At 37.3% G+C, this 65,900-nt stretch overlaps 7 protein-coding genes and 1 pseudogene across 13 annotated transcripts in view; 1 reads left to right on the plus strand and 7 right to left on the minus strand.

Annotated features, from left to right (window-relative positions):
- LOC110620422 (heat stress transcription factor A-6b) overlaps positions 1 to 3,012 on the minus strand; it is a 3,199-nt gene extending 187 nt beyond the window's left edge. Inside the window, exons 1-6 of one of the 7 annotated variants that reach the window (XM_043961094.1) lie at positions 2,382 to 3,012; positions 855 to 1,697; positions 696 to 759; positions 567 to 621; positions 361 to 458; positions 1 to 276 (exon numbers count right to left, since the gene is read on the minus strand). The exon at positions 1 to 276 is cut by the window's left edge and continues 187 nt beyond it. In XM_043961094.1, coding sequence (XP_043817029.1) covers positions 945 to 1,697; positions 2,382 to 2,684 — 1,056 coding nt within the window. In that variant the 5' untranslated portion in view covers positions 2,685 to 3,012 and the 3' untranslated portion in view covers positions 1 to 276; positions 361 to 458; positions 567 to 621; positions 696 to 759; positions 855 to 944. Of the gene's footprint in view, positions 459 to 566; positions 1,698 to 1,765; positions 1,881 to 1,976; positions 2,059 to 2,381 lie in introns of all 7 variants that reach the window. The other 6 variants (XM_043961096.1, XM_043961088.1, XM_043961091.1 and 3 more) reach the window with 6 other exon arrangements.
- Positions 3,013 to 24,386: 21,374 nt separating this feature from the next.
- Positions 24,387 to 26,648, minus strand: LOC110621428 (probable protein phosphatase 2C 51). Its single transcript, XM_021765713.2, has 5 exons — positions 26,265 to 26,648; positions 25,656 to 25,915; positions 25,408 to 25,549; positions 25,101 to 25,275; positions 24,387 to 24,853 (listed from the first exon to the last, which is right to left on the minus strand). The coding sequence occupies exons 1-5, from the start codon at positions 26,524 to 26,526 to the stop codon at positions 24,559 to 24,561; spliced, it is 1,134 nt and encodes a 377-aa protein (XP_021621405.1). The 5' UTR covers positions 26,527 to 26,648; the 3' UTR covers positions 24,387 to 24,558.
- A 614-nt stretch (positions 26,649 to 27,262) lies between these two features.
- LOC110611487 (ETO1-like protein 1) lies at positions 27,263 to 32,590 on the minus strand. The gene is made up of 5 exons (XM_021751870.2): positions 31,649 to 32,590; positions 29,810 to 31,522; positions 29,178 to 29,469; positions 28,027 to 28,336; positions 27,263 to 27,648 (listed from the first exon to the last, which is right to left on the minus strand). The coding sequence occupies exons 1-5, from the start codon at positions 31,789 to 31,791 to the stop codon at positions 27,428 to 27,430; spliced, it is 2,679 nt and encodes an 892-aa protein (XP_021607562.1). The 5' UTR covers positions 31,792 to 32,590; the 3' UTR covers positions 27,263 to 27,427.
- A 5,592-nt stretch (positions 32,591 to 38,182) lies between these two features.
- Positions 38,183 to 38,894, minus strand: LOC110610644 (annotated as a pseudogene).
- Positions 38,895 to 39,679: 785 nt separating this feature from the next.
- LOC110626942 (chlorophyllase-1) lies at positions 39,680 to 41,105 on the minus strand. The gene is made up of 2 exons (XM_021773139.2): positions 40,767 to 41,105; positions 39,680 to 40,664 (listed from the first exon to the last, which is right to left on the minus strand). The coding sequence occupies exons 1-2, from the start codon at positions 41,061 to 41,063 to the stop codon at positions 39,954 to 39,956; spliced, it is 1,008 nt and encodes a 335-aa protein (XP_021628831.1). The 5' UTR covers positions 41,064 to 41,105; the 3' UTR covers positions 39,680 to 39,953.
- A 4,108-nt stretch (positions 41,106 to 45,213) lies between these two features.
- LOC110613560 (protein LIFEGUARD 4) lies at positions 45,214 to 47,275 on the plus strand. The gene is made up of 4 exons (XM_021754760.2): positions 45,214 to 45,699; positions 45,800 to 45,913; positions 46,586 to 46,743; positions 46,832 to 47,275. Exons 1-4 carry the CDS (start codon positions 45,450 to 45,452, stop codon positions 47,036 to 47,038), a joined length of 729 nt encoding a protein of 242 aa, XP_021610452.1. The 5' UTR covers positions 45,214 to 45,449; the 3' UTR covers positions 47,039 to 47,275.
- A 299-nt stretch (positions 47,276 to 47,574) lies between these two features.
- Positions 47,575 to 49,709, minus strand: LOC110613553. The gene is made up of 2 exons (XM_021754749.2): positions 49,291 to 49,709; positions 47,575 to 48,773 (listed from the first exon to the last, which is right to left on the minus strand). The coding sequence occupies exons 1-2, from the start codon at positions 49,621 to 49,623 to the stop codon at positions 47,670 to 47,672; spliced, it is 1,437 nt and encodes a 478-aa protein (XP_021610441.1). The 5' UTR covers positions 49,624 to 49,709; the 3' UTR covers positions 47,575 to 47,669.
- An 8,855-nt stretch (positions 49,710 to 58,564) lies between these two features.
- Positions 58,565 to 59,844, minus strand: LOC110626693. Its single transcript, XM_021772772.2, has 2 exons — positions 58,854 to 59,844; positions 58,565 to 58,763 (listed from the first exon to the last, which is right to left on the minus strand). The coding sequence occupies exons 1-2, from the start codon at positions 59,697 to 59,699 to the stop codon at positions 58,650 to 58,652; spliced, it is 960 nt and encodes a 319-aa protein (XP_021628464.1). The 5' UTR covers positions 59,700 to 59,844; the 3' UTR covers positions 58,565 to 58,649.
- Positions 59,845 to 65,900: the final 6,056 nt, after the last annotated feature.

Genomic DNA, 65,900 nt, shown 5'->3' on the forward strand with positions numbered 1-65,900 from the left:
AAAACTATAGAACATATCATTACAGTCCACATTAACTACTAACTGCACATACACCTGAATTCTGAAGCAGCACCTTTCAATTTCATTAGCTTTTTTGTGGTACCAGAGAACTGTAATAGTACCAAGGACATCAACTATGTCGACACAAACAAACCTTAATGCACGCACATTTCTTGGCTATGGTTGAAAGAATCTAATGTGCATTACCACTGAGGAGACCAACGGTTGCCAAGAAAATGACTGAAAAGAACAACGTTGGGCATGACGTGAAAATATCTACATGGTTAAGATGCAGCATTTGAGGAAAGAACACGACAGTGCAAGGGAAAGGGAGAGGGGGAAAATATCAAACCGACATACTTAAAAGGTACTTGATTCGGAAAGCAAAATTGTAATTTGTGTGGTTCTTGCAACTTTTCAGCAACATCTTGTCCATTTCAACACAGCTTCTGGACAATCTACAGTTATTTGAGGCCAGAAATGAATTATAGGAGGCAGTTAACCAATGAATGAAATGATAAAAGAACAGTGATAGTGCAAGGGAAAATGGAAAAAATGTTAGTAACCTCGAGAGAAATCATGATAGAGACAACCAGAATCTTGTCCAAGCACTGCTGCAACCTAACCAAGATTAGAGAAAGATTAAGACAACATAATGTGTCTGAAGGAAAACAAGAACTAGGATATTAAGTTACAGGGTTAAAAGACACCATAAACAAAGATATTTTCCACGGGACACTTCTTTGTGATTCTCCTATCCTGTCAACACCAAGATATCAAGGTGAAAATTATGGGCTAACGGTAACTTCAGAGATCTAATTATACAAAATACAAGTCGCTAACTAAAAGTCGACCGTGGAATGAAAACTCTGCCATGTGATCACTAAAGAAATCATCCGCGATGATGACGATGATGAAGAACAGTGCAGAAGGGCCCAATTTCTTTATTTTGGACTAGAACCCAAGAAACCGAATCGCTCAGCCAATACATCTACATCTTCATCTTCACCTCCTCCATGACTCTCACTTAATAATTCATCCCAGAATCCCTCATCAAGTTCTCTATCTCCACTTTCAGGTGGCTCTATATCTTCTTCTGCTTCTGCTTCCTCTTCCTCTCTCCTCGCCCTACCATATCCCTGCATTTCCAATGCAAGTGCTTCCAGTTCTGAAACTTCAAACCCGTAATCCCCAAGCTCTACAGGTTCAGCTTTGATGGGATTCCTACTCCCACTACCATAGCTTGATTCAGCAGTGTTAATTCCTTGATCAATAGGCCTTCTTCTCTTTTTGGTCATTGCTTCAAGTTCTTTTCTCTCTTCTTTTTGCTGGGCTAGTTGCTGTAAGAAAGCTGGATTCTGCACTGCTCTAGCCAAGAATTGCATCATCTGCTGTTGCTTTACTTCTGTGCACTGTAACCTTTGTTCCATAGCCTGAATATGAGCTCTAGTGTTCTGTTGTTGATGCCTGAGCTTCACTAATTCCATCATTAGAACTTGCTTGTCGCGCTTCAGTCGATCAATTTCTCTATCCAATCCGAACCTGCCAACTTCAACACAAGCACCCAAAGCTTGCTGTTGTGGCAGAAGCTGAGAAGGCGTCTTTCTTCTCTTGATGTTTCTCAGGAGATGCTTTTGGCCCCTCAGAAACCCTTCATTGGCAAACTCCCACCTGTCTGGGTCTATCTTTTTAAATCCCTGCAGGATTAAAACTGTCAATTCCCAGCTTCCACGAACAATCAAAATGGTAAAATTTAGCAAATTACACTTGAAAATTCACTCAACCAGTGAAACTGCACACTGAATATTTTACTTCTGGCACCAAATCCAAATACAGCAAGGCCCCACATGGCCACATGCAGAAGCCATTGGGGAAGCCAACTACATTGAAAAATAATATTATAATAATAGAAATTGGAACCAATGAAAATTTTGCAGAGGGAGAAAAAGGAGATTCATATCTAAGTTTCCACTTGCATGAACATTCTAGAACTTCTTGAGAACAATCTTCTTTGCTGGTGAATAAAATAGTCATCTTCCTTCAATAGGACATCGTCACCTTTCATTAAGCATAAGAATTATCTTAATTAAATAGATAACAGGCAACCAATTTTAACAACACCCTCACCCAAGAAGAAGAAGGAGAAATTTAACCTGCTAGTAATACAGGGGAGAGGGAAAAGAAAAATTTTAAATCTAATTTCAAGAAAACCAAATGGCATTTCACTATGAAAAAATCATTGGCGTTTTCTATGAACTCTGATTAAAAGGAAATCCACTTGGACGTTCTTCTTTCTTCTTTTTTTCCTTTTTTTCCCCAGAAGATGATTGAAGAAGAAGATGGCGAAGCAGAATTGAAGAATTATAGCGGATGATACTTACGTAAGTGTTAAGCTGCCTGACAAAGCTGGAGAAATTATTGTGCTTGAAGCATCTAGGCAGGAGGCTTGCGGAGAAAAAATGAGGATCCCACACTACGAAGCTAGAACCTCCTGAGCTCCAAGAAACTACATGATTGGTAATTGGATCATCCACCATCTCAAAAGTCTTGTTCAGGAATGGTGGTGGCCCTGTATCATGCAGCCCTTCCATGGGTTGTGGCAGGAAAGTTATTGGTTGCTCATCACCGGACGGCGGCGAACTTGATCCTGGGTACTCCTCCTTCACCGTATAATATGGATTCATCGTTGGAGTTGGATTGATCCTTATATCAGTTTCCTCAATTTGACAGTTAAAACAATAAAAAGTCTCCAGTGCGAATTCAACAGAGGAGACTTGCAAGAGCTAGAATTTGAAGCCGAAGACTGAAGAGAATTGGTACGTAAAATTTAGTACAAATAACAGAAAAAAGAGGATTGATTTTGACGAAAAAGAAGAAGAAGACAAAGATGGAATTGAGAGATTTTCTTTGTTTGGTGCTCTGTTTTTCCTTTCATGGAAGTTCAGCTATAACATCTTGAAGTTGGTAAGAGTGACACGCACATAAACAAGGAAGGCAGGTTCGTGTTCAAAAACCTCTTAAATAGGGAAAATGAAGATTATTATAAAAATCAATAGAAAGTTCTAGAGTTATTGGTGAATTTTTTAAATTATTATTATTATTATTGAATTTTTTATTATCTAATTTTTTAATATAACTTTGTAGTACTTTCTTCATTTAGCAATTGTGGGGAAAGAGAGTGGTCCTCATGAAAACGTCTAGAATTTCCAAGGGTAAGAGTGGTATGGTGGAGGTATGGTCTGGGACCCATTTATGCTCAGAGAAATAAATAGTAGGAATTTCTCTTTTTTTTTTTTTAGGGAAAAAATATAGTGGTTCTGTTCTTCTTAATTTTTATTTTTATCATATTTTTTATAAATTTGATTGGTGGAAGGTGGGAATTAGTAGACCCCACATATGATGAGATGCTATGTTTTTGCCCAGGATGGAGATATTATTATTTTTACCTAAAAAATGCATTATAAAACTGCAACAACCAGTAAATTAATTAAGTCAAAGAAAATTAGATAAATTTAAAAACCCTTAAAAAACACCTTTATGTCAAAAGACTTGATTTTATTAACCTACTATAACATTAGCTAAATGAGGAATTTAACTAAATGATAGGCCGACAGTGTGACTAATATAAAGTAAAATTCTAATATTTCAAGAGATATAAGTAGACGATTGAGATAAAGTTGAAAGCAAAATAGTATAATCAAAAAAGTTTTTTTTTTCATTGAAAATTTATTTTATTTTTTAAATAATTTTTTAATTATATTTGAAAAAAAGTGAAATAAGTACATGTGTATTTGATATCTTAAAATTCAGTAAATGATGGCTCAAAATCTATTTTAATAAGTTTGGTCTAATTTGTCTTTTTTCTATTTTTTTTATTCTGTTTTTTTCTTTATTTTTTAGTGACGTCCTGTATTTGTATCCTCATGTTATAATCATGCTGACCGTACGTATGAATATATTGTGTACTTTTCTATAACGATCCGAAAACCGGACCGCTATTGGTGCTAGAGTCCAGATCGACTTAAGGTCGCCGGAACCCGTAGCAAGCCTAACATGCAACCTGTATACCTGATAAAATCTCATACATGATTAAACATTTACATAAAAATTTTAAATTTTTCCATATACCAAGCCTGTCTCGCATACATTACACCTGTCACATATAAACCCCATACTAGAGCTCTCATTAAATGCTCTAGTTTGGTCAACATCTCTTAAGACGAGCTTGGTTCGACATCAATATCACTAAAACCTTAATAAAAAAACTTATCATGTATAAAAGGGATTACAACAGACCATAGGGCCAAGCACAATACTATACTCATATCTTTACATTACAGTACACTTTATAACATTTACAAATCATGTCCACACTAAACTATTACATTAACTACCTCTTTACCCTTGCTCACTTCCTGATCCGACTCTGACCTGCAAGCCTGGGGGTTAAAGGAGGGGGTGAGCTAAAAAGTCCAGTGAGCAGAACAATAAAACATTATATAAAACATGCTTCATGGAATGCGTCATAACACAATTAATTCACATCACGGATGGACTGACCCAAAATTCCCTCCACTCTGTGCCCGGCCCTTGAAGGAGCTCCTTAGGACTTCTGTTACATACAATAAGCTCTGTGCCCGGCCCTCGGTGGGGCTCCTCAGAACTTCTATTACATACAATAAAAATCTGGAGGGCTAGTGAGTCGTCCTGTTATCCATCCACACCCACAATGAATAATGCAATGCGGCATATTTGTGAGTTCTAATGCAATCAACCTATTATATATCATGATGTATGAACATGCTTAAAACATTTGATTTCTTAAAATAAAATATTAGTTAGTTCTACTCACTTCTGGTTGACTCTGAACTGACTGAAAAGCAGCTATCTCACTGCTGGGGTCCTCGGTTCCTCGGGTCCGAACCTACACAGGTGGACTCAAATGAGGGACCAAACATACATTAACATAACTCTAAACATCTCTCCAAAAAAATCCCCTAAAACATCACAAAACATTCATAGAAAACATGCAAAAGAAGACTGAACAGGGCACTTTCGGCAGCAGGTTCGGCGGCCAAAAGTCCCTCCAGAGCCAAAAGTCATGCACCTTCGGCGGCACCTTCAGCGGCCGAAGGTTCCTTCCAGATCCGAAACTCATGCATGTTCGACGGCACCTTCAGCGGCCGAAACTGCCCTCCAGAGCTGAAAGTCCAAGCTTTCGGGGGCAAGCTTAGGCGACCAATCATGCCACCACAGGCAGGTTCGGCGGCCGAACATGCCTTCGGTTGCCGAACCTGAGTTCTTCCATAAATGGCAGAACTCAGCCCTCACATGCACAAATGCCTCCCTAAACCTTCCAGACATGCATTTAGCTATTCTACAACATGCATAAACTCATTCTCAAGCATATAGGGGCATAAAACTAGCCTAAACCCCAACAAACAACAATATAACATCACATTACATATATTTATCCTCAAATCTACATGAACCCTAACATTTTTTTACAACTAGCTTAAACATGCATTTCTACCCCATAAACCTTCATAAAACTTGTTTAAAACATCAAAGGTAATGAGGATCGATGCTTACCTCTTGAAGATCGATGCTTACCTCTTGAAGATCGAGAGAAGGCGTGACCCAAACTTGGAGATTGAGAGGATTTAAGCTCTGGGGTCTCCAAGCTTTTCAACTTCGATTTTGAACTTAAAATCTTCAAAACCAAGATAAAACTTGTTAAAAACTTGAAAGGATTAAAGGAAAACCTCAAAACCAACCATGGAAAGGCATGAATTCACCTTTGCTCGAAAATGGAGGAGAAAACTCGCCCATTTTCGGACATGGGGCCTCTTATAGGTGGCTGGCCAGACCACCTTCGGAAGCCAAAGGTGACTCCAAAACTCCACCAAGTTCTGCGATCGAACATGAGGTTCGGCGGCCGAACCTGGATTTTCCTCCATGGTGCTTTTCTTTCAAAACTCAATTTCTTTCATACTTAAAACCTTGAAAACATGTAAAAACATTTTCGAAAAACATATTCTTACCCTTCTAGAGAGTTTCGACATCCGAGATTCCGCCGGACGGTAGGAATTCCGATGCCGGAGTCTAGCCGGGTATTACATTTTCCATCGTCGGGCGGCCATTTAATTCCATATGACATTATGTGGACACAATTCCGAACGTTACAGGGTTTGTTGTCTCATGGGATCAGAGGGATAAATATAGTTAGGCCTCCCATACGTAGATTCGAGCCCAGTCCTACTCATCAAAGTGAAGATTGGGTTTGCATGTGAAGCAGACCTACGTATTAGGGCTTAGTAGAGTTAAGGTTTGGCCTTTCCAGTATGGGCTCAGCCTGGGTGTACAGGGTACGGTTATCATCAAGTGCCCCTGCTCATTAATTATTCCATGATTAATAAGGGAGTAAATTCCAAAACTCCAATTATTATTGCGCAGCTCTATGAGAGTTCTTATCAAAACGTCTCCTCTTTGCCTTTACCCATTTCAAACTTACGCTCTTACTTTCACTTGCTGCTCTGCTTCTGCTATCTTGCCCTTTCTCTTCTTTATAATTCTTATCTTTCCAATCCAAGATACGTCCTACTCTTCTCATGGCTTCTACTAAAATTCCCAATGTAGTGGGTTTGGTGTCCTCTATCACATCTTCCTTCTTTTCTCACTACTTTTCCAGTGACGATTCTGACATTACTATCTATAGGATTAGGGCTCATTTACCTAACGAGCAAATTGTTCTCCCCTACCCACCAACAGTGGGTCTGATAGACACCCAGTAAGGGTGTAACTTAGTCTAGTCTTTTTCATTAAACAGCACGATTTCGGGCTAACATTCCCTTTTACCCTTTTCATTATTGAGGTTTTCTGTCACTTTAGGGTGTCTTCTCGGGTGTTGTCCCTTAATTCTATCTTATTTATTTGCTACTTCGAGTCTGTTTGTCTGTGCTAGGTTTTTGCCCCTTCTATTGAGTTATTCTGCACCTTCTTCCACCTTGTTAGGTCTACCCATGGGTTCTATTACTTTGGTCCCCGGGCTACACTGTCCATATTCGTTGGGTAAAAAGATTTGATAGAAGGTTGGATAAAAAGATTTGATAGAAGGTTTGGTAGAAAATTTTGTTGTTGTTGAGCTAAAAGAGAGCTCAGAGATCAAATAGACTATTGACCTCTCCTGGGGAGAGGTCCTTCAGGGCTGTAATGCCTTCCCAAGGTTAAATCTAGTGGACTAAATTTGCCTACTCCAACTGGCCTCTGTAAAAAAAGAAATATGACGTTGAGAAGTGCATGCTTATGTCTAACCTGCGGGACTACCGAAAAGCTAGCATTTCTTTTTTGGTTTTTTATCTTTTTATGTTTGTCTTTCGTTGCTTCGAGCTCTAACTGGTTTGGTATTTTATTTTCAGCTTCCGCAATGTCAATGTGTACCATTAAGCTTTTCAAGAATTTTACCTTGTCTCGGGAGAGTATAAAGGCAACTCTAGCCGCTTTTAAGGCCAATAAGACCATAACCGATGTGACCCGAAAAGTTTCTAGGCCGTCAACCCCACATCCTCAGCTCACCGCTTTGCCCCTCCCTACGCCTTCCTTGGCTTTGGTGCCTGTGATAAGGGGCTCTCGCTTCACAGCATCCAAGATGTCGGTCCTCACTAAAGAGCCAGCTTTTGCCAAGACTCCTCATGCTCCTAAGGAAACTCCTAAGGAGCCCATCACGCTCAGTGAGTCGGCTGAGAGCAATTCGAAAGAGGGCATTGGGACTACTCCTTTAGACGTTCCACCTATCTAGGCTATAGGAGCTATCATGATCGGAGGTAGACCTGCCAAGTGTGCCCAGATTTTAGAACCTACGATCGAGGGCAGGCTGCTAAGCGCACTCGGACCTTAGAACCTGCCGAGCCAGCCCCTTTTCCCCCTGTTGATAAAGGGAAAAAGGCAGTGGAGCACCTATCATCTGCCACAGACAACGAGTTATTGAACGCTGCCAAGGTGACTGCTGAGTCCACGCTGGCCTCTACGGCCAAGATGCTATGTGAGAGGATATTCGGGGGTCTCGGATGCTTCTCATCCCCACTTCTTGACCCTCCTCAACCATCTAGCCTGCTCCACCAAGTAACAGGCGGTCTTTAGCGCACGTTCTATGGACGATCTTGGGAACAGTTTGAGGGAGATGTTCCTCATGGTAAGTTATCTACCATCTTGAGAATATTTTTAATCTTTTAGCCTTCTTAACCTCGCTTTTACTTTTTTATGGCAGGCTTTTGGCGTGTTCATGGAAATCGATGCCCGGAACCAGTCCTTCCAAAGCTCGGTGGAATAGTGTATCGTTGAGAAATATCGGGATAAGAATATAGTTGCCACTAGTGAGGTCCGCGGGCACATTATCGAGTTCCAATGGCAAATCGAGGACCTCACCAAGCAACTGAGGGAGATGAGGGAGAATGTAACAGCCCGGAAACCGGTACCCTCTTTGTAACGGCCCAAACTGCTCGGCACTAGGATCCAGATCGACTTAAGGCCGCCTAGACCCGTAGTAAGCCTATCCTGAACTCTGTGTATCTGTTAAAATCCCATACATGATCCGACTGGACTATAACTGTTACAACTTGTCTGTAACACAACCAGACTTAACCTGTAAAACACTCTCTGGAGGTCCAATCATATGAACCAAAAGCTCAGACATACTAGTCTGAACTACCCCTCAGGGGCTAACCAGCGACGCTCTACCAAGTAACCTCCATGCACTATGCGCACTGCAGCATAGAACCCACTCTGTAAGGGTCAGCATATCATAAGTTAACTTGGTTACCATAGAGTCACAGGAATCAAACCTGATCTTCTCTAGTGGTCTACTCTGTGGATCACAGGAATCAAACCTGGTCTTTCCTCTGTATCTACTATATGTCACTGGGTTTTCGAAACACAACATATAGTAAGTCTGGTCTGACTCATTTCTCTTCAAGAAACTTTAAAAACAGGATACATGCATATACTCAAGGGATCAACATACACTACTATAGGCAAAAGCACATTCTATCTCATACACAACTCAACTGACTATCTATTACATCTCTTTACAAATCTTTCTTTATATTTACATCATGTCCACACTATGCTATTACACATGCAATACTGCAATCGACACTCTGCTGCTTCTCACTTCCCAGCTACTCTGAACCTGCAAAACTGGGATTAAGGGAAAGGGATGAGCTTCTAAAGCCCAGTGAGTAGAAACACTGAAAAACAGTTCATTCATACGCATTTACTATGAAAATGTATCACAACTCAAGCATCTCAATATATCTTGGATTAGACATGACCCCAAAACTCCCTCGACGGGCTATTGAAGTCGCCTTGGTCCAATCCCCACTAAGGTAGACATGACCCCAAAAATACCCTCTGTCAACACTGACCTGACACAATGACAGGAGCCGAAGCTTAGGCTATTGGAGTCGCCTGGGTCCACCTAATCTCTGATCACATAATATGCAATGCAACAACTTCGTGATTCTAATGCAAATCACCCTAATATAAATCATAGCATCCATGATGCATGAACTATGCTCATACAGTCTGTATCTTTTACTAAAATTAAGTTTAGTTCTACTCACCTCTGCTCCTCTGGCAGATACTGAACTGACTCTGCAACCTCTAACTCTGCTGACCTCCTCGATCTTTCGGGTCCAATCCTACACAAATGGACTCGAATGAGGTGTCAACTATACTCTTTACCAACTCTAGAAAACTTCCCAAAACCCCTCTAAAAGCTCTTAACACAATCTCAGAAAACATGCAAAAGAAGGCTGGACAGGGCACTTTCGGCGGCAGGTTCGGCGGCCGAATGTCCTCTCCAGAGACGAAACTCACATACTTTCGGCGGCCGAATCTCCTCTTTCGGCGGCCGAACCCTTTCGGGGGCATGGTTCGGGGGCCAAACCACACTCCAGAGACGAAAGTCTCTAACCTTCGGCGGCACCTTCGGCGGCCGAACCTTCCCTCCAGAGACGAAAGTCCAATCCTTCGGGGGCAGGATTAGGCAGCCGAAACCACCTCCTCAACACGTTCGGCGGCCGAATCCTCTTTCGGCGGCCGAAGCTGGGTTCTCCAGTTAGGCAGAACCTTGCTCACCTCATACTCAACTTCCCCCAAACCTCACTCAACATGCATAAACACTTCTACTAACACATAGGGGCTTAGAACAAGCTCAAAACCCCAAAAACAACTCAAACAACATACAAAGGCACAAAGGGTCCCTAAACCCTCACAGGCACAACTCATGCAAAAACTCATGCATAACTCCCTTCTCCCTCCATAAAACTTGCTTAAAACAGCATAAAACATAAGGATCAACACATACCTCTTGAAGAACAAAGGCTGGTGTGATCCCAAACTTGAAGATATGGAGATCCGAGCTCCAAAAGTCTCCAAGCTCCACCTCCTTGCTCCAAGCTCACAACTCTTGAATTCAAGGAGAAAACTCATGAAAACCTTGAAAGATTTGAAGAGAAACCATGAAATCAACCCAAGGAAAGCATGAACTCACCTTAGCCCAAAAAGAGAGAGAAACCTCCTCTTTTTCCAGAGCAAGGAGCCCTTTATAGGTGGTCAACCGCCCCTCCTTCGGCAGCCTAACCTGCATGCGAAACCATGCAACGTTCGGCGGCCTAACTTGGAGTTCGGAAGCCAAACCTAAGGCACTTTCGGCGGCCGAACATTACCTTCGGCGGCCGAACCTGCATTTTGCCTCCTTAGTCTTTTCTCTTCAAAACTCATAGCCTTTCTAACATAAAACCTTTAAACCACTTAAAACCATCTTAAAACCTTTGTTTTACCCTTAGGGAAGGCTCCGACAACCTCGAATTCCACCGGACGGTAAGAATTCCGATGTCTGAACGAGCCGGGTATTACAATCTACCCCCCTTACAAAAACATTCGTCCCCGAATGTTCTTGCTCTAAAACAGGCATACAGAAAAGAGACTCGGTATTACTGGAGTGAAAACTCTCGGTCTTCCTAGCACAGTAAACACAACTGAGCTAAGCAGGTGAGATCTCCGGAGATCTCCCCCTCTCTAGGAGACACCTCCAGTACTACCACAACGTCTCTTACACAGCAACAGCTTTCGCTGCACACTCTGATCCTTGCCCTTCTCTCGTCATCTGTACTACACTAGCTGCTCCTCTTCTGACTTCTCACGACTAACTCATACTAACTTGAACTCACGACAGGTAGTACCCGGATCTCAGATCTATCTAGGAAACACGACCAGCTCCTGCTAGCTGATCCAATAGATCATCAATCCTGAATGGGAATACCTGTCCCTGGTAGTGACCTTGTCCAACTGCTTACAGTCGCTACAAGCCTCAAGGATTCATCCTTCGTTTCCCGCAACTATTCTGGATCATTCCAGAGTGAGGTACTCGGTCGGATAAAACCCTTATCTACCAAGTCTCACAACTGCTCTCTACTACTCGCTCAACTCTGCAGGTGCCATCATGTAGGGAAAGAAAGAAATGGTTCTGGGTCCAGACACCATTCCTATCCCAACTCTATCTCCCTGACAGATGATAAACCTGACAGCTCGTCTGGGCAGACGTCTAAGAACTCTCTCAACCACAGACACAGAGGCTGGTTCCCTAACCCAACTACTAAACTCTCTCACAGGAGCTAGAACCCTCTAACGACCTCTCCTGAGCAAACTCTGAGCCTGTAGGGCTGACATCAAACCTCTAGGCAAGCTACTCTGTCCCTCCTAGGGACTACCTCTACTGTGAGCCTAACTACCTTGGCTCTACTGACTCGGTAGCACTACGAGTAGCTAGCCACTCCATCACTAGAATGACATCGACCAGTCCAATCTAGAACCAAAAGGTCAGCTGGAAGGCATCCACTCGCTACATGCCCCGCCTCTGATGGATCATACTCGGGTCGGCTAACCCAAAGAGGTAACTCTCACTCTAAGCCTAGAAGTCATCAAACCCATCCTATCTGGCTCTCACAGCAACAGGAGTAGAAAAACAATAGGGTTCACAAAAACATGCCCATCAAAACACTCTAGAGTGAGCATACCTGGCACCACTGTGTTTGATGCGACTGCCTCCTGTTGAGCCTGGGTGAAGATCCTAGCCGAAGCTGACGGACCTTCTCTATGGAAACCTGAGGGATAAGAGGCTGACCCCCTTCCTCTGCCTCGACTACTGGTCTAATCCCAGACCGGACTCTAACCTCTCCTGAACTTACTCTTCTTTTTCTTCTCTTCCTTTCCTGCTCTTACTTTGCTCTTACTCTTACTCTTCTCTTCTCTTAGGGGTTGCACTTAGAGATGAGAGATCACTCTCACTATACCTGGGGTTATAAAACCCGAGACCATAGCATCTCCTAGCACCTCTCTCAGTACCCTCTCTGGCACACTAACCTCTAGCTACTATCTCTTCTCTGAACATCTCTCTCTGCTAACCTCGCTCATCAACTGACATCCTCTAGGGTCCAGTCCTCCTCTGACTGCATCAAAGACCTCCTAGGTCCTTTGATGTACCCTCTCGGCTGATGCTACACTATTGCACTCTTGGCAGAACAAGGGGAAAGTATCTATACCTTTCCTCTCAAGAGAAACTCCTGTCAATCTCATGGATCAACGAGTACCTCTCATTCTGCCTGCGGAAAAAGAGCACACACACAGAAACCATAGCAGCATCTGGCCCATGCAGTTACACACGAGTCCACCTCAACCATGGCACCACATAAACATAACATCATATGGGCATATCATCATGATATGATCCATGTGATAACACATGAACCCCATACACATGCAAAGCATCTCATCTCATGGATGAACTGGTCACCAATAGCCCTCTACATATCCATCTCATCGTTATGTCTAACTATGCCAGGGGCACTACAGTCTCGCCTGAACTGCTCTTACTCTGTGCCAGTGGCGACTAAGCCACACCTGGTCTGTTCTATCTCATACATCTCATCTCATGCATACTGAGGGCTAGAGGATCTTCCCAACAGGCATCCATAACATCAGATATCTCATATCATCAATGCACATGTATCTCACATGGCATTACACATCATCATATAGACAGGACTCAACATCCTATCCTAGTGGACATGATCTTATCTTATTGTGCTTGCCCTCTAAGACAACCTCTTTCCGATGTGAGATCTCTCTAATCCCTGAGCATCTTAGCTCAGCACACCGTACTCTAGAGGCCCTATGCTCTGATACCATCTGTAACAGCCCGGAAACCGGTACCCTCTTTGTAACGGCCCAAACTGCTCGGCACTAGGATCCAGATCGACTTAAGGCCGCCTAGACCCGTAGTAAGCCTATCCTGAACTCTGTGTATCTGTTAAAATCCCATACATGATCCGACTGGACTATAACTGTTACAACTTGTCTGTAACACAACCAGACTTAACCTGTAAAACACTCTCTGGAGGTCCAATCATATGAACCAAAAGCTCAGACATACTAGTCTGAACTACCCCTCAGGGGCTAACCAGCGACGCTCTACCAAGTAACCTCCATGCACTATGCGCACTGCAGCATAGAACCCACTCTGTAAGGGTCAGCATATCATAAGTTAACTTGGTTACCATAGAGTCACAGGAATCAAACCTGATCTTCTCTAGTGGTCTACTCTGTGGATCACAGGAATCAAACCTGGTCTTTCCTCTGTATCTACTATATGTCACTGGGTTTTCGAAACACAACATATAGTAAGTCTGGTCTGACTCATTTCTCTTCAAGAAACTTTAAAAACAGGATACATGCATATACTCAAGGGATCAACATACACTACTATAGGCAAAAGCACATTCTATCTCATACACAACTCAACTGACTATCTATTACATCTCTTTACAAATCTTTCTTTATATTTACATCATGTCCACACTATGCTATTACACATGCAATACTGCAATCGACACTCTGCTGCTTCTCACTTCCCAGCTACTCTGAACCTGCAAAACTGGGATTAAGGGAAAGGGATGAGCTTCTAAAGCCCAGTGAGTAGAAACACTGAAAAACAGTTCATTCATACGCATTTACTATGAAAATGTATCACAACTCAAGCATCTCAATATATCTTGGATTAGACATGACCCCAAAACTCCCTCGACGGGCTATTGAAGTCGCCTTGGTCCAATCCCCACTAAGGTAGACATGACCCCAAAAATACCCTCTGTCAACACTGACCTGACACAATGACAGGAGCCGAAGCTTAGGCTATTGGAGTCGCCTGGGTCCACCTAATCTCTGATCACATAATATGCAATGCAACAACTTCGTGATTCTAATGCAAATCACCCTAATATAAATCATAGCATCCATGATGCATGAACTATGCTCATACAGTCTGTATCTTTTACTAAAATTAAGTTTAGTTCTACTCACCTCTGCTCCTCTGGCAGATACTGAACTGACTCTGCAACCTCTAACTCTGCTGACCTCCTCGATCTTTCGGGTCCAATCCTACACAAATGGACTCGAATGAGGTGTCAACTATACTCTTTACCAACTCTAGAAAACTTCCCAAAACCCCTCTAAAAGCTCTTAACACAATCTCAGAAAACATGCAAAAGAAGGCTGGACAGGGCACTTTCGGCGGCAGGTTCGGCGGCCGAATGTCCTCTCCAGAGACGAAACTCACATACTTTCGGCGGCCGAATCTCCTCTTTCGGCGGCCGAACCCTTTCGGGGGCATGGTTCGGGGGCCAAACCACACTCCAGAGACGAAAGTCTCTAACCTTCGGCGGCACCTTCGGCGGCCGAACCTTCCCTCCAGAGACGAAAGTCCAATCCTTCGGGGGCAGGATTAGGCAGCCGAAACCACCTCCTCAACACGTTCGGCGGCCGAATCCTCTTTCGGCGGCCGAAGCTGGGTTCTCCAGTTAGGCAGAACCTTGCTCACCTCATACTCAACTTCCCCCAAACCTCACTCAACATGCATAAACACTTCTACTAACACATAGGGGCTTAGAACAAGCTCAAAACCCCAAAAACAACTCAAACAACATACAAAGGCACAAAGGGTCCCTAAACCCTCACAGGCACAACTCATGCAAAAACTCATGCATAACTCCCTTCTCCCTCCATAAAACTTGCTTAAAACAGCATAAAACATAAGGATCAACACATACCTCTTGAAGAACAAAGGCTGGTGTGATCCCAAACTTGAAGATATGGAGATCCGAGCTCCAAAAGTCTCCAAGCTCCACCTCCTTGCTCCAAGCTCACAACTCTTGAATTCAAGGAGAAAACTCATGAAAACCTTGAAAGATTTGAAGAGAAACCATGAAATCAACCCAAGGAAAGCATGAACTCACCTTAGCCCAAAAAGAGAGAGAAACCTCCTCTTTTTCCAGAGCAAGGAGCCCTTTATAGGTGGTCAACCGCCCCTCCTTCGGCAGCCTAACCTGCATGCGAAACCATGCAACGTTCGGCGGCCTAACTTGGAGTTCGGAAGCCAAACCTAAGGCACTTTCGGCGGCCGAACATTACCTTCGGCGGCCGAACCTGCATTTTGCCTCCTTAGTCTTTTCTCTTCAAAACTCATAGCCTTTCTAACATAAAACCTTTAAACCACTTAAAACCATCTTAAAACCTTTGTTTTACCCTTAGGGAAGGCTCCGACAACCTCGAATTCCACCGGACGGTAAGAATTCCGATGTCTGAACGAGCCGGGTATTACAGAGAAGGTCACCAGGGCTTTCCAACGAGCTTCTGTAATGAAATCTCAATGAGATGAAGCCTTTGCACAATTGTTCGCTTTAGAGGAGACTCGCCGTCAGTGCGATGAGGTCGAGGCCCAACACGACGAGGCTTTAGCTCGTGCTGCTGTCCTCCAGTAGGAGCCCAACAAATGTATCGAGGAGTTGAGGGGCGTAATTTCGGTGGCGAAGGAGTCTCGACTTTAGCAGCAACAACTCCGCCAAGAGGTCTCTGCCTTGGAGGAGAGGTATACTTCATTGCTGAGGGATACTCGGATTGAAGAGGACAGGGTCCAGTAGGCCTGTGAGGAGCGGTTGCAGGAGTACAGGGACTCTACAAAGTTGAAGGAGAGAATCCAACAGGCCTTTGAAGCGCAATTGGAGGAATATAAGGCCTCAGTAGAGCTAAAGCAGAGGATATTCAAAGAGGCCTTCCGCATGTTCACTTCAGGCTTCAACTAGGGCCTTAAAGCAGCTCAGGATACCCTCTCCACTCCATTGGCTGATCTATGAGCCCCCGAACTCGATTCTAATGGCAAGGTAGTTTGCTACGAAGAGGACGATAATCCCTTGCCCAAGAACCCTCCTCTTTTGCCCTCTGACTGCTGGGGGGCAATTCTATAAATAATAATCCTGTAAACGACATAGTCAGTTCTGCTCCCCCTTCCCCTGCTGCTCTTGTAACCCATTCCAATGGCTAATTGCATTAATAAAATTTTAAAATTTTTTATTATTTTCCATTTGCTCACTTTCATTTTTCTATTCTATTTAAATTTTATTTGTATTCTCATACTTAAACTGTTTTTATATATGTTGCCTGTAAGCTGTACTGGGTTGGTTACTCATTTGATGTTTTGCTTATAAAGTATTTAACTTATTATTTTTTGTGCTTTGCTCATCGAATGCCTTAGTGTTTCACGCCTTCTATTGTCCTAGAGTCTTTAGTTGGTTGGGCTTTTATTTGTTATTATCTCTAGTTTTTATACGACTATTTGCCTTAGTTCTTAGTGTCCTAAAATTGTACTTTCTGCTTGCTCATATTCTGATATTTGTGGGTCCATTTCTAGGGTTAGTATCAGGCCCTAATTTTATTTTGATTTGGGCTGAGCTCTCTTTTGAGGTCAGTGCTATGCCTTGCTTTTAACTTTCATCGAACTTTAGGGGTGCCAACCCCCTTTTTTGCGAGGATAGGATTATGCCTTAACTTTATTTCCCTTTAGATTTTAAGGGTGCCGAGCTTTTTTTTTGAGGTTGGCATTAAGCTTTAGCTTTATTTTTCTGTGATCCAGGCTCTTTGGTGAGGTCGGCATCAAACCTTGACTTTATTTTCTTGTGAGCCGAGCTCTTTGGTGAAGTCAGCATCAAACTTTGGCTTTATTTTTCTTTTCCTTTAGGCTTTGTAGATGCTGAAGTCCTTTTTTCGAGGTCGGCATCACGCCCCTAGTACATTTCTTTTAACTTGTAGCTTTGCCAACATGGGCCTTTAATGTGGGCTTCATCTCCTCAATCGGTTTTGTGGTGTCGCTGATCTTATTTTCAAGATCGGTCACTTAACTCATTGAGGGTTTCGTCTCCTTAACCGGTTTTGTGGTGCTGGAGGTCTTATTTCCGAGACCGATCACCTACTATATTGAGGTCTTCATCTCCTCAATCGGTTTTGTGGTACCAGCGGTCGTGTTTTTGACACCGATCACCTATCTCATTGAGTTCTTTATCTTCTCAACTGATTTTGCAGTGCCGATGGTCTTATTTCTAAGACCAGTCACCTACCTCATTGAGATCTTCATCTTCTCAATCGGTTTTGTAGTACCGGCAATCTTATTTCTGAGATCGGTGATGGATTAAACAATATAGGTGGCTGGTTTACTAGGGCAGTTGGACTAGAGAATGAGAAATGAGGTCATTTCTAAGTTGAACTCAGGTCATCTAGGGTGTTTTCAATATAGTTTTTATCGTGGTTAGCCATGTGAATCTCAGTGGGTGAAATGAGGATGAGAACTCCAGTGATGAAAAAATCTCCTTCATCCCCACAGACAGTGCCAATTGATATCCTAAGATCCAGTAAAGAGTGGACTCAAGGTGTATTTTGGTAAATTTGGTCTGGTTTGTCTTCCCCTTGCTTCCTTTATTCCTTTTCCGTTTTATCCTCTAGTGATGTGTAACTGCCATTCTGTATTTGTACCCTCTTGTCATAGTCACGCTAGCCGTACGTAAGGACGTACTGTGTCCTTTTCCATCGTTAAACGGTCATTTAATTCCATCCAGCACCATATGGACATGATTCTGGATATCACGAGGTTTATTGAATCACGGGACCAGAGGGATAAACATGGTCAGACCTCCCATGCGTAGGCTCGAGTCCGGTTCAACTCATTAAAATGAAGCTTTTGAATTTACATGTGAAATAGATCTATGTATTGAGTCTTAGTAGAATTAAAGCCTGGCCTTTCCTATATGGGCTCAATAAGAGTCGGAGCGTACAAAGTCTAATTATCATCAGTATTCATATACTCTGTATTAAGAAAGTATTTGGTTTAATTTATAAAATTTAATTTTTAAGTATTTAGTGCTTATAAGTTAATTTAAACTTATAAACACTGATAAATTTTTTGAAAAATATAAAAAGAATATATTATGCTTTTATTCATTTCACTTTACAATTTATTGAAAAATATAAAAAAATATATTATGCTTTTATTCATTTTCACTTTACAATTTATAGTTTAATTTGTATCAAAATAGTAAATGAATAAATTTTTTGATGCAATAAAAAAGCTAATATAATAATTAAAATATAATTATTACTCTTTCTGTATCATCATTTTTATTTATCTTTTCTTTTTAAATTGTCTCAAACTTATTATTTATTTTTCTTTTTAGACTATAATAACATATAAATTAAATATTATAATTCAATTTAATTTTATTTTATTTTTAAGAAACATCTCAAAATATATCTTAATATTTAATAAAGTGTAATGCATTTAACATAGATATAATTGAAAAGTTAATAAAAAATTATATTTCTTAATATGTATAAAAAAATAAAGTGGATAAAAATTATGGGATAAAGAGAGTAATTAAAAAGTGAAAATATAAAAAAATATAATATGATCTCACTCATTTTTATTTCAAATAGTTTAATTTATATTAAATTAATAGATCGTGATATGATTTCTATATCAACATTTATAATCGCGTATAAAATAATTAACAAAAAATAAAATATAAATTTTTTTAATAATTAATTTTAAATTTTATTAATGTGCTATTATGACACGACAATAAATGATGCAAGTATTATATTAAAAATAATAGTATAAATAATGATAGATATAATTAAAATAAATCAAATTTTAATTGATAAAAAAATATAGACTATAATTATAATAAAATTAAAAGATATAGACTTTTTTATATCATTAATTCTACTTTAAATATTTGAGAATTTATAACTACACATAGCAATTCAATTAAGTCACTTTATTTATGTGAATTCTTATAAAAAAAAATAGCATTAATTATTTAGATTTTAGATTTATATATGAAAGAGCTTTATTGTCTAAATATTTAATACTGAGTGTATATATGCCGTTACAAATCAATAATCAAATCAAATCTTTGAAATTTAATTATTTTGATGGAGATTTATTCGATTCAATTTTATTATTATTAATAATTTTGAAAATTTTGATTTTTATTATCTGTTTGGTTATTTTCGATTTGATAATCAAAATAATTAAAATAATTAAATTTTATTAATTAATATAATTTATTTTAGTTTGATGAATAAACATGTTACTTATAATTATTATTTCTATAATTTATTAATAATATTAAATTTAAAATTATTATTTTACTGAAATAAATTATTAATAATATTAGTTATTTTTATATTGATTAAATTTAATTCCTTGCAGTTAATTTTAGATTTTTTTTAATGTACATTAAATGAGAGCACTTTAAAAAGTCATTAACTAAATTATTACACTAAAAAAGAAAATACTTTTCTAAAAAAAAAAAGGAAAATAGTTATACATATATATATAACTGCAGTGACGAGAGAGGTGAATTCCTGAATGGCATTGGACAGCGAAAAGGCAAAGGTTTGTAGTATATATATGTGTGTCTCCACACTCATCTAATATTTTATTGCTTCTAACTTATATTATAATATCAAAAGTCCCCACTTCCATTTTCACAATAATATATAACCTTCTACACTCTTCTTGAATCTACTAGACCAATTTTCATAAATTTATTTAAAAATATTTCTGATACTATATATATATGAACATTTTTATAATTAACTTTACATAATTTAATATTCTAATACTATAAATAAACTTTTATTATTATTTTTTTAATATATATATGTTTAGATTAATAATTAAAAAATAAAAAAATTTATCTAGAGATTTAATCCATTCAGAATACTACAAAAGTCTTCTTATTTGCGTTGCATACACCAGTGTGCGTGAGACAAGTTACACAGTAGGTGTCGAATGTACGTGATCTTGCAGAACTCCAGCAGCCATGCAGTAATTTTTGAAGCCTCCCGACGTATTTCTTTTGGTTTTGATGAAGAAAGTGTGTTCATGAGGCTTTGCCAATTGTCACCCAAAGTTTATGGGCACGTTTTTTCTTTCATGGAAACATCAGGGTACGTGGCACATTTCAAAACACTTAGATTTAGTTCCAGTGTGCATGGTTTAGTCCCATCTGTTATCTTTTGATTGGCTGCAATTGCTTACCATTTTTGCCCAATTATTTCAGGCAATTAGCATCATTCCTAATCACTAATTATAATAATAAAAAAAAAAGTTATATATTTTGTCGTTGTGTGTTTGCCCCACCTGTCTAAGCAGTACGAAGTTCATTCTTAGGATGCTGACCCGTGAGATATTTTAAGAGATTCAATGGAATATCAATAGAAAATTTAAATAATTATAATTAAATTTAAAATGAATTTAAATTTAAAAAATAATATTTATAATGAGTCTAAATTTTATTTAAAAAATATTTAATATTTAAATTTATTTATAAAAATAATTAATTTAATATAAATAAATATATTTTATAATCATATTTATAAATATTTTTATATTTTTTATTTAAAAATTAAAATTAATTTTTTTAGAAATATTAAATTTTTTAAATAAAAATTATTAATAAAAATATTTTTTTTATAAATTATAAATTAAAATTATATGAAATTAAACGGAATTGAATTTTATTTAGATAATAATAATAAAATAAATTTTAATAATTTATATTAATTTTTAATTGAATTTAAAATGAATTAAAATATTATTAATATGAATCGGGTTTGGATTTAAATTTGAATAGTTTAATTTTTATGATATATTATTTGATTTTTTTTTTATTTATATTGTATTCCAAATGAAATTAATAAAAGCATATAATTATATAAATATTATATTTTAATTATTAATTATATATATGAAAATATATACATTTAAAATAAAAAAAATATTTATTTTTATGTATAATTAATAATTAAAATATACTAATATAAATGCAGACTTTTTTTTAAATATTTTTTCTTATAACGTGTCAATAGTGATTATGGAAAATAAACCATAGTGTAAAAAGGTACTTAAAGCATCACACTTAAATTTGAAGATTTAGCTTCAATATTTTAATACTTCCAATTAAATCTTCAAGTCAAATTACAAATTATTATTTTTTAAAAACTTTTTATATGCATTTTAAAATTATATATATATATTTTTTTTAAAAAAAGAAAGTGGAGTGAGATGATAGAAGTTTCTTAAAAAAAAAAAAGAAGTTTCTTATTTTTAAGAGTCAAAAATTCAAGAGAATCTCTTGATCTTTTCTTTGGATGACTCGTGATAGTATCAATCTGGAAAATAAATAATACAAGATAAATTATATGGTCTATTTTTTATTATATTATATAAACTAATATGTACAACTATTGATTGGAAAAAGAATATTGCAAACAAAATTATTTTTTATAGAATATATAAAATCAATTTACTTGCACTTGCCTATATTAATCTTTATTCCCTACAGTCGCCCACAAACTTCTAAAAACAATAAATTATATTATTCATTAAGAAAAAAAAAAGAATAAAATATTATCTTATTTAGTCTTTCAAGTAATAAATTAATTTATTACAACCAATGCAAGGACCATATCGATTCCATAAATAATAATAATATAAAATATATGTCTATCTATAAGAAGACCTTCTACACTCTTCTTGAATACACTAGATATTTGGGATGGTTCTTTGGTGGAAGATGCCAAATAATTAAAAATGAGTTTTTATTTTTTTTTATTGTTTTATTTGGAGAAAATTATTTAAAATTTTTACTCATAATTTACACAAACGTTAAAAGAAAAAAAGAAAAGAAAAGAAAGGGATGTCATATAAGTGGAAACAAGATTAAAATGCAAAATTATATTAACAGAGAAAGAAAAAACTTGTGATATGCCCTTTTGAAGTTTAACTCATATTTGTAGAAATTAAGATTTGGTCATAGGTTTTATTATAGTTCCTGAAAAATGGGTACTGGAAAGGTTGATGACATTTGAGTAGAACACCACACCACATATAGAATCCTAGGTTTTATTGTGGAAACCTCCAGGCTAGGGTATAGGGAGCAAGCCCTAGAGCAAAAGCCGATTTGCACGTGCTTCATTAGGAAACAAGAAGTTTCGGAAAAAGAAAGTTAAGTTAAATGAGATTATGGATTGATTGGAAGAATACAAAAGTGTTAGTGTTTGCACAACTGTGCGTTGGACAAGTAACATAGTAGGTGTCGAATGTGGGTTGATCTTGCAGAGGTTGCAAACTCCAATAGCCATGCAGTAATCCAATTTTTATTTGAAGGATTTCCCTATTGGTGAAGAAAGTGAGTAAGGCTTTGCCATTTGGCAGCCAAAGACTATGTGCACGTTTTCTTCTTTTATGGAAACATCAAGGTACGTGGTGTTTTGCACGTTTTCTTCTTTTATGGAAACATCAAGGTACGTGGCGTTTCGCCAATCCCACTAGTTCTTTTCTCATTAGTTGAAATTTAAATATCAAATATTTAAATTTATAAAATTAAATAATGTATATAATTAAATTATGTAAATTAAATAAATCATATAAATATTTAAAGTGGTTAATAAAATTTTTATAAAATAATTAAAGAATTTAATTTTATAAAATGTGTAAAAAATTAATCATATAATTTAAAAAAAAAAAATTTTTGAAAATTCCTGATGCCTCCCTAATTTTGATATTGTTTTTTAGGAGAGGGTTGTGTGTGTAAGCATTGGGAGAGCGTCATGCCATGGGCAGCGCAAACAGTCGAGGAAGTGAGTCACGCACAAACTTCTGAACAACAATAAATTATAAGAGAAAAGAAGAATATAATATTTTATTTTATGTAATATTTTAATTAATAAATTAAATTGTTACGACCAATGCAACAAATAAAATAATATATTTAATTTTTGAAAAAAAGGATAAACGTCTATCCATGAAGACCTTCTACATTCTTCTTGAATGTGCTAGACTAGGATAGTTCCTTTAGTGGGCGAAACAACAAAAAGGAAAAATAAAAGCTAATTTTTTTTTTCTGTTTTATTGAAAAAATTAATTCTATTTTTACTCATAATTTACACTGAAACGTTAAAAAGCACAAAAAAAAAAAAAAAAAAAAAAACAAGCAATCAGATATAAGTAGAAAAAGGATCAAAGCAAAATTATATTAGCTGAAAATTGTTAGAAGAAAGGAGAGGGAGAAAAACTGTGATATTTATTCCCTTTTTAAGTTTAACAAGGTCGCAGGTTTTATCATAGATTATATTAATAGTTCCTGGAAATTGGGAAGTGGAGGTTGGTGAAATTGAGTAGAATACCAAAATTGAATCCTAGGTTTTATTGTCCAACCCTCCCGGCTCCTGGGATCAAGCCCTTGAGCTAATGTCAATTTGCACGTGCTTCTTTAGGAAACAAGAATTATAGGAAAGCAACTTAGACAAGGACGTGTCTTTTCTTTTTTTTTTTTTTTGGTTGTGTTCTAAGTTGCCTAAGGTCTCTGTTTTTTTTTTGTGTTGTGTTCTATATTAACAACCTAGGAGGATGACGACAGCAACAAAATTTATATTCGGACAATGTATATAATTTATACTCCGGCAATATAAAACACAACACAAATATTTTAAAATAAAAATTTATAATAGTTTTATTATAAATATTAATTATGATAAATTATATATAAATTTTATTATAATTAATATTTAGTTATTATATATACAATAATTATATTGAATATTTTCACCTAAAAGATGAGGAAATTAAAACAACAACAAAACAAAACCACCAAATGGAAATAGAAGGACGCATCTATAAATCCATGGATCAAATGATAACGCATATGGGCTCTTGATTCTTAAATGGGGCATGAATTGGATTACAGTAAGAAGCTGGCCCAATCCTCTCTGCATCTTTTGGAAACTGATGGGTTGTGAAGTGGCCCACTTTACAATTGATTTTGAAAAACAGTGGTTGCTCGGAATATTAATTCAATCATTTTTTATTTTTATTTTTTATGCTGATTTTGATTTGTCGATAACTTCAACTTAAAAATCACCATAGAGATGGTAGATGAACTACCAACACCAACTTTGAATATCTGCTAATCAACTTCCACAAGAAGTTATGCTCCAAACACATATTTCTTGAGGGATTGTGCCAAGGGAGCTCAGCCCATCAGTAATTCTAGTTCCAAAATCTAAGTGATTAATGTTGGTTCCTCAATCCTCATTACATCTTAGAAATCATAGGACACTTGTCGGTGTCAAGGGAACAATTATCACAGACAAGTTATCATGGCTGCCTTTCTCATATGCAGTATTTACAATACACTCTGCCAATGAGGTTGAAGACAAGCATGACCATGGCATCTCTGAATCTTCACTTGTTTGGAAATGTGAATTCCATTGAAAAATCAGATTACCAATATCCTGTTGTGTCAAGCTCTCAAATATGCCATCAGATGCAACCGCCAAATGCGTATCATTAGCAGTTAAAGGTCTCCAACCCGTATACTCGGGCTCAGCTATAACGCCATACCTAATAAAAAAGCAGGAGTATATTAGAACTAGAAGAGTTGGCAAATGTTGCTAACTGTAAGAACATCATGATAGATAACTAGAAACATTCTGTAGACTGATACCAAGAAGGAACATGAGAATTGAGAAATGATTTCACCAATCTTCAATATCCAACAGCGTTCTTGGATTCCAAATGAACTAATTAAGCAATAATGACTGGAGATAGAGCCAGGAGGCCGGGAGAACTAAGTAAGCTACAGACTTGCCTTCTCAGATATACATCACCAATGGAACGAGACATGGCAAGCACTCCATTGACTCGAGGCACGCCCCACGTAATGACAGAACCGCCAGCTGCTTCAATTCGAGCTCTTTCATCTTCTCTATCTGGATGATGATCATATGTTAATGCTGTTGCTGATAGATGCTCCGTTGAATCACCTACCATTTCATCGAACATCCTATTAAGCATCTTATCTCACACATATTATAAGCTCAGCCTACAAGCATTCTTTACTTAAGCAGAGGAGATACAAAGAGGGCAAAACAAACAAAAAATAAAATAAAGATTACCTTCAGTCCCCAGAGCAGACTGAATTTTCTCCGACAAAAGAAGAGCCTTTGAGTCACCCACATTAGCAACTAAAATTTGCCGATCATACAATAGAACAACAGTAGCAGTGGAGCCAGATAAAAAGTTATTTTTAATAGCTTCCTGAAGTATAGAATGAAGCACAAGTAATGTTATGACTTTGGAGAATACTTGAAAATTAAAAAGTGACACAAATTATCTTGTAGTATATAATGAAGTCACTACTTGCCTGAGAAAAACTGAAATCAATGTCACGAATTGTCCTGGATAATGCTTCTTTTAGAATTTCCAGCTGAAATGACTTATAATCACTTGAGGATAACACCCCATTATGATGTGCCATTACCTTGTATGATTGGAATAAAACATGCAGGTAAAAATAATCAAAAAGAAGTTTTGAAGCAATCTCACTACCTTCCTTTCCACCATGGCCATCAAATACTGCTACAACTCCAACTGCTTCCTCCTCCAGCCCATTTTTGCCTGCACCTTAGCTTCACAAGAGTAGCTCCTTTTAGTCAACCCTCTTATGCAATGAATCAAATGGAGGGAGAGCTATGATTCTAATAATTTCTACAAAGCTAGTTCAAATATCGGATTTTGATTATCATGGATAGTTTAACAAAGAATAGATAATGCCGTTTTTCTTTTGAACTATTCTATGCAGAAATTTGCATTTACGAAGGAGGAGAGAAATTCATGGTTCAATTGAATAAATTTGTAATTCCGTGTGAACGAACAAAATTTATGAAAGAAATTGAGATAGGAAAAAATCAGTCCAAAATGCGATAAAGTGAAACTTCAAAAACCAAAGAAAAGAGAGAAAAAGAGGTGTTACCAAGTAAAGGCACTTTGAAATCAAGGTTACAAGCTATGACATCTTCTTGGTAGTCTCTGCGTCCCTGAAGGATGGCAAACTGGCAATTCAAGGTTTGATTTTTAAGATATCCAGCAGGGGGGAAAACCCGCTCTGGACACTCTGGATACCCAAACACGGCCGGAGCGCCACCATCCTCATACTCCATCATACACGCCACCGGTACCCCATTTGAAGATGGGACTGTCATCAGTAAAACGCCAAAGAGGAGAGACGGTATCATCAAACTTGTGACGGAAGATAGTCAAGGGAAAGGCCGGAAATGAAAGCGATCAAGAGCAACCTACGGCGGGTTAACTTTTTCGGAATAAACTTCCAGGGAACAGCAAACTTTTTACGAGATGTCGGATCAAAAATTTTTGTTTTACCTTTAAAATTTTACCCTTATTTGGTTTTTACCGTAACCGTGCAGACGTGAAAAAAAAAGCAATAAGGGATTTTTTTTTTTTTCTATCATTTAGATATCTTATTATAATATATGAGCAATAATTTGTTATACTAATAAAAATTACTTAATTACCATAAATTATGATTTTACTTTTATATGATATTAAGAGCATATAAATATTTTTGATATAAATTAGTATTTAATTGTCTTAATTTTCTTCACAACATTTTGGATGAAGTAAATTTAGAAATTCAATTTCTAAGATACAAATACAAAAAAATGAATCTTTCTGAAAAATATGATTTTCTTAAAATAAAATTTTTTGAAGTTCAAAAATTGTAAAAATATTATCATTAATTTAGTAAATTGATAAGTTAATTTTTTTTTATTTTAAAATTTTAAATATCTTTAAAAAATTTATTCTCTTAACTAACAATAAATTATATATATAAATAAATTGCTCAGCCTCAGCAGGACTTGGTGTTTGATGCAAGTTACTGCCAGCAAATGAGCTTTCTGACCTGTATATTTTCAGGCGCTAAGGCATGCTCTTTTACTGAGAGTCGAATAATTCGCTATAATATGGATACTTTCACATTAATTAATAAAATTACAAAAATTGAAAAGTATAAATTACAAAAAAAAAAAAGTTGAGGCTATGAATAGTATACAGGTTACAGGGTGATGATAAGAACAAAGTGTTTCTCTTGCATGCCATAGTAATGGTATTGTAGAATCAGGGTTCATGGCTGTTTACACGACTGTGAAATTCCAACATTTCTTGATGGTTTGGGTCTACAGAGAGAGCAGCTCGGCAGTCACGCAGAGCGGCCAAGACATCACCAATGTGCTCATAGAATGCAGCCCTCAAGTGTAGAAGGTGAAGGTCTGCTTTGAATGCAATTGCCCTTGATAGTTCTGCAATGGCTTCCTTCTCTTTATGGTTGTCCATCAACACTGCCCCAACACAAAAAAACCAATGAACTACAGTGAATAACAATTGTTGTATTATATTTGATATATGCTGGCGCCAATTACGCAGTTCAGTAAGATCCAACAAAAACCTTGCCTTTACCAATAGCAGACTTCAACCAACCCTCAACCCACAACCAAAAGAATAAATAATCCCATTCAGTGAGAAGTCACAGCAATAAGAAACTGAGATGTTTCTGTCTTGAAAGTTCATAATTAGTCTAAAAAACTACAGCTGAATCACCATAAGATCACAGCTAATTACTAGTTTGGCCCTTTAAAGTTCTACTGAAATCTACTAAATTTTATGTGAAAACTATTTATTTGGTGTTATAGTGACGGACAGAAGGAATTTAATCTGACCTGCAGCTCGATATTTGTAAGGGTACACTCGAAGTGGATCTAATTTTGTCACCATCTCAAGATCTGCTTTTGCCAGTTCGCGATCACAGTACTCGGACCTCTTTTCATAAGCAGATGCATTATTCCGGGCCTTCTCAATCAGTTTGGTCATTTCCTCATATGCAGCAGCCTTGTCATTTCTGAGAAAACGGACTCGTGCAAGCCCCTGATGCGCTCTAGTGTGTCTGATCTTAAGTGCACTTATATAGCAATCAGCAGCCAAATCTAATTTCCCCCGGTCAACATAGACACTTCCAAGGTTGTTAAGCGCCTGGGAAACAAAATTTCCAGAACTAAAATGTTAGAACTTGCACGCCTTTTTAAATCTTGATTTGCAGCATCATGCCAAAGTCATAATGCAACGGAAAATGATAATTGATTCATCAATCTACATCATATTGACAGTTCTACTAATTCAGAAATGAATGAACTATAGGACTAGTCAGATAGCGGAAGGATTGTGTCCTGAAATTCCATTAACAAGTAATCTTTCCACAGAACACACTTTAAGCATCTGTTTATTTAACTTCTCCCAGAGGTTCAGGGAAGTTCTGTATATTACCAAAAATTTCAAGTACCTCATTCAATTGAAGCCATTTTACATATTCCCACCTAATTAATGTATCCTGATTTTCTATCACATTCCAGCAAGACATAAGACCTCTGCAAGCTCATTCTGACTTCACCTTTTGCTGCTACCTAATGATAAACATGTACTAGTTTATGATGAGCCCCTAACTCAAAACATGAGAAAGCTTGTTCAAGTTTTCCTGATTGTGATGTTATTTTAGCAGACCATTCAGAAACGACTGTCGCACTATTCTTTCACCAATTAATAATAGTGCCTATCAAAGCTTTTGTGAATTTATATTTAAATCTTTTACCAATAACAAACGTGCGGTTATGTCCTTTGACCAAACCAAGGGAATTGACAGCATAGGACCTTGAAATAAACCAAAGCTGGGAACAGATGAAAGTAGATAATGATTATTGCATATTCTTTTTGAAGACGAGCCAACCTACTGCATGAATATTGTAATGTGTGATAGCAAATACTAGCAAGTCCAACAAAGGAATATGGTCATGAAAGATGCAAGGGACATAAACCATACCTGGCCTTTCCGCAGTCTGTCTGACGGGCACTTCAAAGCATCTTCAAGCAAAGAAACAACAGTAACGGAACAAGATGGATCCTGGCTAGAGTCAGCCAGTGCATAGGCTTTAAGGAAGAAGGCCTCAAATGACCTATTAATTTTGATAGACTCCTCTGCTTTTCGAAGCCCTTCCTCACAATGACCAGTGTCATACAAGATCCATCCTTCATAAACTAGACGTTCATGTTCAGTTGAAGCGTGTTGACGGGCTAATTGTAAGCTTTGCATGGCTGCCTCGGGACAGTTCAACCTGAACAAGTACATAAACAACAAATGAGCTTAGTAGCAAGGTAGCAACGTTAATTTAAACATCACCATGCAGACCATGGCAGCATCCTGAAGCAGTAAATACATGGAAGAAAAGAATTCAAGGAAAGTAGAATGACGGGAAAGCTTTCCCAATTGACAGAAAAATTAAAGAACAAACTATGCAGGGTGGTAAAAATAATGCATGGTAAATAGAACTAAGCGTATGCATTGATTCTGATTCTAGAGAGAACATTTCAACAATAATTGCTTGCTTCCATTATATCATAAATTGGCAGCAGGATATCACAATGCCATTTAAATAGAACAATTTGATAACAGACCTAAGAAGAAGCAGAGACTGTCTGAAGTATAGAACCCCTTTCGGTGCATCAGATTCAAGCATTTGGTATATGACAGAGAGGGACCCTATATCATCAACTGAAGACCACCTCTCATACAGTTGCATCCAACAATCCGCTGTCGTCCAATTCCCAACATGCTCACGCACTAGAGTCCGTAGTTGATATGCTGCCACCCGCCCCTCAAACATTCTATAATCTGGGGAGAGTGTGAGAATTGCCTGAACATCACAAAGGGCTGCTTGATAATCCTCAAGAGCTAGATAAAAACAAAATCGAAGTTCCAAGCATTCCAATGCAAGTTTAAACCCAAGAATCCTGTTGATCTCTGCAAGTGCAGCTTGAACATTCTGTCTCCTCATCAAAGAAGCAGCACGATACATGTAGGGATATGTGAGAGTTGGGTCCAACCCGGTTGCTTTCTCAAGGTCCTCAAATTTCTTATTGCCTTCGCAGTACAGGGACCTCTCCTGATACATCCATCCCACTGGGGTAACAGAAGAAATCACAGAGCTAAGCTTGTCATAAGCCCAAAGTCTATGACCCTTAATGTAACCCAGTCTAGCCAAACCTGATACAGAATATATATGACCAGAATTCAAAGCTGCCTCAAAAAGACATTCAGCTTCATCATATTCTTTCCTCAAAAGCCTCACACATCCCAACTGATGAAAAGCCAAAATTTTCTGCTGGTTGGTTTTGGCCGAGTCCACCAACTGTTCTAGGAAACAAGCTGCTCTATTAGACTGAGGATCAAGATTCATGGCAACTTCACTCAATAAACAGTACAAAGAAAATGAGGCAGCCCCGACCATAATCATTCTTTTCTGTTTATCAGCATGAGTAAATATTTCCACCACTCGATCATCATTCAAACAAGCAGGAAGCTCATGTAAGAACACTCGCAAACATGCTGCAGCAAGGATGGAACAGTTCTCTTGAAGAGCAAATTCCATCAGTTCTACAGCATCTTCTATAGAGGAAACCAAAGATGCAAGTTTCCTATCACATTCATCTTTGAGCCTTTCACAACAGAATTTATTTGCAAAAATCAATATTTCTAACAAAATATTAGGGGAGACTTCATTCAAATAGCCAGTCGCACTGAACTCACTTACTGCCTTAAAACCCAAAGGGGATATGCAGTTTTCAGAAAAATCTATATTTTCACAAAGAGATTCTGAGAAACACCCATTAAGCATAGCATGGAATGGAGCAGAAAGGCCTGCAATTTTCTTCCTATCACAAACTATCTTCTCATCTCCAATTCTAAAGATCACATTTCTCAAATTACAGTCGTCATTCACTAAAACAGTCTCATTAGAGTTCAAACTTAAATCAGCATGAAGCTGCGAGGCAATATCTATTGATCCCAACTCTTCTGCACATTTACCACAAGAGGCAAGCAAGTCGGAAATAAGCTCCTCTCGTCGCTTCTCATACTTTAACCAAGCCCCAAATACAAGCTTCTCATGCACAGTGCTAGAATTCTGCCAGGCTGAGCGGAGACTTCTCCGCATCAATTTGACTTCCCCAAGGCCCCTAAAGACCTGAAATTGCAATAAATATAGATTTGACCTCTCTTGTGGAGGACATGATTCAAGTTCTTCATGAATCTGAGCTAAAACTTCTACATAATCAACAGGTTTAAAGAAGGGTAACACTGCCGGTTCAGGGACCTTGATAAGAGATTCTCTACAAATAGGAATCAAAAAGAGAAAAGGAACAAAAAGCAGCCAAAAAAAAAAAAGATCAATCTATTGTCGAAAAGGAAATCACATATGGCTATTGAAACTATAAGAGAAGAAAGCAAAAACTTACATGGATGAAGAAGAAGAACATGAAGAGAGTTTGGAAGAGGTGATTTTTGATAGTTTCCCTCTTTCAACCTGAAGCCATGACTGTGGATTCAAAGCATTGAGCTGTGACTCTTTACATGACTCGGAGGGGAGGAAAGTCCTCATGGGGCATAAGAGATTAACCAAGTCCCAGATCTCCACGGTAGCCAGATGGATTTTTTCTTCACTTTCTTTCACTCTCTCCCCATCCCCCACCCCCCAGACTCCAAAAAAAAAAAAACAAAAGGAGTCAAAAGGTAGAGGAAAAAAAGAGTAGTATTTGCTTGCGTTCCCAAAAATCACTCCTCCAGCCCAAAAAACAACAAAAACTAAATTAAAAATGAAAAAGAAAATCAGAAAGATTCAAAACATATAAACGAACGGCCACAAGAATCAAATACAGTATCACTCTGTTTCGCTTGACACAAATCAAATTGCGATCCCAGTGGAAAATGCAAAATATGAAGGGTACTCACTCGGAGCAGCATTAAAGATTTACTGAGTTCTGATAGACAATAATGAATAATCAGTACTCCAGAAGCTGCTATTCTCCAAAATACAAGCAGCACTAGCATTCAGCAGTCTCCTTCCACAACAGATAAAGCAAAATGAAACAAGAAAAGACCAAATTCAACCAATAGCTACGTAAGATCTCCACCAAAAAGGCAACCAAACCCACACTATACCCCACCCAATCCCCTCATGATAAAGCCAAAAGCACCGCAACGAATAGAAATGGATAGAGCCTAAGGAGAAGCTGTTGAGTTGTGAGTTCGAAATTGAAGATGGAAATCACAGATTACGAGAGGTGGAGGTTGCAGAGGCATGAGAAACCAAAGTGAAGGAATCTAAAGGGAAAATTTCTGAATTCCAACTTTTGCGAATTTTCTTTTGCTTGGTAAAAGTGAAAGTCATTAGCTTTTTTATTGCTTTTGTCTCTCACACTTTCCTCCCGTTTGAGACTAAAGAATTGGAATAATAAAACTTAATAGTTTTTTTTTATTATTATTATTATTACATCCCTAACTTTTTTTTAAAAAAAAATAACTAGCATTTATATTTTATAAACTCTACTTTTTTAATATTTATATTAAAAAAATTATTAATTATTTCAAATATTTGTACTGTTTAGTAAATCATGTGATCTAATAGAATGAGCGGCTGCTTCTCCAGCTTTGCTGATGGGTTGTGTGTTTTAAAAATAAATAAATTTTGAGCCTATGGATGGAAAATTGTGTAATTTACATATCAATAATTGATAAAGTGGCCTCCATTCAATTATTAACCAGTTGAAATTTATGTCTTTAAGTCTCGTGAAAAATATTTTTTATATTTTTTAATATTAAAAATATTAAAAATATTTAATTAATAAAAAATATTTTCTTAATTAATAAAAATATATCATTTTAAAAAAATAATTTTTTTTCTTTTTAAAAAAGATAAAATTATTTTTCATATTTTAAAATTTTTATTAAAATCTCAATATATAAATTTATTAATAAATTTTATTTTTTAAATTAAAATTAAATAATAAAAATAAATTATCTGTCAAAAAATATTTTTCATCAAAAGATATTTTTTAAATATAAATTATTTTTTGCAAAATAAATAGAGCGTAAATATGCAATATTTTTTTTTTGAAAATAACGTGCAGTAAATTATTAAATATATATTCAATGTATATATATTTATAATATATAGGACAATTACTGCCACGACTTAATTAATTAAAATATTTTTATATTTTTAAAATTATATTAAAATATTTCTATAATTTGATTTACTTAATAAAAAAAAACATTCGTTAATTTTTATTATTCTTACCGTTACTTTTTTAGTTAAAGCTGTGAAAATTTATTTTTATGTCCAAATTACCCTTTTATAACAAATAAAACTCTCCACTCTTTTCTATCTCTATTCTCTCTCATTTTCTCTTGTATATCCTATTAATCTAATATATATAATAATTTATTTATATATATTAAGTGATGTAAGTTATGTTTGCTTAAATATGGCAACTAGTTCGAATGAGTTATAATATGAAATTATATTTATTATTTAAATATTATATTAGAAAATTTATTATTTAAATTTTTTAAAAAATATTAGATGTATTAAAAAATAATAAGATTTAAATACAAACTAGTTACATATAAGAGCTTTAGAGCCCAAACCACAATAAAAATTAAAAAAAAAAAAAAAAATAGTCTAAATAATTGGTTCACGGCCTGCAAGAAAATAATCTAAGCCCATAACCTAATCTTAATTTACTGAGGGGATAGAGCATTATCGCCGCCGCTGTCGAATACAAGAGAGGTTGCCAAAAACAATAAAATCAAAGCACGTGCAATCCACAAGCTAGCTGCACCCTGAAGTCATGAATGATAGCAGTCATAATAAGAAAAGAACAACAATGATCTTCTTATGGACTAGAGAGGACACCGAAAGGAGCTTGTTGGCCATCAGACAGTCTTGAGGATCAGCCATCCAAGGGAAAAATTAAAAAATTCATAAAGTCTCGGTATTTAAAAAAAAAAAAAAGTGTAAATTATAATTTAGTCCCTCTGATTTAGTGAAATACAACCTTTCGTTCCTCTGTTTTAAAAAACATTCAATTTAGTCACTGTAATTTTTAAAAACTATGACATTGGTACCTCCCGTTAGATTTTCAGTTAAATCACCGTTAATTTTAATTAAAATACTAAAATACTCATAACAGTTTCTTCTACTCCTCACCTCACCTGCTTCCTCCCAAATGGTCACTTCGGCATTCAGGTCCACCACCAAGCGAACTCCCATTGCGAAATCCTCTACTTCGTCCACTGATGACTCCTCTTCTTCCAATCGGAGCTCCTCGGCTCAACGCCGCTCTCAGAGCCTTAGCTGTTTCTCCCGGCCTTTGCCCCCGTCAGGGGATCACTTATCTGGCGACGCGCCCCTTCCAAGAGGGAGGTTCATCAACACTGTTAGGGGATCGGGTTTCCCGGATGTTACTCTCGATGATCTCGCTATTCAGTTCTTCGATTTTGGTGATCGAGGCCGTTCTTATTCGAGAATTGATGATGTCAGCTTTGGGGATAAAGTCAGTGTGTCGCAGAGAAGAGGGAGGTCTGTGTCGAGGCACGGTTCGTGAGTTGGTGAAGGGAAAGCTAGTGGTCAAAATGGCTATGTCAGGAGACGGGTTAATTCCGATAATAATTCAAGGAGGCGACGCTCTGTATCTGTTGTCCAATATCAAATTAGTGATTCTGAGGTGAAATTCTTTTCTCCTTTTTATTCTGTGATTTTTAACGCATCACAGCTTTGCTATGGTGTTGAAGATCTGAGTTTTGCATATTTCGCTTTATAACTTGCGGGTACTTTTTGTTCTTAACGTTATAATGGTGTTTGAATCGGGTTGGATCAGACAGAGGGTCTGATGTGAACAAATTATTAGCGGAGAATGCGGAAGGAGTAGCAATGTCATCGCCAAACAGTGTTGTGTCATCATTTCAGATGGATTTTTGAATTAGAAACAGAAGCTATAAAAGATATATGGGAGCCATTGATGTCGAGAAAGTGTGGAAAGTATTAGAGAAAAAGCTGTGGTGGACGAAGCAGAGGAGCTCCGATTGGAAGAAGAGGAGTCATCAATGGATGAAGTAGAGGATTTCGCAATGGGGGTTCGCTTGGTGGTGGACCTACAAGTTATAAAGCGAGTGAGGTCAGGAGTAGAAATGTTGTATTTTAGTAGTGGACCTACAAGTGGCCATTTGGGAGGAAGTAGGTGAGGTCAGGAGTAGAAGAAGCTGTTATGGATATTTTAGTCTTTAAATTAAAATTAACGATGATTTAACTGAAAATCTAACAGGAGGAACCAATGACATAGTTTTTAAAAATCACAGTGACTAAATTGAATGTTTTTTAAAATAGAGGGATAAAATATTATATTTTACTGAATCAAAAGGACTAAATTACAGTTTACCTAAAAAAAAATGCTATTATTTAATTGAAATAGATCTAAAACATATTGAAGCTCACAGGTGAAGAGAAGAAATTCACATATAAGATTTTCAAAATAATAATTTTTTGACGTAGACTCCCTCAAAATATGCAAGGATCAGAAAATCTAAAATATCAAAATTCATCTGCATGCAAATCAACCATCGCATAATAAATAAATAAAAAATAACAAGAAAAATCAAATTCACCTTAAACAATTCATGAAAACTCAAATATGGCGAAACAAAACAAAATGAAAAAATAAAATAAATTCATTATTTATTCATAAAACTCATTGGAGATAAAGGAGAAACTAAACCCACCTCTAAACAATATAAAAAAAGATGATCATCGCTTATCTGAAGAGGTAAAGAATGATTGCACACAAATGATGTAAATAAATTATATTACAAGACTACAACATGTAGTTAAACATTACATATGCAATATTTGATAACTCATAAATTATCCTTACTTTATTCCTTACAAGTTACACCTATCTTTGAGTCAAAAAGTATCAATAGCTTATGAAAAATATTTTATTGGTGTCCGATGTCCAAAAAATACTTTAGCCATTTGGTGAGTTTAGACTCGGCCACCTCCCTAATCAGAGAGGGACCAGCAAGCATATCATTTTCCACTTGATTAATAATTTGACTTTTGTCACCTCATCAATCTCATGAATTTAAAAAGCCTCCTCCAGCCCAGTTATGGGTCCTTGACGATGGATTGGATGCCCTACCTTCCTCACATGGCTCATGAACTTCCATTGGCCTACTCTTATCAATTTCACCACTCACGAGTGCTCAACAGTTAATCAATTTAAAATTTCATTTTTAAATATAAATTTCACTTGAGAAAAAGAGAGTCTTGTAACTTTGCATGAGTGGTTGGCAATGACACACATGCTTTCAGATAGAATTTCTTCTGTCAACTCTCTTTTCTTATATTCCCATTAATATTTTTTCCACATTTCACAATTTAAACCACGAAAAATCAAGGAATCGTTTATATGATATAAAACGTTTTCTTTTTCAAAAGTATCTTTTCTTTCAGCTCTAATTTCTCAAGGATACCTTGCATTGAGCTGTTTTACACCCAAAAAAAAAAAAAAAAACACCAAATTGTAATATGACCCATATCGAAATTAGGTAGAATTAGGGATTACAAATGAATTTGTATATTTTTAGGCACCGATCTGACCTAATCTTAGAGTAATATATAATTTAATTTGTAATTAATGTTTGTAACAAAGTAAAACAGTAATTAAATTTAGGTAGAATTAGGGATTACAAAATTGATTTGATATCATTATACCACAGCAATTTCAGTAATTAAATTTTATTATCTATTATGATTAATTTGTTGAGAGTATTTTGAAAAATATTTTAAATTAAAAATTATCTAAATATTATACACTTAATTTAATTTTATTCAAAAAGAAGCTAGACTAGATGACCCCAAAAGAGCTCCACAAGCCCATTAGACGTCCAGCTGCAGCCCATTAATAACATGGCCATGGGAAATGCATGTAACATAAGGAAAGATAAAAGAATGAACAGAAATTTCAATTTGACCTTTTCAAATGTAAAACTATATTCCAGGTTGAACTTTCTTAAAAAATTAAAATAATTATTGCAAAAAAAATATTTATTATTATTATACTCGATTAAGATTTTTTCTGTATTATTTTTTTTAACAATGTAAATGATATTACATTTAACAAAATCATATGTTAATTGCAAGAGAATTTGAGGTATCTATCAGTCCAAGAAGCATCCCAACATAAATAAACCATCTAGTACTCAATTCACAAAACAACATAACCTACCAAAATAACCCACATTTCAAAATGAAAATAACCAGCCCAAAAAATACAGAGCAAAATCCATGTATGATCCACCCACCCACATAAATCGACACTTACATGCCAAACATGCCAAAGCCTCCGCCATCGCCACTGTATTAGCGTTGCTGACTGCAAAAAATCTAGCCAACCGCGGGCCAAGCAACAACAAGCAGAGAACTTCGTTCTCAAGACACAATAAATAAACATGCAGCATAAGAAAATCGGAGAAATGTCAAAGAAGACACCTTGAAGCAACCCGAAACAACACTACAACACATAAAAACACCAGAGAGTTCAGCGGAGCCACCTACCTCCACTAAATTCAAATCGAACATACCCCTCTGAAAGGAGAATAAGGATATGCAAAAAAACATGACAAAAAAAATAAATAAAAAAAAGTATTTTCAATCCATCATGGTGAGGAATAACCACAGCAAAAAAAACGCTTCTTGATCAGAGGCACCAAAAAGGAGAAGGATAAAATTAAATTAAAATAAAGAAAATAATGGAAAAATAAACAAGTAAGAGAAACAATAAAGATAAAGCCTTCCTTGCCAACAGCGCTGCTCCTGACTCCACCATTCCCTTTTTCCTTTTCTCTTTCTATCTCTTCTTTCTCTATTTTTTCAATAATACATAAATAATTTTAAAGTAAATTACTAATCTTTTTTGGTGAAAAACCGTTCTTTATATGTTATCAAGAGATATTAAAGGCCAAGAAATTTGTTCATCCATAAATTGGACAGGATCCAGCTTTGCAGGAGCAACAGAAGGCTCCTGCAAATGGTCAAGAAGTCCCCTTTATCATCTTGGAGATAGGCTTTCAAAATGAAACAATAAGGCCACCAACGGTCCTCCTCATCTGATCCCTAGGATCCGTACACTTCTTGCACATAGCATTCTCTATAAACGCCAATGGATCCCATTGAGAATCATCTAATATGTCCATGTGACCATAATCTGTGGTCACAAAATGGCTAGTAGGTGCTTTGCCCTCGTTGTAAAACTCCACGAGTTTAGAGCACAAGCAGGACACACCTTGCATATCGATTTATTACCAATCCAGTTCCAATAACGGTGGTCGGAATCGATATGTTAAAAGAATGAGGAACATACGTGAGAATTTTAGGATCAATAAGGCATCCTAATTTACTACCTTCAACTGGGTCTAAACCTACTAGTGCTGAGATGTTCACTTTTAGAGGTGTCTTAGTGTATTCAAGTGCGAGTGCGAGTGCAAATGCCATCTTCCCACCTCTACTGTGGCCTTCAAGAGCAAACTTGTCTTGGTTCCAAGCAATATTTGCGGGCAGCACATGTTGTAATGCTGAAATTAACCAATTCCCCACTTTGCTGCGAACTTAATCTCTATCGGCAATCTGGGTATCAACCATTTCATACAAGAATATAGCTATAGAAAATCTATTAATAATAAGATTTGTACACATACATATTGGATAGTTAGAAAAGGTTAGAGAAAAAAGAAAAGTATCTGAGGAGCAACAACTATAAGTCCATGAGAAGCGATATGTTGAAGGAGGTCACTGTGGAAATAGTTTTCTAGGCAGGTTATATGAAGAAACGGTTGTAAAATGAATTTAAATTTTAAAAAATTTTGTATCCATTAAAAATTTTATTTGTGAATTTTTTTATTATTGTAGATTTAATATTTAAATTTAATATTAAATTTGACCGTTATGTTTTTATTATATTATCTCAAAATTTTTTCAGGACCAATAAGCATATTTTTTTAAATTTGGCAACTTTTATATATGTTATAATAATTATAGTTATAAGAAAAATTACTATTTAGTATTTATATTATAGTAAAACTTATTAATTACTCTTTTAATTTTAAAAATTATATTAAAATATTTTTAAGATTTTAAATAATATATTAATTAGTTATTTTATTAATTTTAACTATTAATTATTTTACTATTTAATTTTTATAGCTAAAAAAAATTCACTATTTATCATCGATTTTATAAAAATTTACTAGTTAGTCATTTATTTTATATTTTTTTAATATTTAATAGTTAAAATTAATAAAAAAAATTAATTAGTATATTTTTTAAAATTTTAAAAATATTTTAATATATTTTTTAAAATTAAAATATTAATTAATGAATTTTCAGGAACAAATAGTAATTTTTCTAAATTATAATTATATGATGGAAATGGAACTTGGATGCTCAACAATAGACATAAACTAGACAATATGAGGCCAAAAGACCTCCACAAGGTTCTTGGACCGCCGGTGGATCTAGATGTGCTTTAGTAGAGATCTCTGGAAGGCCATTTGCCATCCAGCCGTAGCCTATTAATAACACATCAGCCATGGGAAATGCAAGTAATTAAAACAAACAAGGGATACAAGAATGAACACAAATTTCATGTTTGAGTTGAGGAGAAGCATGCATTAATATATACAGGCGATGAACTTGGGCCTGGTTTTTTATTCTTCAGTAAATTGGACCGGAGCGAGCTTCACAGGAGCAACAGAAGGTGCTTGCACGATGCTCATGTAGTCTCTGCTTTCACCTTCAAAATAAGCCTTCAAAAACGCCACAACGATGCCCCCTACAGTTCTTCTCATGGGTTCCTTTGGTTTCATACTACTCTTGCACAAAGAACTTGTCAATCTCCCTACTACGTCTATATTGTCATTTAACATGTCCATATGTCCGTAGTCTGCAGTAACAAAATGGCCAGCAGGAGCTTTGCACTCATTGAAAAACTCCTGATGATTCATTTTATCCGGTGCACAAGCAGGACACACTAGCCAGCACACTGGCTGATTACCCAACCCAGTACCAATAACTGTTACGGGGATCGATATGTTAAGAGATCGAGGGACATATGTGAGAATCCTTGGCTGAGTAGGGCTGTTTTCTCTCGCCCCTTCGACAGGGTCTATGCCTGCTAGTGCTGAAATTTTCACTTCAAGGGGTGTGTTGGCATATCCAAGTGCAAGTGCAAACGCTGTCTTTCCACCTCTACTGTGGCCGCTAACGGACAGCTTGTTTAGGTCCCCATTAACATTTTCAGGAAGCACAATCTGGAGACCTGAGGGTGACCAGTTTGAAACTTGTGCTGCAAGCTCCAGTTCTGCAGGTCCACTTATTGGAAGCACAGGTATCACTCCGTTTATCAAGCAAGAGTACAACTGTGAATAAACATCATATGGAATAAAAAACGTAAGTATCCTTCAAAGAAATATATACATTATAGCAGAGTATTGAATGAAAAAGTATGCATATATATATACCTGAGGAGCAACAACTATATATCCATGCGAGGATACATGTTGGAGGAGGTCAGTGTAGAAAGAATTACTGAGGCAGGTGCCATGGAGAAACAAGACGACAGGGTACGTTCCCTGTATAATTGGGGTAACAATTAACAAAGGTTTTGGAGGTGAAGTAGGGTCTGATTCCTCCACTTGATAATATGTTGTGGAAAATTTTCCTTTCTGAAAAGAACCAACTGTTCCTGAATCAGACTCAGCTTTCAACAGGGATGCCAGCAGTGTTAACAACAAGGTTATTGCCAGAAGCTTTGCCATTCTGCGTGTGAGACAGAAAGAAATAGAAGAGAAAAGAGGAGATGGTTGGATAAATGGATGAGAAATCACATCTAATACTGGGAAATTTATAGTTTTTAGACTGAGGAGATCCTGCAATGTGTAACTTGAATGCTTTTTTGTACGTATATGGGCCTGTTTGTAATTGGACTTTTCCTTGTAATTTCACTTGAATCTAACCATCCTTGTTGAAGATGAGAATAGAAACTTGTACGGAAAAATCGTTGAATCCTCATGTGTACCATTTCAACATAAAATAAAAACTACTTATTTATATAGAAGTTATTTTTAAGCCATATTTATATAGAAGTTAAATTTTAATTTAAGATTCATTTTATTTAAAAAAAATATATATTTAAAAAATATTTTTATAAAAAAATATTTTCCATATAAAATATTTTTAATGATATAATTTATTTTTTATTATTTAATTTGAATTTAAAAAATAAATTTATTAATAAATTTATATAGAGAAATCTAAATAAAAGTTTAAAAGTATGACAAATTAATTTTTTTTTAAAAAACGAAAGTCATTTTTTTTAAATGGCTTATTTTTTATTTTGATTGAAAAAATAATTTTTTATTAATTAAAATTTTTAAATATTTTAAACATCAAAAATATATATATATATTTTTTATAAAATAAATGAAGTTTTAAATTTATTAAATTTTAACTTTTTACATTATTTATTTAAACATTAGTGTATCACACCTTTAATATGGGACATGTGCTCGTAAGCCGCCAACAGGATTAGAAGGAACAAAGCCGTTGTTGACCAACACCACACGGATGCTTCAGAGAATTTATTATAATAAACATATAAACATGTTAAGGGCAAGCACGGAATAAATTGTTCTGAAAAAAGATGGAAAAAAAATATAAAATGTTGGACTGCTGAGTAGGCCAATAATAGAAACAAAAACATTTTTTATATTTTTTAATATTAAAAATATTTAATTAATAAAAAATATTTTCTTAATTAATAAAAATAAATCATTTTAAAAAAATAATTTTTTTTCTTTTTCAAAAGATAAAATTATTTTTCATATTTTAAAAGTTGGACTGCTGAGTAGGCCAATAATAGAAACAAAAACATGTACATATTTATTCAAAGCAATAACCAACTTGGTAAGCTACACTTAATTTATTTTATTTTTAAGTCAAATTTTTTATTTTTATTTTTAAATAATATTTAAAAAAACCTAGTTGGTAGTTAGAAATTTAATTAGTAAATATAAATTGTAAAAAAAAATATAATTTGGTACTTTATGTTAATTTAGTTAATGAATATGGTTAATTGTTAAAATTGAATAATTAATTTAATTTAATTAGAAATCTGATTTAATTTAAATATAAAATTTTTTATTTAATATAATCTGATTTAATTTTTTATTTTTTATTTAATATAAAATCGTACAAAAGTTAACTTTGCCAGTCAGACCACCTCTATTAATTGTCATCTTAAAACACCTAACATAACATGTTTTGCGGTTTTTTATATTTGTTGTTAAAATTTTTAATTAAAAATTCTCAATTTTTTTATTTGTTATAATTTTAGAATTTTTTAAATTAATTTTAAATAATTTTATTTGATATACTGGATGTCATTATTTGTATCACATAAGCAATTGAAATTAAACTTTAATTATGATTTTAAAATTTTAATTATGTAAAATTTTTAAATTATATAATTAAAATATTTAATTTTCTCTTATTTAAATAAAAATTTCATTTGAAAGGATTTAAAATTTTAATTCAAATTAATTAATTTATTTTTGTAATAAAAATAATAACACGTGGTATATCATGTAAATTAATTTAAATATCACGTAGTATATTATATAAACTAATTTAAATATAATTAAATATAATTTAAAAAAATAATATAGTTACGATAAATTTAAAAAATACATTTTATTTTTATATAAAACTAAAAGTTTTAGTTTTAATTAGCTATAAATATGAAAATCCATAAATTTATATTTAATTAGCCAATACGGCCTAAAATAAAATATTACAATTTTAATAATTAACATTATTAATAATTTATTTTGTTAATTTAATTAAATTATATATATATATATTTTAATAAAAAATAAAATTTACTGATAACATATGAAGAATTTAGGTGCAAGGGGTGGACAAATAAAGTATTAAAATTCAAATTTTCTTTTAAATTTTTTATATTCACATTTTTACTGTACTTTCATTTAATTTTTAAACTTTTAATATTTATAAATTAATCTATTAAATTATATTTTTAATTTTTAAAAGTCTTTTTCACCTAAATAAATATGTCGAATTTTTAAAAGTCTTTTTCACCTAAATAAATATATCAAATTTTTAAAAAACTTTAAACACCTCTCGAAAGTGACTCATTTTCAATTTATTAATTATATTGTACTTTATTTCTGAATATATTTATTTTTTTATTTAAATTTTTTAATTACACTATCTACTTTACTTCTGAATATATCTATTTTTTTATTTAAATTTTTTTATAATTCAATTATTAGTAGTTTAGAGTAATACTGACACATCCTCTAGCTAGTTAGGAATAAGATAGAATCTCTCCTAATGTCACTTGCTTTAGTAAAATAGCTTAATTTATATCTAATGATATCGTTATTTTTAATTATAGATTTGAAAAAGTTATAATAATTTACTAAATCACTTAGCCAATTAACTTCTTAAAAAGTAAGATAAACTTTGATATAGTAAAGTAATTAAATAAATGTGCCGTAAAATAATACTCTTTCGATCCTATAATTTATATTCACTCTATTTATTCACACATATTAAGAAATATAATTTTTTTTATTAACTTTTTAATTATATTTCTATTAAATATATTTTTTATTAAATATTAAAAGGTATTTTAAAATTAAAAAAAATTAAATTAAATAGAATTATAATAATTAATTTATATATTATTATAATTTAAAAAATAAATAATAATTTTGAGATAATAAAAAAAAAAACAAAAATTATCAACAAGGCAGTGAATAAAATAATAAATTTATTATATAAGAAATAATATTACTATTTAATTACTATTTTTATAAAATATGGAATAACATGGACTTTTCATTTCATCCAATTGGGTTGTTTTAGGGCTTTTTCTTTTCTTGTTGAAGCTTGGGCCTTGTAATCTATGGGCGGAACCCTGTAAGTTTTGCCAATTTTTAAAAGAGTTACACCAAAATAAAATTTTTTAAAGAATAGTTTTGTAATATAAAGATTTTTTTAATGATTTTTAAATGTTAATAAATTTTCATTATTTGAGAGAGGTATTTGAAGGTTTTTTTAAAATAAAACATTATCAACCCATTAAATTGATGGTTAAAATTTGAAGTTTTTGAAAATTTTTAAAAATCGCAGATAACCTTACTTTAAAAAAAGTTTACATTCTCTCTTAAATACAAATTAAAAATTTTTAACTTTATAAATTCTTTCATTATCTTAAAAAACTGCATCCTATACAAAGGGTTAATGGATTCAATGAACCTAACTTCGAAACGTAAATAGTTTATAAATTTATATTTTTTCAAGATTTTAACTATAAGCAAAAATAGGCTTTAAACCAAATACTTGATTAAAGCTTTGAACAAATTTTGAGTGGAACAAACCCTCCAACTAATTAATTGAGATAATTTAATATTAAAATTATTCAACTAATTTTGATTTAATAGTTAAAATTTATTTTTTAATTAAAAATTGAGAATTAAGAGAATAAAATCTGAGATTTCACAAATTCACACATAGACATTTATTATCAAATTAAATATATGAATATAATAATTAAAAATTTATTATCATTTTAAATGCTTTATTATTCCCCCTTTCCTTCATTCCTTTGTATATAATGTTATTGTGAGTTTTAATATAAAATCAAAAGTAAATTTTAATTAAAATAAAATGAAATTTATAATTTAGTTCTAAGATTTTATTCGATTTTTTTTATTACAAAAATTGGACCGTTTTAGCCTTGAGATTGATGATTAGGTGAGGTGGGGAAATCAAGTAACTAAAGAACTTGCTTGAAAGGAAGCGTACGGCGAATCCAGAAGGATAAATTGCTAAAATGAAGCCCAGTAAGTCGGCCCTAGCAACTCCTCGAGAAGTCTAGACTCATCACACTCCACTTGTCTCTTCCCCAACCTTCCACGTTTCGCCTATGACCCCCTTCCGCACGGAATATATATTCGCGACGCATCTTCATCTCTCTCCTGGAATCGAAACCGCCCAGCGTGCGTGATTGCGTTACCTCTCTTCTTCGCCTTCATTCCCCAATCATAATCAAAACCCTGATAAAACTCTCCTTCCCATTTCATCATTTACATTGGTGTTCTTCTCAAGTAAGCAAGATGTGGGCCCAGCCGTACCGAAAGAGTGACGTGGAGGCCGGCACCAGACCTCTTTATCCGATGATGCTGGAGAGCCCGCAGCTCCGGTGGGCATTCATTAGGAAAGTCTATTCAATCCTATCCTTCCAGTTGCTGGCGACAATCGCAGTTGCCTCCGTCGTGGTTTCTGTCCATCCGATTGCGAATTTCTTTGTTAGTACAGGGACCGGCCTGGCACTCTACATAGTCCTCATTATTACTCCTTTTGTTGGTATAATTGCGTGTTCTTGAATTTCTTTTATTTGTTTTTGCCTTGTCTTTTTTTCTTGCTCTGGATTTTCACGCTTAATTTTCTTTGGCAATTCTTCCAGCTTTATGCCCATTGTACTACTACCACCAGAAGCATCCGGTGAATTATCTTCTTCTTGGGATTTTTACTATCTCTCTTTCTTTCGCTGTCGGATTAACTTGTGCTTTCACCAGCGGTAACATTACTTTTCAGTTTGTTTTTGCTCGTTTCGTTTTCTTTAATTTTCTAATTTATTTATTTTTGTTTAATTGTTTTTTAATTTGATAATTGGCGAGATTTAGAAGCAATTTTGGCCATTGTTCGATTTTTTTTTAAATTATATTTCTTTGTCATTTCTTTGTCATTTCTTTGGTACTAGCGATTGAAAGGAACCCATCTTGTAGCTATTCTAGGTTCAGTGTGCTAGAGAGATTTTTCAAATTCTTGTAGTATTCAAATTCTATCCTTGCCTGAAGTCCAGTAAGCATGGCCAATGGCCGTGGTGCTTATGTGAAAATGGCTGCTAAAAGATTGCGAGCCCCTCATAATTGAGAAAAGTTTTTTCTTGATTAATTTCAAATTTTCTGATGCCATTCAATAACTAATACTTGTCTGTCTCAAGGTTTCAAAAAAGTTCTGCTGAGCTTAATTTCTAAATTGTAATCCAGTATATGAAAGTCAGTATATATATTGTTCCTTTCGTTTGTTGTCCTGGTTGGTAAACAATTGCCTTGCTGCTTCTGCTGATATGATTTGTGTTTTACGATTCTGTTATATTCTCATAATTTTGAGCATCCTTTTGGACAATCTTCTCTCAACCTATTATTTCTAACTTTATGAAATTGAATGCTGTTTCATTTGGCAACAGGGAAGGTTATTCTGGAATCAGTTATTTTGACAACTGTAGTGGTCCTGAGTCTTACTCTATACACATTCTGGGCAGCAAGGAGAGGCCATGATTTCAACTTTCTTGGCCCGTTTTTGTTTGGTGCTGTCCTTGTTCTCATGGTGTTTGCTTTGATCCAGGTACAGTTATTGTTCAACATTCTGTCCTTTGGAATGTAATCTTTGTGTTGAATTTTTCTAATGGTTATTTTCATCTTTGTGGACGCAGATTCTTTTTCCGTTGGGCAGAATTTCTGTCATGATCTATGGGTGTCTGGCTTCAATAATCTTCTGTGGGTACATTATATACGACACGGACAACTTAATCAAGCGTTACTCATATGACGAGTACATTTGGGCTTCTGTGAGTTTGTATTTGGATGTCATTAATCTCTTCCTCTCGTTGCTCACCCTATTCAGGGCTGCTGAGAGCTAAGATTATTGTACAAGTTCTGTGCGTGTTATCCGTTATTAGGAGAGATTATTATCAATTTGTAAATGCGACGATAAGTTTCCTCCCTCCCAGCGGAACCTTGTAACTTTGAAAGAAGTGCCAAAGTTCTGAGAAATTCTGTTGATTGTATTATAAATAGTTGGCAGCTGAATTTACACTTGCACTATAATTTATAATTTATACGATTTAATCAAGTAAAATTTCAATTTCAATTTCAATATTTTTATTTAAATTTAATAAATTACAGTATGAAATAGTTGGGTGGCATCTCTACCATTCTAGTTATTTGTCAATGATGCAAATTTGCGTGCTAAATGTTTGGCTGGTTGCAGTGGGAGAAGTGAACGGTATTTTCCACCACGTCGTTTCGTTTTGCTACTGCTTTCCCTAATCTTTATGATGCATGAAACATGATCCAAGCCACTGATGGAGTCTGTATATACCAAATCACAAGTAGGGTTCAAAATGGCTGGATGTTTCTACTTTGGAAACACAGACGAGGAAATATTTTGACACAATTTGGTTGAAAGAATTACTTGGTGAGTTGTAACAAAATCCTACCAAAATAACATTGTACAGCAAAAAATATATATATATATGCGTATATGAGGAGCTATCGGTTGGATTGTAAACCACTGCCACCATAATACTGCTTGGTAGTTTCACGTGAGAATTCTGCGAAAGTCATTCCATCCTTCAACCGCGATGAAAGTGGTGGTACAATTTTATGAATATCTTGAGCAAATTCATTTAGCCCATGCTCTATTCCCTCATCACATAAATTACCAACAGACACACTGTGTTCCGTGGTGTATTCTGAGATTGAGAAGGTTTTGCTCCACGCAGGTTGCAGGAAGACAACAAAAGTTTCTCTGCTTACATTTTCAAAATTCACTGGTCTTCGTACACAATGAAGGGTTGAACGAATCTTTCCTTTTGATAAAATATCAGCTGATTCCCCAACCTGAATGATGAAACTTTCTGGAGAGGTCTTGACCATGAGTACATCATTCTTGCTGGGATCAAAGATTTGCAAGTACGAATAGCCATTGGGATAAGGGCATTCTTCATCAAATGATGGTGAAGATTGATCTGTCCCCATATTTTCTGCTAAATAGGAGGGCACAAGAAACATAGGCGCTGTCAAAATTGTAAAGATACCATAATCATAATGCCATTGCTGCCATAAATTCATATCATTTCCACATGATCTAGCATTATCGCCATCTGTAACAAAGTTGGAACCACGTATTTGTTTTTGCTCACTTATTAAACAGTGAGCTTGGTCCTTTATGGAATTGGCCTGCTTTTTGGTGGGTCCCTTCCTTCTTCCATTTTGTCTCATGAAATGTTTATCTAGAATTGAATGATAATGTATGAGGCGCCCTTTTGCAGTGCCAGATTCTAATAAGCTTCGTTCCAACTCTTGGCCACCGATGAACTCATCACATATTTGGGCAAGACGAAGCCCCAGCTCCATCATGAAATATCCTAGATCTTTAAACGAATCTCCGAGACTTTTAAATTCATCTTCCTGAAATTTTCTCACTTCATTAACATCCAGATGAGTTGGTTCTAAATTCAAGTGTAAATGGGTGTCATGACTTGGCTTACTGGAACTAGATTCCAGAGCTTCTGCATATTTGAGTTGCATTGCAAAAGAGGACACATTTCTATCAGGATTCTTCAGAGAAACATCACTCCCCAAATTGTGCTCCTGGACATCACCAAAATAAAAAATAAAAAATTGAGGCAGTTGAAACATAATGACTATGAAATCCAAACATGCAAGTTGATAACATTGTCAGTCCCAACACATCCAATCATCCTTCACAATCAACTTATTACTACTTAGCTCAGCAGGAAGTTCAGCGGCAAAAATCTCTCGTCCATTGCAATGCAAAAGACAAGTAAATACATTAGCCAAATTAATGCAAAAACAGCTTTACTGAATCCGTAAGTTTCATTTCTACCTTAGCAAGAAAAAAAAGAAATTCTGTAAGTTTCAATTAAAACATAGAATCCTATCACGAGAGAACCAGATTCTGCAATCATACGAATCAAAACTCAAAATACTAGAAACATAAGCCATTCTTTTTAGGGAAACAGACGCACTTAAAGCAACAAAAGTAATAAGAAAAATTTAAAAGCATTAAACACGCTGTGATCTGATTCCATAGTCCCGTTCCAGAAAACCAGGAAAGAGAGTTGAAATTGATATAAAAATGAACAACCTTGAGAAGGCGTTTGCGGCAATCGTGATCGAGAAGAGCTAGCTTGCGAGCAAGAGGGAGGAGGTTGTGGCGAAGAAGAAGAGCGTTAGGGACACCAACGATGGAAAGGAGACCTGGGCCTTTAGGGCCCAGGGTTTCAATGATGGATGTCCTTATGGTTTGCAGTCTTGCTAGTTCTTCTTCTGGTGATGATAACGAGTCGCTATGATTCGAAGTTGAAGATGAAGAGAGTAGCATCAAATCAGAGTAACGAACTTCATAGAGCTCTAATACCTGCACCTGCTCCATCCCTGCTCTATGTGTTTTTTGTTTCCCCCGAACTGCCCTTTGCATTGAGCTTTACGGAAACCAATTGCCAATTCGAACGTCTCTTTATTAACCCCGTTCATTGGGCGGACCGCCTATAAAGACCTGTTCAGGCCCAGCCTGAGTCCCCAAACATAATTGAAAATATTTTTATCTAACTTTAATTTATTAAGGGTAATTTACGATTTAGTCCTTAGATATTGCTATTATTAATAAGTCAGTCCCTGTATTTTCAAAAATCTATTAAAACGTTCTTATATAATCAAAACGTTAACAAATCAGTCCTTCCATCCACTATTACCCTCTTTTCCCTTAAAAATAAGATGAAAAGGAGAGAATATTTTAAAAATCCAATTTTACCATTTTCAATCCCTATTAAGCAGAAATGTATGGGTGAGTTTGCCATAACAGTCCGATTACAACCCTAGAAGCAACCTCTCATCATCTCTCAGCAGACAATCCTCCCTTTACTCTCTCACCTCTAATTTTACCCTTTTCAGCATACTCCATCATCTCTCGGCAGACTATCTTCAACATTGATCAAGCACTGAAAGGATCCCACCTCCGTTTCGTTCATAATAGCCGACGATTAAGCACCTAAAGGATTCATTCTATCTTCGCGAGAATGTCTGGCATCAGCGGATCGATGGGAAGCTGGGATGGTGGTTACATGAATGTGAATTGCTGCTATGGAAAAAGAGCGGGGGTTCGCATATCTGAATCTGCTAGTAATCCAAACAAGCTGTATTATTACTGTCAAGATAACAAATGTGAGTCATTTCTTGGGTGGTGCATTCCAACAAATGTGAACTCTCCAACATCAAACAGTATAGGTGAAGGGTTAGAGGTATTTAAGGCCAACTTATCAAGAACGATTGCAGAGATTAAAGAAGAGTTGCTGAAGATTAATGAAGAGACCAAAAAATTACATGTAAAGCTGCAAAAGATTGAAGCTATTTTGAACCAGATGAAGAATTGTATAATAATTATATTGTTACTCTTGATAGTGTTTGCTGTAAAAACACCATAAAAAGTTGTTTAGATGCATTATATAAAGCTGCAGAAGATAGAAGTTATTTTGAACCAGATTGTAGTATGTTCTTTATGTATGAATGAATTCTGTACTATTTATCTAAGTTAGATGAGTGGAATTTTAGCATGTTAGTTTCTTGTAAGTGAATGGTTAAAATGAAGGACCAAACAGTTGTACTGATTCAAAACTGGAGGACCTAATAGTTTTGAAATTTAATATATAAGGACTAAAAAATTGTAAACGTTAAAACTTAAAGGACGGAGAAATTTTAAATACTTAAATAGATGGACTTAGAAGTTGTAAAATTAAAAGTAATAGAAGAGTGATGATAATGTTACATTTATCCAACTGTAACTTAATATCAAGTACAAACAAATTTTATAAATGCTAAATGAATAAAATTGGAGCTGAGCAAATGAAATTAAAGGCATAACTTCATTAATATGTCCTTTTTGTTCAAATATGTATTACAAAATGAGACTTTACATGTAATACCCGGCTAGAATCCGGCATCGGAATTCCTGCCCTCCGGCGGAATATAGGGTGTTGGATCTCTCTAGAAGGGTAAAATGTATTTTCTAACTGTTTTTTTTATAATGATTTCAATGGTTTTAATTGAAAAAGAATCGAGTTTTGAAGAGAAAAGACCAAGGAGGAGTCTGCCAGGTTCGGCCGCCGAAAGTGATGTTCGGCCGCCGAACATGGTTTGGGTTCGGGTGTGCCTTTGGCCTCCGAAAGTCTTGTTTAAACGAGCCAAGGTTCGGCCGCCGAAAGTCAAGTTCGGCCGCCGAACATGCATGAGTTTAGGGGGCACGTTAGGCTGCCGAAGGTCTTCGACCAGGCCACCTATAAAGGGCCCTCAGATCGGAAATGGATGAGTTTTCTCCCCATTCTCGAGCTCAGGTGAGTTTATGCCTTCCTTTGGTCGTTTTCGTGTTTTCTCTACCCATCTCTCAAGTTTTTCATGATTTCCACCCTTGTGCTTTGAAGAGTTTTAAGCTTGGATCAAGGATTTGGAGCTTGGAGACCCCGGAGCTAGTTTCCTCCACATCTCCAAGGTTCGGGTCACACCAACCCTCGATCTCCAAGAGGTTAGTGTGGATCTTTGCTTTTCCTTATGTTTAATGAAGTTTTAAGTAAGTTTTATAGAGTTTGATGGTTGAGTTTGGGTAGATATGCATGTTTAGGTTTATGTGGGTTTTATACCCAATGTATGTTGGAAATGTGTTGTTTGAAGTGTTGTAGTTGGGGTATATTATAGTTTGAGACCCCTAGGTGTGATGTATGATGTGTATGCATGTGTAGAAACAAGTTTATGCATGATTTGAGGTGTTGGGGAGCAAATGTGCATGAGGAGCCGAGTTTCTGCCCTTTGGCAGAAGCTCAGGTTCGGCCGCCGAAGTGACTTTCGGCCGCCGAACCCTCTTGTGAAGGCAGTTTCGGCTGCCGAAGCCTGCCCCCGAAAGTGGAGTTTCGGTTCTGTCTGGGACTTTCGGCCGCCGAAGGTGCCGCCGAACCTGCCCGAGTTTCGTCTCTGGAGGGGACTTTCGGCCGCCGAAGGTGCCGCCGAAAGTGCCCTGTCCAGCCTTTTCTTGAGCGTTTTCCCTGCATGTTTAAGTGATGTTTAGAGGGGTTTTTGGGGGTATGTTTATGAGTTGTATAGAGTATGTTTGGCACCTCATTCGAGTCCACCTGTGTAGGATCGGACCCGAGGGACCGAGGAGGCCAGTAGTGCTAGCAGTTGCAGAGTCAGTCAGCGTCTGCCAGGAGGTGAGTAGAACTAAACTTAATCTTTTATGCACAAAATCTAATGCCTAAAGCATGAGCATGCATCATGATTATGTATAGTAGGTTGATTGCACTAGTTCACGAATATGTTGCATTGCATTATTTCATGTTGATGTTGAGGTAGGGTGGACCGAGGCGACTTCAATAGCCCATATCTGTCATGAGTCTTGTCTTAGTCTTTTGAGAGCCGGACAAGTACCTGTAGGAAAGTCCATGTGAGCTCTCAGTGGACCAGACACCATGTCATGTATGTTACAGGCCTTTGTGAGCTCCTATGGGGGAGCCGGGCACCGACAGAGGGATTTTTGATGTCATGTCCATCCTCTGAGAGGAAAGATGCATGCAAAAAGTCAGACTCTCAGAAACCAGGGTCCGTGGGGAGTAAATCTTGCATAAGCCCCGAGACGGACAAGATTATGTGATTTCTCTGTGTTATGACGCATTTCATGAAAGCATGAATAAGAAAGAAAGAAGAAGTTAAATGAATAATAATATACCTAAAAATGGAGGAATTAAAGCAAATGTTTTTAGTAAAATAAAATCATAATTAATGAACTGTTTTCTCTGTTTCTACTCACTGGGCTTCTTAGCTCATCCCTTTCCCCTAACCCCAGTGTTGCAGGTTTAAGTCAGAGTCCAGAGGCTGCAGGGTAAAGTCAAGGCTAAGATATGCATGTTGTAATAGTATAGTTTATGTTTATGTTTATGTTTAGTATGTTAGAGTGGACATGTATTATAAGTTATGTAAGGTAATTTGAGATAATGTATGTAACTGATAGTAGAGTTATGTTTATGGATTAAAGTGTGCTTGGCCCTATAGACTGGTTAGTCCCTGTTAATGCATGGTTATGCCTATGTTATATGTTGAGTTGAGAACCAAACTTGAGGCATGTAATGTTACCCCATTGGAGTATATGATGAGGACTCCAGTGGAGGTTTTATGATTTTATGATGTATGTTTCATGTCTGGATACATGCACAGGTCAGGTTTGGGTTCATCAGATGTACAGCTTTCATGTTTTTATGGATAAGTTTTAATCATGTATGGGATTTGACCAGGTAATAGTTTGTATGTTTGGCTTGCTACGGGTCCCGGCGGCCTTAAGCCGATCTGGATCCTAGCGCCGGTGGCGGTTCGGGCCGTTACAGAGGGGTATCGGTTTCCGGGCTGTTACAGAATGGTATCAGAGCTTTGGGCCTCGAGAGTACGGTGTCTCGCACATCGGAAAGAGGTTGGCTTAGAGGTCATAGAAGGGCAAGCACAATAAGAAAGATCAAGAGTAGAATCATGTCCACTAGGATAGGATGTTGAGTCCTGTCTTGATGATGATGTGTAATGCCATGATTTTATGCATGTGCATTAATGTTATGCATGATATGCTATGTATGTATGTATGACATGTATGTAGGTTCATGTGTTTCCACATGGACCGTATGATGCTCATGATTGATTGTATGCTCGTGTGTTGTTCTTCAGAGGAGCCAGAATGCGAGGTGCTCGTCGATCTGTGGAATCGACTGGAGTTCCATCTGAGAGGGAAGGTTTGGACACCTTTCCCCCTGCTCTGCCAAGAGCGCAGTCATGGGGAGTTAGCAGATGGGAAACATCAAGGGACCCTGGAAGGTCTTTTGATGCAAGCAGAGAAGCGATGGCTCCAAGAAGGATGTCAGCTAGTATGAGGGAAGTAGAGTCAGATGTTCAGAGAAGGGATGTCAGTATGGGAGTCAGAGTGCCTAAAGAAGGTATGGGAGATTCTCAGGAGGATGCTCAGACTCAGGATTCTAGGATTTCAGGTTCAGGAGGGATTGATCCCTCCACTCTGAGTACAGCTGCCACGAGAGGTAAGAAATGGAAGAGAGGTCTCAGGAAGTCGCAGAAGAAGTTTTGGCAGAATTTGAAGGCCAGTCTGGGTTTTGGTGGTTCGAGCTCTGGTTCGGGTGCAACTCGTTGCAGGAGGTGTGGTAAGACACACCAGGGAGTTTGTCTGGCTGGGACGACAGTGTGTTTTAGATGCAGACAGGAGGGGCACATGGCACGTGAGTGTCCTAATGCGCTCCGGTCAGCTCAGTCTCAACGGGCAGCTTCAGGTGGAGCGACTCAGCCAGCAGCTCAAACCATGTTTCAGGCTAGTGGTCGAGGCAGAAGGAGAGGGGCAGCCTCTTCTTCAGCAGGTTCCCTTAGAGGAGGTCCGTTAGCTCCGGTTCGGATCTTCGTCCAGGCTCAGCAGGAGGCAGACACATCGAACACGGTGGTGTCAGGTACGCTCACTTTGATGTTCTGATGTGCATGCTTTTGTGAACCTAGGTATTTCTCTTTCCTTAGTTACTCTAAAGAGTCGTCGAGGGGTTGGGTTGATAACTTCTAGGCTAGAGTGTTCTCTTAGGGTCAGTGGACCCAAGTGTGATCCATCTGAGGCAGAGTCAGTCTGCCGGTTCAGTTCAGGTGTCAACTGAGGGTAGAATCCATCCACCCGATTTTGAGGTCTTGGACTTGAATGTTCAGACATCACTCTCGGAATGGATTGGGTTTCTACTTGAGGTGCTACCTTGGTCCGTAGAGACTGGGTGGCCAGGTTCAGAGGACAGGATGGGTCAGAGGTAGTCTTTGGAGGGGACAGTGTAGGTTGCCTAGAAGTTTGATGTCAGCCTGTCAGGCTCATAGGGTGCGTAGGAGGGGTTGTCAGAGGGTTCTAGTTCTTGCTGGAGAGTTAGTAGTTGGGTCGGGAACCAGCCTCAGTGATAGTAGTAGTTAGAGAGAGAAGTCGTGGATGTATTCCCAGGCGAGCTGTCAGGTTTACCATCTGTTAGGGAGTTAGAGCTTGGAATAGGAGTGGTGTCTGGACCCAGAACCATTTCTATCCTTCCCTACAGGTTGGCACCTGCAGAGTTTTGAGTTGGAGGAGCAACTGCAGGAGTTAGTAGATGGGAGTTTCATCCGACCTAGTCACTCTCCTTGGGGTGTTCTAGTGCCGGTTTTTGTGGAAAAGAAGGATGGATCCTTGCGGATCAGAAGAGAAGATCAGAGTAGCGCAGTGGAAGCAGGAGGAGTTTCAGGAGGAGGTTGAGGTATTGCTTGAGGTGTCTCCTTTGCGAAGGATGATTCATAAGGGAGAGAATCCATTCAGATTTCCACGTTCCACTTTATGAAAGTTCGTGTCAGATCCAAGTAGGGTTCTTGAGGAACTAGAGGTGGAGGTCCCAAGGGATCTCACCTGAGTTGAGCAGCTATTGTGGATCATGGACACATCAGTTAGTTAGCTTTGGGACAAGGAGATTCAGATGGAGAGGTTCTGTAGAATCACCCCAGCTTGAGGAGTGTTCTTAGGAGAACCGGGAGTTTTGACTCCGGCAATGCCGTGTCTCTTTTAGGAGAAAGTTTAGAGGTCTTGCTTGCTTGATGTGTATGTACGATGATATGTTCTTATGTTATGTTTTTATGCATGAGTAGTTGAGGAACATTCGGGGACGAATGTTCTGTAAGGGGGGAAGAATGTAATACCCGGCTAGAATCCGGCATCGGAATTCCTGCCCTCCGGCGGAATATAGGGTGTTGGATCTCTCTAGAAGGGTAAAATGTATTTTCTAACTGTTTTTTTTATAATGATTTCAATGGTTTTAATTGAAAAAGAATCGAGTTTTGAAGAGAAAAGACCAAGGAGGAGTCTGCCAGGTTCGGCCGCCGAAAGTGATGTTCGGCCGCCGAACATGGTTTGGGTTCGGGTGTGCCTTTGGCCTCCGAAAGTCTTGTTTAAACGAGCCAAGGTTCGGCCGCCGAAAGTCAAGTTCGGCCGCCGAACATGCATGAGTTTAGGGGGCACGTTAGGCTGCCGAAGGTCTTCGACCAGGCCACCTATAAAGGGCCCTCAGATCGGAAATGGATGAGTTTTCTCCCCATTCTCGAGCTCAGGTGAGTTTATGCCTTCCTTTGGTCGTTTTCGTGTTTTCTCTACCCATCTCTCAAGTTTTTCATGATTTCCACCCTTGTGCTTTGAAGAGTTTTAAGCTTGGATCAAGGATTTGGAGCTTGGAGACCCCGGAGCTAGTTTCCTCCACATCTCCAAGGTTCGGGTCACACCAACCCTCGATCTCCAAGAGGTTAGTGTGGATCTTTGCTTTTCCTTATGTTTAATGAAGTTTTAAGTAAGTTTTATAGAGTTTGATGGTTGAGTTTGGGTAGATATGCATGTTTAGGTTTATGTGGGTTTTATACCCAATGTATGTTGGAAATGTGTTGTTTGAAGTGTTGTAGTTGGGGTATATTATAGTTTGAGACCCCTAGGTGTGATGTATGATGTGTATGCATGTGTAGAAACAAGTTTATGCATGATTTGAGGTGTTGGGGAGCAAATGTGCATGAGGAGCCGAGTTTCTGCCCTTTGGCAGAAGCTCAGGTTCGGCCGCCGAAGTGACTTTCGGCCGCCGAACCCTCTTGTGAAGGCAGTTTCGGCTGCCGAAGCCTGCCCCCGAAAGTGGAGTTTCGGTTCTGTCTGGGACTTTCGGCCGCCGAAGGTGCCGCCGAACCTGCCCGAGTTTCGTCTCTGGAGGGGACTTTCGGCCGCCGAAGGTGCCGCCGAAAGTGCCCTGTCCAGCCTTTTCTTGAGCGTTTTCCCTGCATGTTTAAGTGATGTTTAGAGGGGTTTTTGGGGGTATGTTTATGAGTTGTATAGAGTATGTTTGGCACCTCATTCGAGTCCACCTGTGTAGGATCGGACCCGAGGGACCGAGGAGGCCAGTAGTGCTAGCAGTTGCAGAGTCAGTCAGCGTCTGCCAGGAGGTGAGTAGAACTAAACTTAATCTTTTATGCACAAAATCTAATGCCTAAAGCATGAGCATGCATCATGATTATGTATAGTAGGTTGATTGCACTAGTTCACGAATATGTTGCATTGCATTATTTCATGTTGATGTTGAGGTAGGGTGGACCGAGGCGACTTCAATAGCCCATATCTGTCATGAGTCTTGTCTTAGTCTTTTGAGAGCCGGACAAGTACCTGTAGGAAAGTCCATGTGAGCTCTCAGTGGACCAGACACCATGTCATGTATGTTACAGGCCTTTGTGAGCTCCTATGGGGGAGCCGGGCACCGACAGAGGGATTTTTGATGTCATGTCCATCCTCTGAGAGGAAAGATGCATGCAAAAAGTCAGACTCTCAGAAACCAGGGTCCGTGGGGAGTAAATCTTGCATAAGCCCCGAGACGGACAAGATTATGTGATTTCTCTGTGTTATGACGCATTTCATGAAAGCATGAATAAGAAAGAAAGAAGAAGTTAAATGAATAATAATATACCTAAAAATGGAGGAATTAAAGCAAATGTTTTTAGTAAAATAAAATCATAATTAATGAACTGTTTTCTCTGTTTCTACTCACTGGGCTTCTTAGCTCATCCCTTTCCCCTAACCCCAGTGTTGCAGGTTTAAGTCAGAGTCCAGAGGCTGCAGGGTAAAGTCAAGGCTAAGATATGCATGTTGTAATAGTATAGTTTATGTTTATGTTTATGTTTAGTATGTTAGAGTGGACATGTATTATAAGTTATGTAAGGTAATTTGAGATAATGTATGTAACTGATAGTAGAGTTATGTTTATGGATTAAAGTGTGCTTGGCCCTATAGACTGGTTAGTCCCTGTTAATGCATGGTTATGCCTATGTTATATGTTGAGTTGAGAACCAAACTTGAGGCATGTAATGTTACCCCATTGGAGTATATGATGAGGACTCCAGTGGAGGTTTTATGATTTTATGATGTATGTTTCATGTCTGGATACATGCACAGGTCAGGTTTGGGTTCATCAGATGTACAGCTTTCATGTTTTTATGGATAAGTTTTAATCATGTATGGGATTTGACCAGGTAATAGTTTGTATGTTTGGCTTGCTACGGGTCCCGGCGGCCTTAAGCCGATCTGGATCCTAGCGCCGGTGGCGGTTCGGGCCGTTACAGAGGGGTATCGGTTTCCGGGCTGTTACATTACAAAATCAGACTTGATCATTACAATGTCATACATCTATTACTGCCATTTTAATGATCAAGTAATGCCAATATCTGTAGCACTGTACCAATATCTATGATAAACTCTCAAAAAAGAATCTGTGCACAGATTTACAATATTTCCAAATATACAAAAAGCTCAATCCAATGCCCCAAAATACATGTTTTCCCAAAATGTACAAATTATATCCCATCAACTAACAACATTCTCAAAAAGAATCATTTGATATTCCAAAGGCTCCTTTAGATAGTTGGTCCATCACTTGATCCCACTTGATTAGTATTAACCCCTCTTGAAGTCCCCGCACCTGATGCAGTAGTGTGTTTTCTCTTCTTTTGACTTGCAGTCATATTTGCCTACAATTAGAGAAATACATAAAAAGGTTAAAAAGGTTAAAAAAGGTTAAAATAAATTCATTATATGCAAGCAAACAAAGGTATAGTTACCCCAATAGCAGCATATTGACAAGTTCTCTTATTGTGGCCTGTTTGTAAGCACCTAGCACAAGTGACAGTTGCTGTCCTCCTTCCTCTTGCTGATGGTTCACTCTCATCTCTCTTTCTAGCCTTCCTTGGCCTTCCTGGTTGCCTCCTCAAAAGAGGTGGCAACATTGATGGGTGTTCATTATCAGGTTCAAGCTCAGTTTGAGGAACAAGATGTATGGCACCTGCATAAGCTCTTGAATAGCACTGCACAGTGTAATATTCATGGCAAAACTCTTCAATATTGCCCCTAACATATGCAATTGCTCTAGCAGCATGCTTGCATGGTAAACCACTTATATCCCACCATCCACAACTGCATGTCCTTTTAGCTAAACTAACAGCAAACCTACATGGACCCTCATGAACCTCATACTCTTCATTTCTACCAGGGAGCAACTTAAGAAACCTATTGGCAGTAATGATTTTATTCAATACTTTCTTTGTTCTTGGTGTAACTATCCCTTCCCATGTTTGAGCTTTAGCAAATCTTCTATGCAACCTAACCATACATTTCTGCCTAATAGATTCAATAATATTGATAATAGGCAAACCTCTCAATTTCACTATCCATGCATTGAATGATTCGGTCATGTTGTTAGTGTAATTGTCACACTTAGCTTCAGGCCAGAATACATGTCTAGTCCATTGACTGAATGGTATGTTGATCAACCAGTCATATGACTTTTGATCTCGCTTGGGCTTCAAATTCTTCATGTGAAGCCAAAACTCATAAGAATGAGTACTCTTTGCAGCATTCCAAAAATCATCTCTGAGCATGAGTCCAGGGAACTCTTTCTTGAAATTCATGTATAAATGCCTGCAATAAACTCTATGAGATGCATTGGGAAATATATTTTTGACAGCATCAACGAGTCCCTACAACAAAAAAATAGTTAGTAACTTAAATTAATAGCATATAGTTCAATATGCTAAATTAAAAAAAAATTGAATATTAATTCATACCTTTTGCCTATCTGACATAATAGTTAAAGGTCTAGCATCAGTTCCTCCACCAATGCAAGAATAAAGATTCTTTAGGAAAAATGTCCAGCTATCACCACATTCTGCTTCAACTATAGAAAATGCAAGAGGTAGCACACCTCTATTTCCATCTAGTATGTGTAACGACCCGGAAATCAGACCGCTACCGGCGCTAGGATCCAGATCGGCATAAGGCCGCCGGGACCCGTAGCAAGCCTGCTATACTCTCTGTGTACCTGTAAAATCCCATACATGATCAAACATAACCTGTAAACCTCTACCATCTCATACCCTGGTTCAACCTGTGCATGCACTAACTCTGTACACAGACTCCCCTTGCTAGAGCATTCATCAAAGCTCTAACTGAGTCCACACAGTATATGTTAAACCTGGTCATACAAAAAGGGATTTAATACATCTGGATTACATCTAGGTCAAGCACAAGCCTATACAAAATCATTACATCTCTTTACATCATTACATGTCCACACTATGCTATTACACTTCTCTTACTCTTTCTCTTCCTGTACCCTGCTAGACTCCCCTGCACACTGATCCTGCAAAACTAGGTTAGGGGAGAGGGGTGAGCTATAAAGCCCAGTGAGTAGAAACACTGAAAACAGTTCATTCTTTACATGCTCTCATGAAATGCATCACAGCACAAATATTTCACATCTCGGATGGACATGACCACCAAAATTCCCTCCAGTGTCAGTATGCCTAGCCCGGCCAGGTCTTACAACCTCAGTATGCCTGGCCCGGCCAGGTCTTACAACATCTGTATGTGTATGCCTGGTCCAGCCAGGTCTTATAACATCTCTAGGGCTATTGGGGTCGCCTTAGTCCATCCACATCATCATATTCATCATATTATGCAATGCGTCATATTCGTGACACTAGTGCAATCAACCTACTTTGTCAAATCTGAACTCTGCACTGTTGCCTGACTGAACAGTCCTGGCAATTTTCACTAACTCAGGGTCCTCATGCTGTTTCTGAGCCACGTGCTCCAGAAACACTGGGGTCACTCTCATCTGTGTTATCAATGCACCTGTACCAGACAACTCTAGCTGTAGCCCTTCGTCAATGAGCTTATAAAACTCCATCACCACTGGCCTTCTCTCTGCTGCTATGTGGGACAAACTGCCAAGTGATTTCCGGCTTAGGGCGTCTGCCACAATATTCGCCTTACCCGGATGATACTGAATTTTGCAATCATAGTCACTGAGCAGTTCTACCCACCTTCTCTGCCTCAAATTCAGCTCTTTCTGACTCAAGATGTACTGTAAACTCTTGTGGTCTGTGAAGATCTCGCATTTAACCCCATAAAGGTAATGCCTCCACATCTTGAGTGCAAAGATAACTGCTGCCATCTCTAGGTCATGGGTGGGGTAATTCAACTCGTGCTTCTTCAGCTGCTCAAATTCTATCACTTTCAACTCCCTGGAACTGTACGGGAAAGCCCACCCTGCAAACTCATTGGCGAACTCTCCCCATGACATGCTGTCCAACCTGGGGTCCACATAATTCTTGAACCACTCTCGAGCCTTCTTACATTTCAATGTGAACCCTGCCATCTCAATGGCTCTACTATCATCAGCTCCTAACTCATCGGTTATCATCTTAACCGTTCTGAGGTACTCAAAGGGATCATCTCCCGTATTGAACTTGGGCGCATCCAACTTCAAATACTCTGTCATTTTCACTTTGCTTCCCTCAGCTGAGCTAGATTGCGGTGCTTGGACAACTGGGGCTACTGATTCTGGTTCTGGTGGTGGAGAAGGTACTGAACTTGGATCTGGGTATGCTGTACTGGGAGGGAAAGGTGTGGGTGGATACATGGGATATAGTGGGTAAAAAGGAGGATAAGGCATGTAAGACATGTAGGTAGGATATGGGGTAAAACCAGAATATTCTGACGTATCCCCCATCGGATACCCTGGGCCCTGTGGAAAGGGTGGATAACCAAACTCCGAGGCCTGAGCGCCTCCCTGAGACTCTCCCATACCCTCTTCCGACCTGCCCATACCCATGCTTTCCTCTCTTGGCTGCTGCTCCACATCCATAGCCTCCCTCACTTCCTCTGAGCTTCCTCCTCTCTCTGCTCCTCTTCTGCTCTCGTCAAAAGACCTTCTAGGGTCCCTTGACGTACCCTCCCTACTTGATCTCTGAGACCTTGCCCTTGGCAACGCAGGAGGACGAGCATCTGAGCCCTCATTCACTGGTGGGACTCCAGTCAATTGTGCAGATCGACGAGTTCCTCTCATCTTAACTTTCTGGAAAACAAGATACAACACACATCAGCATAGAAACATCACATAACAACAATGCACATGCATAAATCATGGCATTACACATCATCATATCGACAGGACTCAACATCCTATCCTAGTGGACATGCTTTCCTATTGTGCTTGACCAACTATAACCTCTATGAGCCCAACACTCTCTCTCTAGGTCCGACCCTATGAACCTAGGGCTCTGATACCAATCTGTAACGACCCGAAAATCGGACCGCTACCGGCGCTAGGATCCAGATCGGCATAAGACCGCCGGGACCCGTAGCAAGCCTGTTATACTCTCTGTGTACCTGTAAAATCTCATACATGATCAAACATAACCTGTAAACCTCTACCATCTCATACCCTGATTCAACCTGTGCATGCACTAACTCTGTACACAGACTCCCCTTGCTAGAGCATTCATCAAAGCTCTAACTGAGTCCACACAGTATATGTTAAACCTGGTCATACAAAAAGGGATTTAATACATCTGGATTACATTTAGGTCAAGCACAAGCCTATACAAAACCATTACATCTCTTTACATCATTACATGTCCACACTATGCTATTACACTTCTCTTACTCTTTCTCTTCCTGTACCCTGCTAGACTCCCCTGCACACTGATCCTGCAAAACTAGGTTAGGGGAGAGGGGTGAGCTATAAAGCCCAGTGAGTAGAAATACTAAAAACAGTTCATTCTTTACATGCTCTCATGAAATGCATCACAGCACAAATATTTCACATCTCGGATGGACATGACCATCAAAATTCCCTCCAGTGTCAGTATGCCTGGCCCGGCCAGGTCTTACAACCTCAGTATGCCTGGCCCGGCGAGGTCTTACAACATCTGTATGTGTATGCCTGGCCCGGCCAGGTCTTATAACATCTCTAGGGCTATTGGGGTCGCCTTAGTCCATCCACATCATCATATTCATCATATTATGCAATGCATCATATTCGTGACACTAGTGCAATCAACCTACTATAATCATCATGATGCATGAAATATGCGAATAGCATTTGATTTAGCATATGAAAAAGATTTAAGTTTAGTTCTACTCACCTCTGGCTGACTCTGAACTGACTCTGACTACTTGGAAGCAGTGCTCACTGCTGCTCTCTGCGGTTCCTCTGGTCCGTTCCTACACAGGTGGACTCAAATGAGGGACCAAACTAGCTCAAGAACACCTCTGTAAAACTTCCCAAAACCCCCTTAAAAGATCCTAAAACAATCATATAAGGCATGCAAAAGAAGGCTGGACAGGGCACTTTCGGCGGCAGGTTCGGCGGCCGAAAGTCCCTTCTAGAGACGAAACTCAAGCACCTTCGACGGCCGAACTTTTACTTTCGGCAGCCGAACCCTTTCGGGGGCAAGGTTCGGGGGCTGAAAGGCATTCCAGAGACGAAAGTCTCTATCTTTCGGCGGCACCTTCGGCGGCTGAAACCTCGCTCTAGAGCCAAAAGTTCAAACCTTCGAGAGCAAGCTTAGGCAGCCGAAACCACCTCCTTAGCACGTTCGGCGGCCGAACCTTCCTTCGGCGGCCGAACCTGGATTTCCCAGTTAGGTAGAAACGTGTTCTGCTTCATGCACAACTTCCCCCAAACACACTCAAACAGGCACCAACCAAACCACAACTAGCATATACTCATGTACATGCACAAAGGGGTCCAAAAACTATCCTAAAACCCCAAACAACATCAACAAACACAACACATAACATGCTTTTACACAAAACTCACATAAAACCTACTTACCCTAAACATGCATATCTACCCCACCAACTTGCATAAAACTTGCATAAAACCTTAAAAGATGTCAGGAAACTTCACTTACCTCTGGTACACGAGAGGATGAAGGGTCCTAACGTAGAGATATGGGGAAAACACTCCTCAAGTCTCCAAACTTCAAGTCTTGGGTTTTATGCTCAAAAACTTCAAAAATAACAAAAATCTTGTTAAAACCTTGAAAGATTTGAAGAAGATCCTGAAAGTCAACTTGGGAAGGGTTTGGGCTCACCTCTGGCTGAAGGTGGAAGCAAAATATCATCCTTCCACCGACTTGGGGCCTTTTATAGGTGGCTGGTCAGACCACCTTCAGCGGCCAAACGTGAATCCGAACCCATGCAAGGTTCGGCGGCCGAAACTCACTTTCGGCGGCCGAACTTGCCCTTTCCTTCCTTTGTTTTTTCCATTCAAAAACCCATTTGCTTTACACTTAACACATTAAAACAGATTCAAAATACTTAGAAAACATACTTATTACCCTTCTAGAGAGTTCCGACATTCGAGATTCCACCGGACTACAGGAATTCCGATGCCAACTCTAGCCGGGTATTACAGTATGACTGCAACTAGGAAAATCCCTCCATATGGACCCTTCAAGTGGCAACCATCTAATCCTATAAAGGGTCTACAACCATTCTCAAACCCAGACTTTATAGCATCAAACATAATCCATATTCTTTGAAAAATAAAAGGATCATCTTCATTAACCCTTGGAGCTGGCTGAATTTTTACAACTGTACCCGGGTTATATGTTTGCAAATAATGGACATATTTCTTAAGTTTTTGGAAACTTTCACAATGCATGCCCATATTCTCATCTCTAGCCTTGCACTTAGCTCTATATAATTGCCACACAGGAACTTCCACACCCCATTTTCCCATCAACTCATGCTGCATGAGTTCATAACTCATGTCAGGGTCTGCCCTCAGCTTTTCCCTAAGTTTTTCTACTATCCACTTAGTGTTTGAATTCAAATTTTCATTTCTTAATGGTCTTATGCATGTGTGCTCATCATGCAGAGTCTTAACCATGAAAGTGACTTGGTCAGACAAAACTGATGCATGAAACCTCCAGGGACATCCTGTACTGGAACACTTAGCTGTTAATCTAGTAGAGTCATTTTTAACTCTTGTAATATCATATCCCCCCTTAATAACATAATCCCTCATTGCATTCCTCAAAGTTACAATGTCCTTAAAAACTTGGCCCTCTTTAAACAAAATCTCTTCTTCCCCTTCATTGTGTTGGAAGGGATGATCATACATGCCATGATAAGGATCAATATATTTTTTCTTTCTATTATTTGGATCATAAGACTCATTCTCACTATCTTCAACCTCTTTGTCATTGTCACTAGCATAACCTGATAACCCATCTGACTCCTCAGTACTAATCTCATTGTCAAATATAACTTCTTCAGGTAAATCATCTCCAACCTCACTTTCATTGAATGATACATCACTTTCAGAATCAATTTGTGGTGATTCATTGGCCCCTCCCCCTAACTGCCCACTTTCACTAACAATTTCCTGTCTTATCCCTCTACCTCTAGTAAAACTGCTTCTTCCTTCCTTTCCTCTTAATGGCACACTCCTGCCCCTACCTCTTGTGGACACATCCCTACTTAATGGGGGAGTGTTTCTACCTAAGGCATCATCAAGGTTAATATCCTCAACAGTATTACCACCCTCACCAAGGTTACTACCCTCACCAGTATCACTGCTCTCACCAATAATACAAACATCATCATCATCATCGTCATCATCAGACATCTCAGTGTTCAGAGGGACCCCCTTTACGTGTACAGTCAAAGGCAATTTATGACTATGTTTGTACAACTCAAAAGCCAATATTAAATCATCATCATTTTCTACACTCATCCCACTACCAGTAACAAACGTAACAAACGATGCAGCTATGTTAAACAACTTATAAACATCAGACAACAAGGATATG

The sequence above is a fragment of the Manihot esculenta genome, chromosome 1 (genome assembly GCF_001659605.2).
Source record: "Manihot esculenta cultivar AM560-2 chromosome 1, M.esculenta_v8, whole genome shotgun sequence".
Taxonomy (NCBI): Eukaryota; Viridiplantae; Streptophyta; class Magnoliopsida; order Malpighiales; family Euphorbiaceae; genus Manihot; species Manihot esculenta.

Bases quoted from the DNA above. Each gene is read 5' to 3' on its own strand.
- LOC110613553 (XM_021754749.2), bottom strand. From the start codon at position 49,623: ATGCAAAGGGCAGTTCGGGGGAAACAAAAAACACATAGAGCAGGGATG. The intron at 48,774-49,290 runs GTTGTTCATTTT...GGTGATGTCCAG, and splicing joins GCCGCAAACGCCTTCTCAAG to GAGCACAATTTGGGGAGTGA.
- LOC110626942 (XM_021773139.2), bottom strand. From the start codon at position 41,063: ATGGCAAAGCTTCTGGCAATAACCTTGTTGTTAACACTGCTGGCATCC. The intron at 40,665-40,766 runs GTATATATATAT...GTTTATTCACAG, and splicing joins ATATAGTTGTTGCTCCTCAG to TTGTACTCTTGCTTGATAAA.
- LOC110626693 (XM_021772772.2), bottom strand. From the start codon at position 59,699: ATGAATTTCAAGAAAGAGTTCCCTGGACTCATGCTCAGAGATGATTTT. The intron at 58,764-58,853 runs GTAACTATACCT...CTCTAATTGTAG, and splicing joins GTCAATATGCTGCTATTGGG to GCAAATATGACTGCAAGTCA.
- LOC110621428 (XM_021765713.2), bottom strand. From the start codon at position 26,526: ATGATACCGTCTCTCCTCTTTGGCGTTTTACTGATGACAGTCCCATCT. The intron at 25,550-25,655 runs GCAAGTAGTGAC...TCTATACTTCAG, and splicing joins TTGATTTCAGTTTTTCTCAG to GAAGCTATTAAAAATAACTT. The intron at 25,276-25,407 runs GTAATCTTTATT...ATGAAATGGTAG, and splicing joins GTCTGCTCTGGGGACTGAAG to GTGATTCAACGGAGCATCTA.
- LOC110613560 (XM_021754760.2), top strand. From the start codon at position 45,450: ATGTGGGCCCAGCCGTACCGAAAGAGTGACGTGGAGGCCGGCACCAGA. The intron at 45,700-45,799 runs GTATAATTGCGT...CAATTCTTCCAG, and splicing joins CATTATTACTCCTTTTGTTG to CTTTATGCCCATTGTACTAC. The intron at 46,744-46,831 runs GTACAGTTATTG...TTGTGGACGCAG, and splicing joins TGGTGTTTGCTTTGATCCAG to ATTCTTTTTCCGTTGGGCAG.
- LOC110611487 (XM_021751870.2), bottom strand. From the start codon at position 31,791: ATGAGGACTTTCCTCCCCTCCGAGTCATGTAAAGAGTCACAGCTCAAT. The intron at 29,470-29,809 runs GTCTGTTATCAA...GTACTTGTTCAG, and splicing joins CAGTCTCTGCTTCTTCTTAG to GTTGAACTGTCCCGAGGCAG. The intron at 28,337-29,177 runs GTATGGTTTATG...TTTGTTTCCCAG, and splicing joins ACAGACTGCGGAAAGGCCAG to GCGCTTAACAACCTTGGAAG.